This window comes from Leptosomus discolor, chromosome 1 (genome assembly GCF_034619465.1).
Source record: "Leptosomus discolor isolate bLepDis1 chromosome 1, bLepDis1.hap2, whole genome shotgun sequence".
NCBI classification, from domain to species: domain Eukaryota; kingdom Metazoa; phylum Chordata; class Aves; order Leptosomiformes; family Leptosomidae; genus Leptosomus; species Leptosomus discolor.
The window spans coordinates 194,515,119-194,587,207 of NC_141391.1; the positions used below are offsets into that span (position 1 = coordinate 194,515,119).

At 41.0% G+C, this 72,089-nt stretch overlaps 2 protein-coding genes across 2 annotated transcripts; both read left to right on the plus strand.

The window, feature by feature from the left end:
* The first annotated feature begins 12,105 nt into the window (after positions 1-12,105).
* Positions 12,106-17,141, plus strand: SPAM1 (sperm adhesion molecule 1). Its single transcript, XM_009957329.2, has 3 exons — positions 12,106-13,074; positions 14,544-14,633; positions 16,482-17,141. Exons 1-3 carry the CDS (start codon positions 12,106-12,108, stop codon positions 17,139-17,141), a joined length of 1,719 nt encoding a protein of 572 aa, XP_009955631.2.
* An 8,933-nt stretch (positions 17,142-26,074) lies between these two features.
* LOC104350376 (ADP-ribosylation factor-like protein 8B) lies at positions 26,075-55,162 on the plus strand. The gene is made up of 7 exons (XM_086473486.1): positions 26,075-26,263; positions 30,860-30,940; positions 45,989-46,062; positions 46,388-46,481; positions 49,032-49,099; positions 52,265-52,335; positions 55,113-55,162. The coding sequence occupies exons 1-7, from the start codon at positions 26,075-26,077 to the stop codon at positions 55,160-55,162; spliced, it is 627 nt and encodes a 208-aa protein (XP_086329612.1).
* Positions 55,163-72,089: the final 16,927 nt, after the last annotated feature.

Below are 72,089 nucleotides of genomic sequence, written 5' to 3' on the forward strand. Positions count from 1 at the left end.
CAGGCTTTTTAGGTTAAGTTGTTAGTCTAAACAATTTTTCTCGGGGGTGGGAACAGGTTTCATTTACAGGTAAGAGTAGGCTAATAGGGATTTTTGTTTCTTTAAGAGTCTACTGGAATAAACTTATGCTTGCAGAAGTTTAGTATGTTATTTGTCCCTAGTGAATGCTTCTAGTCAGGGGTGAAAGAAAAGACACCTGAATGTTTTCAGCCTTTCAACTCAGGTAAATGATATATTGCAGTGTAATAGTTATTTTTTACATAAAGCCACAGAATATCTGAGGGAAGAGGTTTCAGTCAGCTGCTCACCAACAATTGAGTGCATGCTGGGCAGTCCCCGCGCAGGTGCGGGTTGGCATGGGTCTCTACTGAAGCCTCCAAGGAGGAGAAATCTGAGACAGGGTGAGGATGTGGGCAGCGAAAGCCAGGCCTAAATGGCACACGCTGTCCAAGTCCCAGATCCCAGTTTGGCAAGTGGCCCAAACTCACCCTCTCAATGCGTGAGACTTTAAAGTCTCTTACCCTTAAAAATAGTAGACTTCATTGTGTGTCTCAGCTTCACTGTTTAGTCAAAATCTGTGAGTGTTTTCAGGTTATTTCAATTAGAAGAAGACACAGTGATGAGGTCAGGTGTCCCAGATGTTAGTTCGTAAGGACTGCTCCAGCTTTGCCTTCCTAGCAGTGGCAGGTCCAAAGAAACAGAAATCGCTGTTTGTTCAGAGCAGCAAGCCTCTGCTTTCAGCTCCCTCACCGTAAAGCCTTTTCCTTAGGCTTTCTCCAAGGGTTATGCTAATGTGCTTGCTCAGGCAGGTCCAACCGCGCTCCTTTCTCTTTTTTTTTTTTTTAGCTGAAACTGTTGATTCTTTGCATAACCGTTTCCCAAAACAGTGCTCGATAATGCTAATGTCTCCTTTATAAAGCACCAGTGTTCTGCATAGCTTTGTACTCACCTTTGTTTTGAGGCTTTGACATCTGCTTACCCATCTCTCTCGCTTATCTCCAGGGATGAGTGGCAATTACACTGGCTCCTCGGTATTAGTAGGTTTATCAAAATAACAAAAGGCTATGAGGATTGTGAAGAAACAGCAGGTGAAAAGCGACACAGTAGGAAAGAGAAATTACTCTTGAGGGAAGATTCATTTCTTTACCGCAGTTTCATATTTTCCTCAGATTGTATTTATTTATATACAATCATGTGGGAGAAAGGAATATGGAATGATTTACAGTCCCAGGAGAGAAAGTTTAAAAAGAGAGAGCATTCAGGTGTAGCACAAGAGAACTTGAAACTGCATACTGTGAAGACAGATGTTAAAATATAAACTGGTACTGAGGTTAATAATACATACTTATTTCTAAGGATGATTACCTTTGAGGATCCACCTCCTGTTGCTGTAGCTATGAAGTGTTGCTACTGAAAATCCAGGAACAATGTCTTCCATGCAGGTTGGGTTTACTCCAGGGGTATATTTGCTCGCCTACTTTTAAAAGGGAATGACGCTATCATCTTTCTTGAAAGACCCTATTTATTCAAAAAAAAAGAGAGGACATCATTTTGTGACTTAAACAGTTTCACATTCAGAATTGGCTGCTGTGCTAATTTCAACACTGCATTATTTCCAAGGATTAAGCAAAAGCCTGTTATGTCTCTTCCACAGATGTTCTCCAGAGCAATCTCACCTCTTCCAAAGGCACAGCTACTTTTGTACAAAGTAGATCACTTTTTCATATTAATCCCTAGACTAGGGTGATGATTTGCTGGGGGAAAAATATATTTTTAATACAGATGTGAAATGCCATCTGCTTTGGCCAAAAATGTATTGCAGTTATTTCTGCGCTGCATGAACACTAAGAAAGAAAGAATATTGTATATTTTTATGTCCAGTTCAGACTTCTGGTTTTCAAAATAATATCCCTATGGGAGATGATGATCATACATATATATTAATAGTGTATTATAATCCTCCACATTATGGGCTTCCTTTGATACTGTCTACACACTTGTAGGTATAACATTGTCTTGCTGGGAGAGCTCACTGAGAAGATCTAGTAAACTGCTTAGGAAGCCTGTTCTTGTACTGCAGCTCCAAGTGCACAGTGACCTGCACTACAGGTCTTTGCAAAAACTACTGTCCAGAAGAGTTTAAAATGATACTGGAACACAAGATACTCCTGAAAATCCCCCTGACATTGACATCTTGGGTGAAGTCTCAAAGCATTATCTTGATGCAACTATTCAAAGATTATTTAATTTACTCAGTTGATGTCCCCAGTGGGGGTTGGACTAGATGACCTCTAAAGGTCCCTCCCAACCCAAACCATTCTATGATTCTACAAAAATTTCACCTACAACTTTGTCAAGTAGTCACAAGGAAGAACAGCTTGAATATACAGGCTAAACCAAAGAAAATTTGGGTTGGGTTTTTGTTTGGTGATTTGGTTTTTTTTTTGAAGTCTTCCAATTAGAATTATTCAAGAGAGTTCATATTTGACTATAAACAAAACAAAGAAAACCACTAGTTGCTTTTAAAAATGGGCTGTGATTTGCCTAATACTCTACATTAGGGTAGTCATAGCATAGTACAAAAATGTGATCTAAATATACCCTCAAGTTGATCTGTACTTTAATTAGCTGTACACTAACCAATACTAGTGGAAGATATATGAGTGTATTCTTGTCATATTATATTGACTAGTAATGCATATTTTTTGCTATAGAGAATACGTTTGGACTTGTTTTGCCATAAAGCACTGGAGTTTCAGCAGACAGCAAACATTTTACAGAATAACCTCAGCGAGCTGGAATACTCTGCAAAGTGACACGTGATTGACTCTTTTATCTTGTCCCTGATTCCTCTGCAATGGAAACTGTCGCTACAGAATCTGAGTTCTGCCAAGCATAATTAGACACAATACAGGAAAGGAAATTTTCCAGACTTGGAAATGTGTTCACACAGTTAATTTGGCTAACTTGCTAAAAAACAAATTAGAACATCAATAAACAGGCTGTTAGGATGTTAAGAATTTATAAAATTGAGAATTAGAACTTGCAAGAGAAAAAAAAAAAAAAAAAACAGAATGAAGAGGATAGAGGTTTTCCTAATATTTGAAATTGGTCAGGGAACACTGCAGTAGTCATCGTAAGACTATAAAGAACAATTGGACATATTTAGTAAAAACATATAGTGGACTCATGTTTAAATAACTTAACAGTAGTTTGACTAAATCTTTTGCATACATGTTTTTAAGGGGGTCTGTGTACAATCTAGATGCTCAGCTCCTGACCTTTACATCATCGGCATATTTTGATTTCTTCCACAGGCAACAGTCAGGAATGCCAGCACAGAAATTTGTTTGGAGCTTTTCTCAGGCTTCAGGTCCTCACACACTCATTGCCCTGTACTCTGGAACTCAAGAATGGGAGTAAGCAATGATGAAAGGGGTGGCTTGGCAGTTCTTGATAAGGACAGCCACAGCACTGGGGTGTAGTCTGACAAGCATTTCTTAAATCAGACACGCTGACTAAACTAGCCAGTTTTGCTGGTTTGAGTGCTTAGTCATAAAAAAAACCCCCTTCCTCTCTTTTCTTTTGGCTGAGGTATTTTTAATGTGAACAATTCATTATGTGGCCACATAAACAGTTGCCCTAGCCCAACTGAGAAGAGTATACTGAAGTAAGGGTGGAGTTTTAGAAACCACTGTCAAAATAAGTGCTTACCAAATTCTGACTTTACAGACAAGTGCAGCTTAATGCATTCGTAACAACGAGGCTACATCCTACTATGCAAAGACCATTCATCGCACCTAATGTTTGATCAGGTTAAACTTGCCATCAGCTGTGCAGCACAGATGGTTCATATTTCCAGAGGTGGACCTTCTTTCTGAGGAGCTTCCTAATCCTCACAAGTGTTAATGTTACCCTCACCACACCCGCGTGTTTGTGTTAATTGACTATCATTGCCTTCTCTTTTAGAAATGCCAAAATAACCCAAGTGGGGAATGCAATATAACTACAAGGTTATTCTTCCCTTTCTTCTGTGGCTGTTTCATGACTCTGACACTTGTTTGTAATGAATAAACAGCCTCTAGCTCAGAACATGCACCTCCAAAAAGAGCAGGACGGTTTAAATCACGTCTAAGTTGAAGTTCCAGCAGCGATACTGTTCCCTTCACCCAGAAGGACCCCTCTGGAACAGAACAGAAGAGAATGGGGCTTTTTGTCACAACAGCACCACCTGGGGCACCCAAGGACAGGGCAGGAGGGATGTCAGACACATTAAGTATTTTCCACTGGTCCACGAAAAAATACAAATGTTGAACTCTGACAGCTTTTTGCTAGCAGTGCTGGCTGCTTTGATCATATTTAGAGAAACTGAGTCTATGGACTGTATCAGTATGGCTGGTAGCTTTTCTTAAAAAAAAAAAAAACAAAAAAAACCCCACCACAATTTGGATTCTGCTTCAGGTTCCAAGTTCAGATACATTAACACTTAATTAAACATCCTTAGTCTGTACCTCTGCTTCTTAGTCTATTCTATTTCTCCTTAGAACTTAATCAGTGCTGATCTCTTCACAGAAGCTGGAGCTGAGTCTTTAGACATTTTTGACAGCTTTATATTTTCATAGCCTTCAGATAAAGGAAGATACAAAGCAAGTTGTCCCAAGAACTTATGAAGTTACACTGTCTAGTACCATATTTTTATCTGTAATGTTGGGAGTTATTTTTACTCTAACGTAGCTAGCGTTTGTGCAAAAATGAAAGAACAAGGACTAAATCCTGAATATTCCAGTCCCATCTGCATATTTGACCATGCATCTGACACCACAGCTTTACAGGCATTTAAAGACCTAAATGTAAAGATTTAAAGAGCTAGAATCTTCTGTTCCATCAAAAAAAGCAGTTCCACATGCAAACTTCTGTACCCATATTTTCCTCAGCGCAGGGAAAAGACCAACCAACTTTCACATCAGTTATTTTCTGTTATTATTTCACATCATTAATTAATAGGCAGTAACACGTACGTCATTTGCAATGCAAGGAACAGTTAATAAATATTTGAAAACTGTAATCTATAATCTAAAATGGTACCTAGATTGATGATCTCAGGCTTAGAAGTGTTCTTACATGCTCTTGTTCAACCAGATACCATAGCTCAGTAACACTCATCATCTCCCTTAGAAGTCATGAAGAGCACCCCTGCTTTCTCAGTATTCAAACTAAAACACAGAAAGTGTGAGATTTTATGGACTTTTGCTTGAAATTTGAGAAGTGTGGTTAAGACTATTAACATAATAATATCAGATACTGGTTGTGCTTATCGTTTACTTCTAATGTTAGCAGATCTGACTTGACTAAGTGACGTCTAATTATTTCAAGGCTAAACGTGGACTCTCACGTCTAATTTTCATTAAAAAACCCAAAGCTGAATTTTCCAACATTTAGTGGCACTTCTTGAATATAACCCAAACAGCATAACAAAGGTTTTTGATGGGACATATCATCCAGTTGTGGTGCATAACATTTGTGTGAAGTTCAAGGGTACGTATAGTACTCCTCTCCCCTTTTATTTTCTGACTGTCTTTGGCCAAGTGGCGCATTTTTTTCGGGGTCATGTGGCATGGCCCAGATCTCTGACTGTGCAGCTACCAAAATATAGGAGCACGCTTTCATTTTCAGTCATGCATGTTTCTGGAGTCCAGTTTATGCTGTGAAAAATGATGAAATAATTAAACCAAGAAAATTAATATGATTTCTTCTAATACTTAACCTTTACAAATGCCAAATTTGGGAAAATTGAAAGCAGAAGTTATTTCCCTAGACAAAGGGCATTTAGATCCATCAGTGTGTACTTCCAGTCAGGTAGCCCCAGAGCAATTAGTGTTAATATATTGTAAAGATATCGACTTTTTGAGAAAGACAAGGGCAGCTTTATGACTTAGCTCACTTAGACCAACGTTCAAAGAGACTGAAAAGAGCAACATTTATCAGAGCTGTCACTGTTAGGCTGGGCCAAAGTCAATCCTTTTAACTGGAAACTATCACATAAAATAATCTATTAACTTATACCCAGCAGAGTATATAACAGCAAAATTTGGAGGAGAACCGTTTCCCAACAATCAGTTAAATCAAACTTTGCAAGATTAGCCAATAATAAATGAGTTCTAGATAAACCAGTAAATACAGTATTCAAAACAATGCTTTCCTCTTTTCCTTTACATCAAATCAGCCTATTACTGAGATCCATTTATAAAAAAGCTTACCAGAACAAAGAATAAAATTTGTGTCCTGTAGTTTTCTGACTTCGATGGGGGCAAGAAATCTTTCATAACCAGACCCAGAGGCATAGTAAAAGCTGAACTACTCCTACAACTCCTTTCTGAGGTGATCCCACTTTGTTGTGACAAATCAATTGCATAAAGGATCACTGTCCTGGCAAACACCAGTGTCTCGCAGCTCTTTATGTGTGATCATTTTAATAAGCTGTATTTGCGTAAACGGAATTTTCCCCCAAAATTTCTGTATGGCATTCTTTTAGTTTGTCCTGGAAGTCTCAGTCTGTACCATCTCAGAAAATGTCACTTTGGATAATGTAGGAGCCAGCAAGGGGAGACGCTTTTTTTTGTTGGACCTCATAGTTACAAACAGGGAAGGTGGAGGTTGGGTACAGTCTTGGCTGCAGTGACTGTGAGATGGTGCAGTTCAAGGTCCTGAAAAGCGGGAACAAGGCAAATGGCAGGATCACCACCACTGACTTCAGGAGACCACACTTTGGTGTTTTCAGGTATCAGCTTGGAAGAATCCCATGGGAGACAGTCCTGGAGAGAAGATGGGTCCAGGAGCTGGTTGATTTTCAACAATCATCTTTTTCAACCTCAAAACCAGTCCCATCTCCACATGCAGGAAACCATGCAAAGGCAGGATGATCTCCTAACAAAACCTGGACATAAAAAGTAAGCACATATGAGGTGGAAGCAGGGACAAGTGAACTGGTAAGAATACAGAGAGGCTGCCTGAGTGTAAGGATGGGGTTAAGAAAGCCAAAGCCCACTTGGCATTGAATCTGGCAAGAGATGTGAAGGGCAACATGAAGGGCTTCTACAGGTCTGTCAGCATCAGATGAGGAAAAATGTAGGCCCAGTGCTAAATGGGTCAGGCAGGAGATTCAGTGGCAAAAGACATGGAAAAGGAAGAGGCACTCACTGCTTTTCCACCTCAGTCTTTACTGGAAAGTCTGGCCTTTTGGGATCCCAAGCTCCTCAGACCCATGGGAAAGACTGGAGGAAGGAAGATTTACCTTCAGTGGAGGAGGACTGGGTTAGGAAACACCTAAACAAACTGGAAACACACAAGTCTATGGGGCACAATGGTATGTGTCCACAGGGAGCTATATGTACTGAAGAAGCTGGCTGGTGTCATTGTAAGGTCACTCTTGATAATCTTTGAAAGATCATGGTGACTAGGGGAGGGTTCTGAGAACTGGAAGAAAGCACACGTCATTTCTATCTTAAAAAAGGCAAAAAATGCAGAACCAAGGAACTATAGGCTGGTCAGCCTAGCCTCACCTCAATCCCTGAGAGGCTGACAGAGCAAATAATTCTGGAAAACATTTCCAAACATTAAGGACAAGAATAAGATTGGAAGTAGTCAGCATGGATTAACAAAAAGGAAATCATGCCCGCCCAACCTTACAGCCTTCTACAAAGAGATGACTGGCTTGGTGGACAAAGGGAGAGGAGTTTGCTGATCTTGAATTTTAGCAAGGCTTTCAACGCTGTTTCCCATAACGTTCTCACTGATTAAGTACAAGCTAGATAAATGGACAGTGAATCTGAAAACTAGCTGAACTGCCAGGCTCAAAGGGTTGTGATCAGTGCCAGGAAGTCCATCTGGAGGCCCATCAAAGTCCAGATGGAAGCCTGTTTCTAGCGATGCATGCTAAGGGTCCAATACTATTTAACATCTTGATTAATTATCTCAACAATGGGACAGATTGCTCCCTTGGCAAGTTTGCAAACAATGCAAACTTGGGAGGACTGGCTGATATGCCAGAGGATCATACTGCCATTTAGAGGGACCTCCACAGGCTGGAGAAACAGGCTGACAGGAATCTCATAAAGTTCAACAAAAACGAATGCAAAGTCCTGCACCTGGAAAAGAATAACCCTATGCACCAATACAGGCTTGTGAGCCAACTGGCTGGAAAGCAGTTGCAGAAAAGGCTCTAGGAGGTTGTGGTGGACATCAAGTTAACTACAGTGAGCAGTGCATCTTTGCAACAATGAAGACCAACAGCCTCCTGGGTGGCATTAACAACTGTATCCATCACCAACAGGTCAAGGAATGTGTTTATTCCCCTCTGTTTAGCACTGGTGATGCCACACCTGGAGTGCCATGTCCACCCCTTAGCTCCCCAGTCCAAGAAAGAAATGGACATACTGGAGCAAGTCCAGCAAATTGCTACAAAGATGAATAAAGGATTACAGCATTTGTCATATGAGGAAATTCTGAGAGAACTGAGATTGCTTAGCTCAGAAGAGAGATGGCGTTCTCCTGCAGTCACCCCTGGGCAGCTGGGGGAAGTGCATGAAGCTCTGTTTTTCACAAACCTCATCAAGTAGATGCCACGCAAATGAAATATTGCTCTTGGAGCAATTTAAAAGAACAGAGCCATGCCTTCTTTCCTGGTGATGGGATCTATGATCTAAGTCTAGCTTATGAAACTGCTACTTGGCAGGGTTTCTTTAGTTATCACACCAGCAGCTGTGGAATGATGAAATATCTGTATGGACTTTTAGACTTCAGTCCATCCGTTGCTTCTATACCAAGAACTTGTTTGCCTCCTGTGATTGATAAGGCTTTTGTAAGATAAAAGTGAAATGGACAATTGAAGACTAGGTGAGGGAATCCAAAACACAACTGTGAGAACTATCTACTGCTACTTGTTTGTCATCCCAAGAGAGCCAAAGAGCTTGATAATGAAAGAATATCCAACTTTTTTTTTTTTTAATTAATATGAAAGGAATAAGCAGTCATCATACGTACCTCTTGATCCTAGGGTCTTGGGTATCTGTGGCTTCACTTTTCCTTTATAGCTTTTGGCCTTTGTGACTGGTAGTTTAGCCTTCAAACCATCGGTTTCCATTTCTTCCAAAATGTTGATGAAAACTTGTCCATTGAAGAAAGAATGAAAAGCTTTCCTGTAAAGGAGTGGAAAAAAAAAAAAAAAGCTAAACAAAAAAGTGCAGAACTACATTTGAGCAGAGCTCAGCTATTCATGAAAGGACATGGAGAACTCTTTGCAGGTATGTGCATAGCACTGTGGATACTCAATGTGGCACAAAAGCCATTTCTATTATCCTGAGGGAAAGATGATGACAGAGCCAAAATCCTACCTGAAAGTTTGTGCTGGTCTATGGACGAGAGATGCTGATGACATTTCTGGTAGAGAATGTAGAATGTGCTTTAAGTTCCTTGACTTAGGGTCAGAAATTGGGCTCTAGAGACTTGAGGGCAGTGCAACTGAGAAGACAGAGATGCTGTCATGGCTGGCAGGAGGAAGCTGTTGCAGTTCTAGCTCTGCTGTACATCGCACCTCACCACCTACGTGACATTTTACTTCCCTTCCTTACCTGTGTTTCATATACCTGCAGATGAGTTCTAAAGGGATGTCTGATACTTCACAGGTGTATGTTCTGCTCCTGCTACTTGCACTTCCTACCTCAGGGCTATAAGCTTCCATTCTGAAAAAGAATTCCTCCACTCCTGCCAAACCCTCTTCCAAGAATCCTTCCTGCTGGTGCTTTTTTGCCAGTCTTTCAGCTGTGCATGCTTGTGTTTTTGAGCAGCTGGTTTCATCCACATGTGCTGGCACCTCTAAGCCAAGAAAATTGCATTGGCTGTTGTTTCGTCCCCAGCTAGGTTGGGGACCCAGCAAAAGGAACGGCTAGCAGCTCTACGCTTTTCCACTGACATGATGACCAAGACCTGGCAGCATGCTCAAGGCAGAAAAAGAATAAAAGCGAAAATATCCCTATGGCCTGTTGGCATCAGAAATGATGGATGAGGAAGAAACAAAGTGGGGTTTGCAAAATAGACTTGCTAATCTGGGAACCTAAGTGTCTGGGTTCTGGCATTTCTTGAAGATCCCTGTAAAGGAAAACTTCTCTGTGAAACTAGACTCCTAGAGATCTCCTTCTTCAGTACAACATTTCCATTTGTCCTTCATTTCCTCCTAGTCCTCAGAAGAAGCAAATTTACCCTCAAACGAAGAAGAATCCCAGAAGCATCTCTAGAGATTGTGATGTCCGTGACCAGGGGCAGGATCTAGCCCACTTGTTGACATAGGTTCCTTCATTGTTTTGATTTCCCCAAAGGTCTAGATTTCAGTCACACTGCTCTGCCTCCCCTCCCCCCCAATAGTTCCTTTCGCACATGTTTTTCTCCCACAATCAAAGCAAATATGGAGTTTTCAGTAGATTCAGATGTGATCAAACTCAGTGAACACACACAGAGGGAATCTCATTGTACTACTATTACTACAACAATTTCTGCTGTGAATCTGGCTTGAGGCCGGATTTAGGAAGGTTCAAGTCTCCATCAGCCTCTCATTATACTGTCAAACTTCTCCAGGTATGCAACAATTTGATGATGGAGGCATTTTGCCATTTTATTGAAACAAATTAAAAATAGAATCAGGCAGCCAGAGGGATGATGAAAAAAATGTAAATGGTAACTGCAACCTGTTGTCTGTATGCACTGTTGGGGGAACACAGACCTAAGGTTCTGTGCCTGTACAGCTTATATATTTTACAGTAAGTAGTCAGAGAAGAGACAAACAGGGGGAGAGATAATTCAAGGTGCAGGGACAACAGATTTGTGATTTCCACTCCTGGATGAATTCAGTAAATGCAAACCAAAATATTTTGCTTTTTAAAAAATCTGTCCTCAGAGATTTTACATTGCCAGAAACCCTGTGGCCAACTTCATGGTGACTCCTATATTTTCATGAACACTCTTATATACTCCTTAGATAACTCTACAGCTTTATCATGAGGCCTGTATGCAAAGTGACAGATCCAGGTTTGAACCATTTCAAAATCAGGAGGAAAGTGGATTCAGGTGAGTTACCGCACAGAGGAATACTTTAGCTACTGGGCTACTGTGTAAAAGTTGATGATCGCACCATGACTATCACCACCAACATTATGTTCTTGGGTAAAACTAAGTGTGACTGCTCACTGTGGGTGTATGCACAACCTGATCTTTCCTAATGAATTACACCCCTGGACAGACTTGAACTTGGTGTCACTTAATCTGTAGATCCCAAATGGCCTCAGGCACCATACAGATGGCCATACACCAAGACGATACACAACTTTTGCGCCCATTTAAAAGTACTCTGGACAGAAGATAGATTGCCTATGATATTTCAGATACCTCACTGAGTTACATGTTTTAGTGCACATGGATTGTTTTCTTGCATGTGTACAACAGCCCAGGTTTCAGTTTTCTGTTATCTTGTATCTTCATATATATATATTCACATAGATTACTGTTGATTAAGATAAGACATTGTGAGACTGCTCATGTTTACAGACATCAGTCACTGGCACAATCAGGACTGCTACCGAACATACTCATTCTGATCCATGACTCACTGGATACCATTCCGCTATCAGTTTTACATCTACTTCTTATACATATACAATTTTACATACCTACACTTTATTTCCTCTATGACTGTACATTGTGCTTTTCCTTCAAAGGGGAATTTTATTCAAAGATTCCGATATATTCAAAAATCACAAATGGTATTTGTTTCACAGTTAGAAATGAAAAATTTATAATCTCTTACTTTATCTACATTTGTCTGATTTTCTGTATTAGGTCTCAAAGCTCTTGAAATGTTTCCTGCAGCCTGAAATGACAGAGCGCCTCGTATAAAGGACGCCCCTATTTTACACCTAAGGAATATTACTAAATAGGTATTAATCTGAAGAAATATATTGTACGGTAAAGATCTTGACAGACTACCGACTTTCTTGAACACCCAGACTGCACTTAAGTTTTGGCTGATCAGAAGCATCTAATGTCACTGCACATGCTACAATGGAAACTCTAAGGCAAATACAAAGTTTTGGTCTCTGTGTTACCTGGACATATCCTATAGCATCTGGTATGGTGTTCGCCACTCTTCTAGTTTCTTGCTGCTCATCTCTGAACATGAGAGCTCGTCCACTTGTTTCTAATTCACCTTTCCTTTCTATCTGGAATGCTCCTACAGAACTTTGCACTGAAAGGACTGGAGTGCAGCTGGACATGAAATTTTTTTCTCTCATTGGAAGCACACTGAAGACATCCATTGGGCAAAACATCACTCTTTTCTACCCAGACAGGCTTGGCTACTATCCTTACAAAAATGAAGTCACAGGAGAGGCATTCAATGGAGGACTCCCTCAACTCTCGCTGCTGGAGAATCATTTAAAAAAAGCCAAAGAGGACATCCAGTTCTATATTCCTTCAGATGAACAGTTTGGATTGGCTGTCATTGACTGGGAAAACTGGAGACCTGTGTGGATAAGGAATTGGGGATCAAAAGACATTTATAGACAGGAATCCATTGAACTGGTTCAGCAGAGAGACCTCAGTCTATCAGAAGCTGAAGCCAGGGCTATAGCTAAAATAGAATTTGAAGCTGCAGCAAAATCAATTATGTTGGAATCTTTAAAGCTGGGCATAGAAATGAAGCCAAATCGTCTGTGGGGATATTACCTCTATCCAGACTGTTATAACTATGATTACAAACAAAACCCACATAATTATACAGGAACCTGTTTAGATATTGAAATAGAAAGAAATAATGAGCTTAATTGGTTGTGGGAGAAAAGCACAGCACTTTATCCATCTGTCTATCTAGAGACAGCTTTAAGATCTTCCAGAAATGCTCAGCTCTTTGTTCGCAACAGAGTTCAAGAAGCCATTAGGATTTCATATGTCTCTAATTCTACTCATCCCCTTCCAGTTTTTGTATATACACGTCCAGTATTCACAGATGACTATGAGGAATATCTCTCCCAGGTGAGTAGAGCTAGACCTTAAATATTTCAAATTTAAGTGGAAAGAAATTACCAGGTAATATTTATTTAGCAAATATGCTAACTTGTATCAAAAAGAAGTGTGTAGATTTTGTAATAAAATTTAAATTAATCCATCAAAGAATTTTGATCAAACAGAACACAAAGAGGTCTATTTTCAAACATTCCTCAAATAGTGTTTTATTCTCTGAGTAGTCCTCACATGTAGCAAAATATTATAAAGCTAGAAAGCAGATTTAGTGCATTAAGTCAGAGGAAAAAAAAAATACGAGTAACCTCTTTCAAAGAGAATTAGTAAAACTGGGTTGGTCTACTGTCTGCTTTTTAGGTTATAAGAAAAAAACAATAAAAGGAAGTCTTTCTTTTATTTAAAAAAAAGATTTAAAAGGTAGTGAGAAAATTCTATCCTTAGTTGTACTTGAGTAGCCTTTTAAATGATGTTTCAGCGTCTCCTGGGTTAGTCAAGGTTAGGCTCTGATTAAGGTCTAATCATCTTACTTGCAGTTCTGGCTACACTTTTCCCTTCACATTTTTATGTACACCCACGCTATCAGATACCACCAATCTGGGGAATCTCTTCCTGGACACCCAGGCCAGGAGGAAGGGGAAGTTAGAGGTTGTGGTCCTGGTGATGGTATTGTGTCTGGTGTCCTCTCACATTCTGGATGGAGCATCACCAGGCATTGGCCTCAGCTCCATGGGGCAAGGGGTGCTGTCAGGGTCACTGCTGGGCTCCTAGTTAATCATTTAAATCCTGTCATCTTTACATTCTTCCTTTTAATCTGTTGTGCCCCACAGTAAGTTGTTTTTTCCTTGTTCTTTTTCTATCCATAGTCCTTTCCCATCCCAGACGGGCTTCAAGGTTTTGTTAGGGCTGGCTAACAGCTGACCCTAAAAGGAGAACTGAACAGAAACAAATTTCCCAAATCCATCTCTGTAAAAGACCAGAGCCATTCTCTGGAGAAAAGAGATTCCTGTTGGTGAAAACGCCTTCTCTTGCTACTTTTATGTGTTGGCACTTTTAGCACTTTCTGGTAACCGAAATTAAGTGAAAAAAAAAAAAAAAAACCCCAACAAAAACGGCTTCAGGCAGCATTACTGAAACCAGTTACTACCAACTCTGATGAGCCAGGAGGCAACGCAGCAAATTAAAACTTAAAATGGTTGGCTGGGTGTATGTCATATGCCTAACCACAGTTTTACAGCCTTGTTTTTCTAACCAGATGACATACATAAATCGGATGTATTTGGCAACATTTTCTGGCATTGCCTGTGCAACCCAACCCCAGAATAAAATAGTGTAATTGAGAGCAGAATTTTTGCATCACGTATAATTGCTTGCTGTCTTCAAAGTAGTTATTTTGGATATGTAATTTACTATATGCATTATACCTTTTGCCCTTATGTTATAGCTTACTTACATTAGTATGATTCTTGCACATTTTCCCTCAGGGTGACCTAGTAAATACTATTGGAGAATCTGCTGCACTGGGTGCTTCTGGAATTGTGATCTGGGGTGATATGAATTTAACACAAAATAAGGTATGCCAGATAAATTACTATATGACGTTTTTAAAGAGCAATAAAATGAAAAGGATATAAAGCATTATGATTACTTACATCACACCTTCTACTTTTAAAATGATGACTCCATATTGCCAGCAGTCTTTTCCAGTTGAAAAACAAGCACATTTGAGGCTTATGAAGATTGTCATTGACTACACAGAATAAGAGTTCAATCTTTCAAAGTATCAGTGTTGGCTCTGAGCAACTGGACAAGCTACCATCTACCATAACTGTAGGCAAATTAGCATTTGTTTTGTTAATTTAAGGAAAGAAATCCTGTATCTTCATTGCATTCCAGTCATGAGGTACAGAAAAAATTACTTGTGCTTGCCCAGAACAATTTTTAAAAGACACTTCTGCCTTTTAAAATGGTGCACTTAGCAATAATATCTAAAGCACTAGGAGGAGTTAGTCTGTGAAATTTCAGCTCTATCCTGTTCTGTGTGTTGTAAGTAGTACTTTGATTAATTTCATTGTACCAAAGTTCTGAGTCAGAAGAGAAAAAAAATTCCAGTTTGTTTTAGGAAAGTCAAATACATAGTTTGAGAAACTTTGTTACACAGATGTTCAAATAAATCTTTTGAACTAGCTCATTCATACCCAGGCAAGCTAGATATAATAAACTACTGTATGGGAAGACTCTTCTGAAGTCTTCTAAGAGCAAAGTATTGAAACTCTTCAGCACTGCTGGGCCTTTTGTCACAGAAAGCATGGCCAAAGAAAGCTCCACAGCTCTGCAAGGGTCAAATTCCCCAAAGCATCCCACTTTGACTTTTTTGTATGTGCCTGTCTTTGAGAAAGGATATCAGTTGCACCTGCAGCTTTTTTGCCCATTACCCTAATACCAGAAAACAGACGAGCAACAACTTCTATTGCTTGAATTTTGTGATTCGTGTGAGCAAACAGAACTTTCCACAGCCCAGTCAGACTACGTATTTGTGCACTAATCGCACCTTTTTTTTCTTTACAGCTATCACAGTCAGCAGCCTTTTAGCAATGAAATATTACTGTGAGCCTCACTTCTGCAAGAACTGCATCAAGCAAAATTTCCAGTCAGGGTTTTTATATATACCTAAAAGAAAAAACCAAAACCCCTACATATACCTCAGATTCACCGAAGTGATCTGCATGAGTGTAAATACTAGCTGTATCTATATGTGGTATTCAGCAAATGCCCTGAGGAGACATAGTGTCAGAAAAAAAGAAAGAGTTCCAAGCCTCTGGTTATTAAACTTTGCCAAGCATACACAGAATATATGCCAACTTCATGATCAATTAGAATGATCAATTCTGTTAGCACACATTCAATTTGACCATCCTCCCAAAATGCTTTCTGTTCAAAAATGCCACGAAAGCTCCCTACTCCTGCTGCCTAGCTATTCAGGTCAGGGGAAAATTGAAGAGTCTCGCAGAGATAATTTGATAGAAAAATTATTTGTTCAAGCTGAAGAAGGGAGGTTTTTTTCAAGATCCATTCAAACCATTCAAGACATAAAAAGGAACTTTGATCATTCATGTAACTTCTTTAAATTCATCTGATTCAAAATGCTACATGCAATAGACAGATAAAGTGAAAGCTTTAAGTTGTCTGCTTTCTGATATAAGTACTTTTCGTAACATCTCCAGCAACTACCCAACATAAATTTGCTGTGATCCTTGAACTATGTAGCAACTTCTCTGATAACCTTGCTTCCAACAACCAGTTATAACTATTATCAAAACCTCAGGAGAAACATTCATAGATATCCACTACGGTACTGCTGTTAGAATGGCAGCATTTTAACGGTTTCCATACTAAACTATGCAGATATGTTCCTTTCACAGAACACCTGTAGAACTCTGGACAACTACCTTCGGAGGACTTTGACTCCATACCTCATCAATGTCACCATGGCAGCCAGAATCTGTAGCCAAGTGTTATGCCAAGACTCTGGTGCTTGTGCACGGAAAAACTGGAATTCCAGTGACTATCTTCACTTGAACCCTGAGAATATTGTCATTCAAATGACAAAGGATGGAAAATACACTCTACAAGGGCAACCAGCATTTCAGGATCTGCAAACATTCATAGAAAAATTTGATTGCCACTGTTATGCAGGGCAGAGTTGTGAACCTCGAGCTGATTTAAATGACATCCATTACATCCATGCTTGCATTTCAGAAGATATTTGCATTCAGATATCCTCAAATTCACTTTCTAATATAGAAGCCTCTGAAGAAAAGATCCTGTCTAACAGAACTGTATTTTCATTTACCTCTCAGAGTAAGGTGACACTATCTACACATCCTGAAATACAGGATTTCCAATCTACCTTTGGAAATAATATACTCAATATAACTACTCCAGAATATAACACTGTCACAGCTGCCACTAGATACAATTCAAAAGCAAATGATACTTGTACTTTCGGTAGTTCTTCATCCTATAAGATAAGGATGTTTAATCTGTTCTGTTTAATTCTAATTTTGAGAACCTTAATATAAATGACCCACAAAAGTGAGAATATTATTTTTCCTGGCTGTGTTTGAAATTCTAAAGGTTCTATTTACAAACAAAAATAATTCCTGAAAGGCATATGGTCTTATCTGTATCAGGTAACCTTTTCTATTCCATAGGTGACACTTCAGCTTGAATGTATTTCTTCAGTTTAGTTCTATAAACTATTATTTGTGCCAAAGACATACTGGTCTGTATATGCTGATTATACCATATGAAAGGATAACCCAGAATAAGGAACATTTTTTTTACAGTTTATATTTTTAACAGTTATATTTGAAAAAAAATATTGATAATGCTTTTTTGTATACTTCAAGTTAAGCCAGTTAAATACATCTCAACCTGGATTTCATCAGCAGCCAACAGGTTTGATGCTCTATGCAGGAATTAATTTCATTCCATATGAAATTTAGCTCTTAAAAATACTCGGCTTAACTTTAGATCTGTGGGACTTTGTAGCATAAAATTTATCTTATTAATGTAATGTTTCTCCACTTTTCACAATATCTACAGAGACACTGTGTTTTTTCTTTAAATATATTCATAAGTCTTCAAAAAGTTCTAACTTTAATGTAAATGTTAACTTCAAATATTACAGCTTCATTATTTAAAATTTGAGCTGTAATGGTTTATCCTTCTTTCTTTATTCTCCTCTTCTTCTCCCAAGCCCTCCCCTTTATTTCAGGTGTCCCCTCCTTGGCTTTCAGTTGTTTTTCCTGGCCAATACTCACAACTCATCTGCCTCTGCACTCCCTACCACCATTGGTCACCAGTCTTTGTTTCTCGGTTCAGCCAGCCCTAGCAACTGGGTAAGGCCACATGTCTGTGCCATTTGGACAAAAGCCTGTGAGCCTGGGACTTTCTCTATGCCTATTTACTGAGCAGTCTTTTTGGTGGAAATCAGTTCATTCCTTAGGATATCCTGGCAGTCGAGGCTGCAAGATGAGTGACACTGTAGACCTGGCATTCCCTTTCTTCATTTCCAGTGCCCATGATCACCAGTCTCAGGACCACATTTTTGATCCAGTCTGCGTACAGAACCAAGACTATTTGCTTAAAATTATTCCATTGCCAAAAGCAGTGTGAAAGTAGCAGATACCTCAGAAGAAAACTGCTCCCAGTATCATATCAGCAGCCTAGTTACGATTTATCTATAGTCAGTTTAAGCACTCAGAAGCAATTAACTGCAGTTTATTTGATAAAATAACCTTTTCAAATTATTATGTCAGATGCTTAATAGATGTCTGGACTTCTGATCGGTGAAGAGTAGCTGCTGGTATGGATACATTAAAAAAGTCTCCCTAGAGCTAAGCATGATCTGCATAAATAAATCACCACCTCCCACAGATACAACCTGCCTCACTAACGGAAAAGTACCTGGGATTTCAATATAGTAGCCCTTTATTTACAAAAAGTTCATGCCTTAATCTAGCAGAAATCACATATTACATCCGTTGCCTTTGAATTTTCAGGTTGTCAGTCATAACAGCTGTGCAGAAAAATAGATGAAGCCTTTAACATGGAGAAATAATGTTTTATGGCTTTTGGACAGCAAGTTATTAAGAGAAAGTGACAATTTTCTCATTGCAGTTATGGTGTTAAATCCAGAAGTCAAAGCTATTTCTGCCATTAATGTTCCAAGTAGGATCATGAATAAAAAAATATCTATGTAGCAGACAGCACAAAAGAAGCCAGCTAGTTTTGATCACCTCTGTAAAAACATGTTTTTTTCACTGCAGTTTTGATATTGGTTATTTGATCTTGGGTCAAAAAAAGCCACGGTATCATAATTCCTGTACCTGAGGTCCACCCCTTTCACACCACAGTTGGGATAACTATGGAAGAGTTTCTAAAAACTGGAAACATCACTGGAAATGCCTTAGCATATGTTGTATGACTTATACACAGTTTTTATTTTTTCAGCAGGCACTTTAACCTGGCCAAAATTTTATGTTGGCATACAGAGTTCTAGTTCAAAAGCTGCACTGCTTTGTTAAATGTTTGGCAAAGTTTCCTGAGGTTAGACTTGTTTGTGTCTAGCACTCTGAAAGACTCTGGATCTGTAGCACTTTGTGGTAAGAGAGCTCAGCACAGGTTCACAAAACCTACATGTCTTGCCACAAATGCTTTTGACTATCAGCCAAGCAATAGCAAGCAAGTATTTGTGATGGAGAAAGCATGAAATCACCAGAAAAGGAGGAATGAGAAGTTAAAATCACAGAAGGGTTGAGACAGAGCACCCAGTACCTCCCAGTGGATGCAGAGGAAGTGAATCGCAGAAGGGAGAGTGTGAAGCAGTGGGGAATGTGGACAGACCAGTCTCGTCCCATTCAACAGTTTTTATCTACGTGGCATTTATTACTGACAACCTTTCCCAGAGGCCCACTGTAAGGACAGAGGAACACAGTAACTGGTGTGTTGGATTAGACCTATCCATCTGACTTCATCTCTTTTTTCTTGAGAGCAGCCAGGACCAGAAAAGTACAAGGAAGGTGAGAGGAAAGCAGATTATAACTGTCCACAGAAATGTGTCTTCCTAAGCTGCACTGCATAAATAGCTATCTGTCTCATGCTCTGATGCACAACGCTTTACCTACCACCTTTTGAACGTTCATTTAGGATATTTATGTTACCTCTGAACATCTGCAATTCACGCTTTAAATCCTACAAATTTCTTGTCATAGAGAGATCTAGGCCAGCTATGTTCTGGGTAAAATTACAGTATTTTCCAAATATATTATTTTGCTCTGTATTACATTTGTCTCGTCTATATTGTAGAATCATAGAATGGTTTGGGTTGGAAGGGACCTTAAAGATCATCTAGCTCCATATTCTCTGCTAAAGAGTTACCATGGAGTCAGCGAAGGAGTCCGTAACGAAGGAGGAAAGAAAGAAAAGAGGTGCTATGCCTTGCATTGCTGGTGACTATCTTATGTCCAGAGCCAAACTTGTATTCTCCCAAAGCAGGCCCCACCCCCCAAAATATTCACCTTCCATTCACTGCATTTCCTGTAATCATTAGTTATCTCTGTAGCCTTGTAGTTTCAGTTTCTTATGTTGTATTTTTCAAAAGATTAAATCCTAGAGGAATGTTCACTTAACTTTAATTGCCATTCATTATTTTGTACTTCTCCCTTCCAGGCAAAATTCAGGCTGGCAATACTTAAGGCCTGGAAAATGCTAAAACGGATTTGATGAAATGGTCTAAATGAAACTCGTTTAACTACCTCGAGAGCCTTCCTTCAATGCTGAGAAATTTTGCTCAAATTTTAATTGAAATTCTGCTTCTCTATCTGAAGAATCTGGATCTGGTTTATTGTGGTTTTTATTCTGGGACACCCAAAGATAACGTCACTTTTAAGAGAAATGCCTATTGGCACTTACAGAATCTGAACAGAAGTGAAATCATAGTCTAGTTCCTCTCTTACAGTTTCTTGCTTCTCTGTATTAAAAATAACAACATGGAGAGAGATTTTGAGAGATAAAACCACTTTGTAGCCAGCCTAGGATGTGACTAGCATCCCAAGCAGTCCAGCAAAATTTGCTTCAATCCCTGCATCACGCTGGGACACCCTGTTGTACATACATCAGCAAAGAACTGTGTGGAAGATTTCAGACTGTGCAATACACACTAGACAGCTCCCAGACACAGATTAGATTTGTACATGTACCTATCCATTACTTTTCAATACAAACAACAAGACAGCAAAGACAGTTACATAATTTTAAAACACAGTCAGTTAATGGAGCTTTGATGACCTTTCTAAGAAGACAACTAAATTCCATCCTTCAAGCATATGCACTTAAAACTTACCTGAAAGGTTTTTCACAGTGTGCTTGCACAAGCCCCTTTGCACTGGCAGATACCCATTTTGCCAAAGCAAAATAGCCTGCAAAATTAGGGTCTGAGATTTCAAGGCAGAGTCATGAGTTTCATTTCAAAGAATAACATCAATACAAAACAATGTTTAATGCATGGCTTCAAAACAAAATTACTGTTTTCTTTAACAATGACTTCATCTTTCTTAAAGAAATTTCTTTTTTGTTGTTCTTTCTTGACAGGGTTTTTTTTTGTGTCCTACTGAAACCATTGCATAGGTGGCTGGAAACAGATTCAAAAAGCTTATTGGTCTAACTTAATTCCTTAACACTTCTAAATGTTTGCCAATGTGTGGCTATACCAGAACCTTCTGTTCGCTTTTCTGGAAAGACTCCACTGAACTTTAACCCAGTATCATGGTATTTTTCTTTATGACGATAGTCACGTAAACGTGCAGTATTCCAGATCAGTCCTAAGTCTTTGTGTATACCAGTCAAGGATGAGGGCCTTTAGAGAACAGGTCTTTCGTGTAGGTGTTCCGAACCTTTCGCAGCTGCTTTTCTCTTCACTGTTAGTAGTACTCAGGACTGCAAAATCTCCCTGCATTTGCTGTCCCCTTGTTACATATGAGAAAGTAAAGGGCAAGGAAATAAAGGGCGCCTATCAATATTAGCATCCTTAAGGGAATGACTTTGGATTTCATTATGTTCACTAATGTGTTACCACCATCATGGTATATTGATTATATTTCTCCTTGGCCAGTAGTAATTAGATGACAGTTTTCAGTGTATGCTTGTATAACCCTTAGTTTATAACTGATAAAGTATTTATTGATTAGTAATCAGACACAAACAGAGAGTATGGAAATTAATGTGAATCACTACTTTACAAACAGACAGTATGAAAATTAATGTGAATCACTACTTTACATATTCAGCCAACGTTTTGTTTCTGTGCACACAATTCCAGACTGTCATGTTCAGCGGCATATATTTGTGGACTTCAGACAATATGCAGTTACCCTTCTCTGCCTTTGTTTTCATCTCAGAAAATATATTTATTCAACAGAGCGTCAAGATCCTGCAGAAGAAATATACCATATGTTGGCAGTCTCCTTCTGGAGCACACTGCTCCCTCAGGCTACTAGCAGGTTGAGACAAGATGATAGCTTGCCAGTGTCAAGTGATGATTTCCTGAGGCAGAAACCTAACAACCACCCATTCAAAGGGAGGCTAAGGGCACCCTGCAGTCCCATAACGATAATATTGTTAATGTCACAAGAAAGCACGAAGTACCTTACAGCTGGGACAGCTAGTAATTAAGGGCACTGGACCAATAATAGACTTAGGCTGTCTCTAAGTCCTATGCATTGTTTCAGTATGTGCTATATATACCAAATCCAGGTATCCAAAACGCAGAGTTCTTGAGTTAAAACCTTTAATCAGCCCCACTCTGCCAGTGTAACAACCCTTACAGAAATCCTTTTTTCACCTCTCCTGCACTGAAGCGTGACAAAAATTGAAGATAACATACGGGAGTTCTGACGCTCCCGCCGGCAGAGGGCATGGACGAGGCACGCAGACATCTGTGGGTACGTTACAATGCTTCACTGAAAAGTTCAATACGGTCTTCCTACTCTCCTTAGCTACTTGACTGTGGCCTACAGAAAAGACAACTAGTCTCTCGCTAACGCAGTGCCTCATTAGCACAAAAGATGTGTGGCTTATTCTACAGGGTTTTTTTTCCCCAAACATCTGGTATAACAGGACAAACCTGAAAATACCAGAGTGAGACATCATCTCTTTTCATGCTCTCCTCTCTGGAGATTTCATTCAGCTGAAGGCTTCTCCTCATTAAGATCTTAATCTGTCATTAAAATGCATGCTTAAAACTACAGATAATGTGATCTGATCTCTTTGGTAGTACTCCGAACTAGAGATGTGGGTCACAAACACCTTACTTCTCCCCAAATGTGGAAATATCTGGATATGGAGTATTGGTTCAGGTCAGGTTTTGCTGACCATGTATTTATAGCACTGCCATCATTGTCATCTGAAATGTAAGATCCATTGTTAAAAAATGTTTATAGCACAAAGAAGTCTCTGCAATGCAGTAAGCTGCTTTACTATCACTTCAGAGACAGAGCACTTGGAAGACTCAATATTCTAGGTGCTGCATGGCCCCCTAACACTGCTAGACTGGTCCTGAAGTGTGTAAATCTCAACGGGCAAGACAGAAAATTGAAATACTTTATAGTGGTTAAATGTTTCCCAGAAAGATTAAGTGGCTTGTCTGCAGTCAATGAATTGTGGCCTTCTGTGCCCCAGCCTAGGTTTTTAGCTACATAGTACAAATGTCCTCTGAGCTGCTAATTGTAGCAAGGTAGCAATATTTTTACATACAATATTTTATTACCAAACTGTCTGCAAAATAAAGAATCACTTTCATAATCATATAGTTTCACAAAAGATAGAACAGATTTTAGAACAATACAAGAGATCTTTGACCTTGCACAGACTCTCCAAGACTTCTTCATATATTATATTTTGACCCCTTCGACACTGTAAAAGACTTTGGTCAGTGTACAGCTAAATTAATGTTTTAGAATTTACCTGTGTATCTTCTGCTGGCCTTCTATGAGGATATGGCTGAAATGTATTTTTTCAGAATATGTTACTGTATCTGCAACATAACTGTTTCTTTAAGCTTCCCTCACTATCAGACTTAAGCACTATTGCAGAATTGAAAAATTCTTGAAAATAGACTGTTCGATTTTATGTGAGTTTTCCCCCATGCAGTAATCAGAACCACTTCATTCCCAGAAACCACTCTCACAAACAGACTACCTTTATTTCACACATCTAGGTGATATGTGGAGATGGGAGAAATTCTTACATTTTTCAGTTTTAATGTGGCCAGAAACATTTCACCTAGTCACTCAAAATTCGATAATTGCTTTGGCTGAAACAAGTTTTTAAAAATAACAAGATACGTAGCAGACAAATAATAGTATTTTGCCTGTGAATTATTTCCTGGTCCTTTCACCCACCCAACCAGAATAACTCATTTCCTTAATGTTAACTTTTCCACCCACGTCTCCCGTGATCCCCCCAGTTATGTTTTGGCACAACTAATTGTAACAAATTTACCGTGACTTCTGGCTGAGGCAAGGATGTACGTATGTATTGAATGGCCACCTGGCTGCCACTAAGAGGCAAGTAAAACATTCTCCCTCAATGCAGGATCTAATCAGGTTCCTCTCTTTGACCATGCCACCAGTTTTGAAGAAACTTTGAGAGCCTCACCATGCTCTGAAACTGCCGAAGACACCATCACTGCCGCAGTTTTAAGAGTGGCATCCAAAATTCTGACTCTAACCCAAAACACCAATGCTAGGGAATAGCATTAGGACAAAAGAACAGCAAGGGCAGCACCTCATGCTATGGGGGAAAAAAAAAAAGTGCCTCTCTGTTTGTTTGGGACTTGCCACTTAAATCTGTCTGCCTTCCTCTAGATTTTATATTAAGAGAAGCAATGAAAAATAATTCCCTAACATTACCATTGGGAAGGTGGGCGAAATCCAGTGTCCAACTTCCTTCCGGAAATGTTTAATTAAATTTACAAGTGTAAATAAATTAGTATCTGTATAAAAATCTTAGAATTACACTATGAGTCATTTTGACTGTATCTACAGCCAAGGCATGAAAAAGCATAAAGTTTTTCAACTTTACAGCTAGCCCAGAACCAACTGCTCTTGACAGCTGTCACAAGACCTAGTTTTTGTGGTCTGACTGACGCAACCAGCGAGGTTTATCACAAATTGCATTCTCTAAAATGCTGAATTACGTCTCTAAAAAGAGCATGAGAAACAAATTGCATTATGTTGTGATGAATTTGCTATGTTTCAACAGCAGAAGTTTCTATACTAAATTTTTCAAGTGCCTTGTTCATACCTGCATGAAAGTCTTTCACCAACCAGTACCACCAGCATTGTAACCTTCTAGAGCATCACATTTAATTTCAGTGACAACTTCAGAGATGGCAGATGGATCCCGGTTAAGTGTTGGCTCTGGATTTGTGGGGAAAACAAGCCCTTCTCTAATGCTGTGTCCAGACAGCATGCTAGATGTTGCTTACTCAGGGCAGGCAGAAGATTCCTGGTGAAGTGGCATGTCCTGTCATTGCCCACTATACAAACCGCCGTCACAAGCATCTCTTGTGGAGGCAAGGAAGCATGCTAAGGGAGACTCTCCAAAAACTGTCAGAGAAGAACTCAAACAAAGCCACGGTAAGCCCTGGATCTGAAAGCCTGTCACTACGCCATGAACAATTCAAGAAGAGTTTCATGGGAAGAGTGGAGGTCCTAGGGGCTGTGAGAACCGCCATCACTAGAGGTGAAGGACCCACAAAAACTGGTCCTGTCAAGGAGACGAGTCCACCAACTCTCATAAACCAGTGCTGCCAACGCAGCCCTCGGCCACCCCTTGTTGGGCGCGGGGTGCTGGGCAGCCCGCCCATGGCGGCACACCGACGCCGGGCCGCCCCGTCCTGCCACACTCCCGGCAGGGACCAGCTGTTGACCTCACACGATCCCCGCCGCGCCCCATCTGTCCACCGCGGTGCCCGGCGCCCCTTGCTGCTCCCTGGGGCTGGCGGGACCTCCGCGCTACCGCCTCAGCCCCTCAGCGCTCGTGAGACGCCCCTCCGCCGGCCGCCCCCCGCCGCGGGGCCGGCCCCTCCCGCCATTTCGTGCGGGAGCCGCCCCGCCCGACCCCCGCTACGGCGGCGGCTCCGTCACCTCACCCGACGGACACCTCCCCGCCCGCCCCCGGCCGGCGCCCGGCCCTGACTCCAGCCCGCCCGGGCCCCCCGCGGGGCGCCCCGGCCGCTCGCCCGCCCGCCCCCAGCCGGGCCAAGCCGACCCAAACCCCTCCCCTGTCTGCAGCAAGTGGCAGCGGGAGAAGGGCGGTGGCGGCGGCGCCATCACGTGAGGGCCCTGCCTGGCGCTCGGCTCCCCGCGCAGCCTCGCCGCCGCCGACCCCGGGCCCCGTCCCGAGCCCCGCCGCTGCCTCGCCTCGCCTCGCCTCGCCCCGCGCTCCCATGCCCAGCAGCGAGGCGGTGCCGCTGGGGCTGGGCGCCTGCCGCAGGTCGGGGGCGCTGACCGGGATGCTGGCGCTGGTGGCGCGGCTGCTGGAGTGGCTGCGCTCGCTGTTCTGGAAGGAGGAGATGGAGCTCACCCTGGTGGGGCTGCAGTACTCGGGCAAGACCACGCTGCTCACCGTGCTGGCGGTACGCTGCCGCGGCCCGGCCGCCCGCCGGCCAGGCGCAGGGGCAGGGCGGCGGCGGGGGGCGCTCAGGGCGGCGGCCCACGGGAGGCGGGAGGGGGGGGGGCGGGTGTGTGTCGCCGCCGCCGCGGAGCGGTGAGGCGGAGGGCGGCGGGGCGGCAGTCTGGCGGGGCTGGAGGGAGCCGCCCGCGCCGAGCCGGCTGCTTCGCCTCGCTTCCCCCGGCAACAAGTGCGGGCTTTGCCGCCACGGCCTGCGGCGGAGCCGCCTCCTGTCATGAGGTCCCGCGGCGCCGCGATGCGCGGCGGCGGCGGGTGGGTGGGTGGTGGTGAGGTGGCGGGCGGGGGGCATGAGGCAGCTTTTGCAACCTCGAGAATTTCGCAGCAGGCTCAGATGGGTGTGAAATTGTTTTAAGAGGGAGAAAGAAAATGTCTCCTGTGTCTGACTGCAAAGTGTGCCCGTCTCAGAGCAGATGCCTGGGCACAGACGTTTGCCCGTGATTCAGAGTTGGCTTGTCACGGCCAGTGTATCCCAAAATAACTCAGAATGTATTGTGCATCCTCCAAGGCCTCAACTCACCTGTCAGTGAATTCTCCCCTCCCGTCAGTTGCATCAATATTAACGCCTCCCACAATTCCTTGATAGCTCTTTCCCAGCATTCAAGTCTGATTTCGGCATTCCCTCTATCCCAGCCAAAACCAGCACCCCTTCCCACGGGGGTGATGGTCTTGCAGCCATGTTTGCCTCTGACACCCAGCATGACATTTTTAATTTTGTTACCATGCTGAAATATGCTTCTCATCTTTCTTTGCTATGTTCTCCGCCCTTCTGCATTGGGGTCCATCCCAAAGATTTACTTTGCATTGGTAGATGGAAACAAATACATAGTTAAATACGGTTACCACTAATCATGAAGCCTAGTGCGTACCCTTTTCTGCAAGGTGATCACTGCTGTTGGATTTATTGCAGCTTCACCTGCCTCAGAATAAAGGTTTCCAGATGTTCTTCAGTTCTTATCCTGAAAAGTTAATAGATCACCATTTGAAACCAGTCTGGGAGGTGTATGGCCTAAAGTCAAAGCGATTCAGGCAATGATGACATGAGTATATGGTATTTGTTACTTGCTTTCGTATATGATTATGGTTTAAGGGAAAAATAGGAGATGATGAAATAGTGTGAGTGAAAAAGTGGAGAGAGAGCAGGAAGAAAAGGAATGGGATAGGGAAAGTGCACAATGAAAGTATGTTTTGGGGGGACATCAGTAATCAAGAAACAGAAAATATCTGGAACTGGTATTTTACTTAGTTAGGCACTCAGGTGGTCTTAGTACCACAGTCCTCAGGACTCCTCATGCTCATGGGAAGTGTTTGTCTCGCAAAGGTGGGCTTTGCTGATGAAGGGGGAAAAGGTGTGACAAATTGCATTGCTTCTTGGATTGATTTCATAAATGGAGCAAAAAGAGGAACACAGCAGTTCAGACACCTCGGTAATAATAGTGTGTAGTATCAGACTTGGTGCATATAACTGTTTGTCCCCTCACACTACACCACCAGTGGAATGGCATTGTATGTGTTTGTCACTCTTGTGCTGATATCTTGAATACCAGAGCACTGCTGTTACTGCAGGCTGGATTGTGCCAGCAAATGTATTAAGAATATTCTGCAAGGCATCCATGTTTTCTGTCTTGGGGAGAGTCACAGGTTGCAGGTTTTGTAGCTTTTGGATCTTTCAGACTGGAGATGACATACCACAATAATCACCAAAGAAGGGTGGTTGGAGAATTTGGGAGTAAACAATTTAGGATAAGTCAGTGGATAGTAGCTTCCTCTTGAACACAGTTGATAACGTGGATGGCAAATAGACTGGGAACTCTGTGTGGGTTTGTGTGTATCTGGATAGAGTGTGACAAGATGAAAATAACTGTTACAAAATAGTGGCAACTTAAAACGCAAACTGCAATGGATCATAGCAACAAACGGTAGGAAATTACTATTTTTTTCCACTTTACGATAGTATTCTGAGGTCCTGTTGTGCTAACCCTGAATAAACACCCTTTGAGACAGTCTCCTCCCTGAAGACTTTGAGCCATATTTAGTCCTCTGCCACCAGTGGAAACCTTGGATAACATCACTGCCTTTTACTATGGATGTGTACTGATGTAATGGTGTAGAATCTGGCCCGTGGTTGTTGATACGATAGAGGGTAATGACAGTGTTCGTTGTCAGCTCCATATTCATCAACATTTAAAGAGGACATTACAAACTTTTTAGCATCAGTTATTTTCATCTGTTTCAGGATGTAATCTGTTTTTTACTGAGATACAACCATAAACTTGTTCATACATCTTGAGTATTCACAAAAATAGGTAATTTGTCACGTAAAACTTCCTTGGCAAGCAAAATGGAACAGATTTTTTAGTTTATGGTGCTTACAGCACTTGAAACAAAACACAGTAATCAGAGCTTTTGGACTAATGCAGGCAAAAGATTCAACATGTTACTTTATTTTCTTAATTGTGTGGGAAAAAAAGAACTGTAAACATAATGCTTGCTTTGTAGCTGATTCCCTTCAACCAGAATGGAACATTTTTAGAGGACAAGACTGAAGACCGTAAAGGGGACACATTCTTTGCATTCTATTCCCAGTACCACAGTGGTTATGATGTTGTTTTGTTGGGTTTTTCGTTGGTGTGGGTTTTTTTATTTTATTTTATTATTTTTATTGTTGTCCTCCATTTTATCATATTACATACAGTGTAGAATTTGCTGACAAAAGTGGAATCCAGACTTTCTATGTGTTTAATCAATAGCCTCTTGAGTCGGCTGGCTGGTTTTCCAGGCATTCCTGTGCTTGAGTAATGATGCTACATTCTCAGGGTTTATGTGTTCATATGTATTTGCATGTCTGTTCTTCGCAAACAAATGTACTACAGGTTTTAACAAGTTAGGCCAGTGCCTGCTATGGGAGATGGTTACTGATTGGCTTTATCTTAATCCATCCAATTAAAATCTTCTGCCGCTGCTGTGGGTGTCTATCTGTATGAGACTGCAGGTGCATTTGTCTTCACTGTTTTTCCCCACCGCTGAAGCAAGGAAAGAGGAAGAAAAAAAAAGAGACTGTCAGAAACAAAAGATAGTATGGAATTTAGCAAGAAGGTTCCCGTAGGAAAGGTTGAACGAATATTGATGGAATTTAGCAAGAAGGTTCCCATAGGAAAGGTTGAACAAATATTGATGGAAGCTGTTTCTTGCCTGAAGGATCTAGTTCCAAACCCCAAAATCTTGTGAGAGGATCAAGTAACTGTCAAAGATTATATAGCTTTTAAAGTCCCAGATTAAAAATAATTAATCTCAGTTTGTGGACACAAACTGGGAGCATAGTGTATTCTCACTCTGCCATGCACAATGAAAAGTTGCAGAAAGTTTACAGAGATGAGCAATAGCACTGGTGGTGGCTGGTGGCAATGTGTGCGTGGCATATAGCTGCTCCAGTGCACCCTGAAGCTCTGATCATCCACTTCTCAGATAGGAGGGACCTGTTGGAGCATGCCTGCTCCTTTCCTTGTCCAAACATCCATATTTTCTTCCAAAAAACCGCCAGGGCACATGGGATGATGAGGTGGGTGAAGGCAATATGGGCAGATAGCTATGGAAGGGCAGTAGCAGCTCTCCTTTCTGGATGACTGACAAACCAGGACTACTGTGTGTGTTGCAGAGAGCACCTGGGCCTCTGTGCAGGCATAACCATTAAGTAACTATCTGCATATCTTAATGCACCATGTCTGGGAGACACAATACCTTATTAATGATGTATTTTGAAAAGAAAGAATGAATAATGAGTTACCTACTTTGATCTGAGTTTCACCTTTCTCCTCAAAAGCTGTCTTCTGTAGTGAGTTGATGTGTGTAAGGTTCCTGTTGGCATTATGAGAAGCATCTGTATTGTAAAAATATTTCTCTGAGCTGGGGGAGGAGGCAGCACTTTGAATTTATGTTTTGGGTTTATGGTGTGCTGAGTTAGTACTGTGTATTTTTATGTCTTAATGGTGTTCTCTTAGCTTCCACAGTGGGACTCCTCTGCTGTCAGCTACTCAGAGGGAAAGAGTCTACATGTAGTACTCTCTACCTGAGTACTCCTTCACTGTTCATTGTATTTGGAGTTAAAGCATTGGTAACAGTAGCGAGAACCTATAGTGAAAAATCCTGATGTAGTCAGGTTTATCATGTTTTCTCATATTGGGGATTGGACTAGATGACCTTTAAAGGTCCCTTCCAACCGAAACCATTCCATGATTGTATATTTTGACTGTGCTGTTTTCTGATTTGCTGAAGGATCAGATGAAGAATTATCTGAAGTCTCGTGGTTTCTGGGGTGATCTTTGTTGCTGAGGAGAATAAAAGGTTGTTTAAAAGGGGCTGAAATGAACCGTCTATTTTGGCGTGACAATGCATTAATTGAAGTGCTGGCCAGTGCTCTCTTGCAGAAAATTAGTGTGATATTTTACAGTGTTGTAAAATAAAAATTTTGGGTTGCAAATGAGAAACTTAACTGCTATGTATCAACTATTTTATAAATTTTTTTTTTTTTTTTTTTGTATTCTAGTCAGGGCAGTTCACAGAAGATATGATTCCTACAGTAGGTTTCAATATGAGAAAAATAACAAAAGGAAATGTTACCATAAAGGTAGGTGTGCATGTTTAAATTAATACAGAGTGAATAACTAATAGACAAAGTGATTTCAAATGGGAACGTGAACGTGTAGGAAATGTCTTTTAAGATGATCATTTATCTGTCTTTCTAGCTCAAAAATAACTTTTTTAAAGCATATAGTCATACTTTTCTCTGTTACATTAATCTGTTTGATTTCATTATATCCATGCCAGGCAGAAGCTTTTTTGCACTCTTTTGGGTTAGAAAGGTCATGAAATTCTGAGATATTAAGGGAGCTGCGTTGACTCCTGGAGGTGTCTTTCCTCTTCGGCCTATAGAGAAATACAGATGATGTCAGTTTGGTTGTGATTCATGCCATAGGCGTCAAAACACGAGATAAATTACTCCAGCAGCATTAAAGCTGTCTCTGTTGTTTGGTTATGACAGGAGCCTGGTTGATTAGTCTAGGTCGAAGTTGTAACTTTTATCTAAAATTAGGTGAAGGGAATATAGGTTTTTGCCTTTACCTTGGCTTTTCCCTCCTTTTCCTTCATGCTCTCTTCTTTCTCCTTCAGTTCTAAAGATACTCTTTTTCCTCTGGTTTGGTGTGATTCCTAAACCTAGGGAGGATTTTCTGAAATGACCTGTAATGTGAATATAAAGTTGTTAAATGTCTACCCATTCTCCCTAAACAGTGTGCAGGTAAAGGGTGGTAAAGGGGATAAATGACTTCTGTTGTTTGGGAGATGTTAAAGCTGAACTAAAAAACCCTAAACCTAAAATTACCTTAGTGGTATAAATACTGTGACTGCCTGTCTGTTTCTGGTCTTAGTATGTTGCCACGCTGTTTCAAAATTTCACCTGACTGTAGGGCCTTCAGCTGTACATTTCACGTGTATCTACTTCTGTGTTACAACCTTGCAGAATAATCAATAGGTTCCTTTACAACTGCTTGTATGTTACAGTCCCTAATAAGCCAGTCTTTTGGAACCTGTTGAAATGGAAAGTCACCCAACTATTTCCTCTGATCACCCCAACCCTCCTTCCCATATACCCTCTTGAAATTCATGTCAGGTTTGGCTGAAATAAAAACTCTTAACATTACCCATGATTTGTTCTGATTTTAATGTCCCAGGAGATTTTGGCAAATTGACAAAAATAAATGATGGTGAATGTCTTAAAACTAGGTCCGCAGTAAAGACTGTAAAAGATTTAAAAGGAAAATGGAGTAAAAATGGAGTAAAAGTAAAGTGGAGGAGGATCATTTTTGCCTTGGTAACCTCAGCTTCATGACTTTGTGCATGATCATTGTGATAATTACATGATGAGAGCCTCCTTTGGGAGAGAATGTGACCTCACTCTTACCACAGAGCAGGTGAGCAAGAAGGCAAAGTAGCACCATATAAATGTTTTGTAATTCTTGCGTTTCCTGAAAAGTAAAGCCTAAACTTTTTTTCAGTGTAGATGGTGTGTGTGCGTGTTTGTGAGTTTAAAAAACCAAACTGTCATGTGATGAGCACTGCAATACTCAATGCAGCGTGTCCAAGCTCTTTTTTGAAGTCAAGACTAGCATTATTTTAAACTGGGTAGCTCTGTGAAAACCCAGAGGAATTTGTATGGCAATATGAATAAGCCTGCGTCAGTTGGACTTTGTCTGGGGAAGACGTAGGTGACCAGAGTCAAAAGCCTCTCAGCACTAATTCTTGCAGCCAACCCTGTATGCTCAGTTTATTTTGGAGACACAGGAATTGGAAAGAGCAAAAGGTAATTGGACTGGTCTTTCAGGGGACAGAAGTAGCACACAAGGTGCACGTTCTGCTGAGTAACAGTTATGCAGCTTTTTTTTTTGTAAATGGAGGCTGCTATGTCATGATGCTTTTTTTAGTTCTTATAAATGCTCTGTTTGAAACTGGTGAAAAACCAGAATTTCGTCAACGATGAGGTTTCACTTCTGGTCTTGGCCCTTCTCAACCTCTATTCTCAGTATATACAAGATCGTCCAAGCTCTCCCTCATCTCTGCTGGTTCATTTCTCTGTGGCCAGCTCTGCTTGTGGTAGTGCGTACACTACGTGTAAGGTAAGGCCGGTGCAGGGAAATTTCAATTTATGGGAACATCCTCTTTGATTGCAGTAGAGCAGTGTTCATGCTGCATGACAAGAAGGTATACTGATTGGCAGGGGGCTGTTTCCTGTCTTTCCTTGCTACGGAATTTCCCTCCAACTCTCCTCGTTCCCGTTAGCCTCTCCTTATGAAACATGTTTCCCTCTTCCACTGCCTGGCTTTTTTGTGCCTTATCCGTTTGCATATACACACAAAGGCTAAACCCTGAACACCTCATTCCTCAAAATACCTGCTCCTGTCCCTTAAAGAGGAAGCAAATGTCCTTGCTTAGTCCAGGAGTGAGTTTGTCAGTGACTGAGAAAAAAAAATAAAATCTTAGTCTTGGGTCCCTCTGTTGAATGTGTCTCAACAACCGTCCATGTGTTGCTAAGCAGAGAGCTGAATGCCGCTACAGAAAGAGCGTACTTGAGCCTAACAGTAGCTGGGTACCTTCCTGTTTCTCTGCTCCCAGAAGATCACCTTTTTAATCAAAATCAGAACTTCTGAATATTTTTTCCTTTGTGGTCCAAATTCAGCTTTCCAAAAAGAAATTTTATTGTAAAGGGAAATAGAACCAGCCCCTCTTAAACAAAAAGTCACGAAATAACCTTTTAATACACCTGCTTCTCTGCCCATGATAGCACTTCTAAACCTCAGTATGATGTTCTTCATGCTAGGGACATACTAGACTTAACCTGGGAAACCTAAAAGGGAGTCAGGCCAGCCTAGTGAGGGTGGCAGAGATAAAGGTCAGCTTTTACAATCAGCTTAAGTAGATCGTGGTGTCAGGTTTTACATTCTACTTTAAGCCTGGCCGTGCACCCTTGCAGCCTTTGCCATCAGCACCAGTGATCACATGGCAAAGCGGTAGCCATGGCAAAGCCAACTGACCTAGATGAAAGCAATCTCTAAATACCTCAACAACCCACCAAACCAAACCCGCCCCCATGCTAATCTCTCCCCAGTCACATTACCCAAGTAATGTGCTCCCCAAACAGCTGCGTGATTGCTGGTGACACCACAGTGTGGGAAAGCAGGATATAGACACAGGCAAAATGATGCATTTTGGGGGCAGCCTGGATAGGTTGACTTAGATAGCTGCAAAACACCGTATTAGAGTGTAGAATCTAGGCAGGAAGACAGGAGTATGTCCATTTGGTGAGGAAAACAAAGTTTTCCTTCATCCTTCCACTCTGGTAACTGCAAACTTTTTAAGCACAATTAACACTGCCAGTTGCTAGAGGGCTGCCAGAACCATATGTTCAGTATGTACACGTAGAATGCTTGTGGATTCAGATGGGTCAGTGCCAATATTAGGGAAAAAAAAATGTTTAATGGCATATTGTTAGAATTTGCAAACTTTGGATGGTGTTGTTTTCTGGTCCTTATGATTAATTCAAGATTCATATTAGTTATGAGAGAGGATTCATGGAGAAGTCAGTCATTGATATCAGAAGAACAGTGTGATTGATGTGCTAATTGTATAGATTTTTGTCCCCCAAGATTCTGTTGATTATACACAAATTAGCATGTACACTAGCTATGACAGCAAATCACATAGCGTACTTAGAACAAGAACATCAGAGGTACATCAGAGGTGCTGCCTTACAAGTGCAAATGCATCCTAAGGCCATCCCGGGCTGTCTTGACCTCTTATACATCAGCTGCGGATGAGCAGGAGAATGGAACCAGTGACAAAATTATGATGGGCATCGTGATACAAAGCAGCAAATGCAGTCTCACAAGCAAAAGCTGTTTCAGTTTAAGTAGTCAAACTGTCTCAAGTTTTCGATTACTCAAAGAGGTATTTTTTTCTTACTATACTTTCAGACATGCAGATGTTGTTTGTCCTCTTGCCTGAGACTTCCCTTCTCTTTCAGAAGAGTACAATTGTAGTGAAGCAGTACCTTCCACTTGAGCTTTAGCAATTCATCCTAGTTCATCCAGGAGAGGATTCTATTTTAATTATTGCTAAACATCAGTTTCATACACTTTTCATCGCATCTGCCTTGGTTTACCACTGATCAAAGAAGTCCATAGATGCCACAGTCAATAAAAAAGTTACTGTATTCAACCATGGTTCAAAAATAATTGACAGGAATGGGAGTTTCCTTTGTTCCCTTGTTTTCTGTCTTTTGCATAGAAACAATAAGGCCATGATATAGAGTTTGTATAGAGAAAGCATAAGGATAGTTGGAGTGCTAGACTGGTGCTGCTACAGAATTGTCAGACGTGGAAGAAAATGAGAAGGCTGTTGGTGGTTCGTTCAACTAGACGAACAAAAGTAATTTACAAGTAAACACAGCGTTCAAAAGAAAGTATTTGTTGAGCCAGGGTCGTTCAAGTAGGTGAAGGAAATTACTAATAAGTTTGTATTGGAGCTGTCTGCACAAATGATACTGCAAGGTGAAGTTCATGCAGGGAGAAGGTGGAACTGTGCCTAGTTTTACACTTTGATCTCTAAAGTCGTGTTATATATAGTTGTTATAATAGAGTTGCTGAGAAGAAGGGGATAATGCTAACATTATGAATATGTTTATGAGTTTTAAAACCAATACATGGTTTGGAAGCCAATCTGCACAGAAAAATAGTTTATCTTAACTGGTTCTCATGGTCTCTCTGCTACAACAGCGTACAGTGAACGTAAGAGGAGTAGGGGAATGTGGCTCTTATGTGTAGATGCTTATTTCCTTAAAAGCTTGTCAAGATGAAGTACTGGTACATCACTATTCCTGTATCTAGATAAGCTGTTAAAATCTTACAGCCTAATTGCTAGAAAAAGTTTCCAAAATAATTTTATTGTGAGAAGAATGACATCATTTGTTGATAAGTTAATGACTGAAGAATGGTGAGGGGGATGCCTCTTGCTAACATCCTTTGATGAGCTATTTGCAGCCTAGTCAACAAGGACTCAGGATGAAATTTTCTTTAACATTTTTATCCCAACAAAGCGAGTTATCTTTCTTACAGAAGTATTACGATATCCAACTGTCAACTATTATTAAAATTCCTGGATAAAGTGTTATTTTACTAAACTTGTGAACTCCTTCAAACATGTCAGTAGTGATCTTCATGGTAAGCAGATAGGTCTTGCGTCTGACCTGTTTCAGAGTTCTTGGGGAACACTGCAAACCAGAACCAATTAAACTTCCTGTGAGGCTGAGAAGCCATCTGGGTTAAAAAGTCACCAAGTGAAAAAATGACCTTCCAGAAGTGTAAGACCGATCACCTTAGGCAAAGTAAATTGCAACACCAACAAGTAGATGATAGTAATCCTGGATCTGTTTTTTGCTGTATTTTAGGGTAGGCCACTAAGAAGGAAGTACTATGCCAGTGCAGCGTCACCACCTGGTTTCTTTACTACTGTTAGGTCTCTAGATTCTGTACAACTCCAGAAAGCTACAAGAACTAAGGAGCTCGTGGTCTTCTTTACTCTCTTCCAATTTTGGCAGTCATTTCTAGAAGCTTGTAGATTTATTCTCATATTTAGTCTCTAATCCTAGTGTGTAAAATTATGGTCACCAGCATGCCTGTGTGTGTGAGGATTTATCTGAGCCACGCTGAAAGAAAAACTGATTTATGCAAGCCAAAACATTTTGTAGAAGGATGCCAATTTCCTGTGCTCTTGAATCAAAGTTGAGCACGATCAGAAATGTAAAGCTGTTTCTGCTTTAACCATGAATTGTCGAATTTTGGCTTGTCAATGTATTTGATATAACCTGTCACATGTTATTTCCAAAAAAAAGAGGAGGCAAAGAGGAAAGATTTTACCAGGCAGTATTTGAGATCTAAGCAGGAAGATTTATAGATTGTGAGGTAGTGGTTGAGGTATTCAATTACAGGATGATTTCCAGCGTCAAAATACCTAATGTACTACAACCTAGAGATTTGTTAAAACTATTTTGATGAAGTTCATAACAAAACTGATGGCTATCATTTTTTTTCTGACACAGAAATCTATGACTGAATTAATTTAGGGTTTTAATTCCAAGCAAATTTTGTTGTTTGCTGAGTGACTTGATTTTGATGGAATTTCTCTATTTTTGGATCAGCTCAGTATTGGTAGTCTCTTTGCTTTGGTGAGGTTTACTGTTCAATAAGCTAGACAGTAGCTAAAAAAATTCTTTTAACAGACCAAATTTCGAGAACGTCAGGAGACATGTGTTGCAAACTTATTTTAAATGATTGTGAAGCTCCAACTAATGATCCTTTGATTCTCACGGTGATGGTCTTAGAATAGTCTCAGGTATATAAAAGAAACAGTGCAACACAAGACTTGTGTGCGCACAGGCAATGCAGCAGCTTCATTTTCCTTGCTCCTGCACTTCGTTTTCTTCAAATAGCCGGTTTCTTCCCCACCTGGATGCTGCAGTCGGGAGGGAGCAGCGAGCCGGTGCCCGGGGACGGGAGCTGCGGCTGGGCTGCCGTCGCCCCCGCTGTCGCCGCTAGAGGCCAGCGTCCTTCCGCGGCAGCTGCGGCCGGGGCCCGCGCAGGCCGGTCTGCTGGAGGGCGAAGCCAGCTTCTCCCTGCCTGCCGAGGAGGAGGAGGTGGAGGATCCCAGCTCTGTGCGCTCCTCTTCCAGCTTCCTTCGTTGCAGCACTCCTCCCTCCTCTGGATAGCAGAGTTTTCAAATCTCCGAACGTCCTCATACAAACAGAATCCCCCGGGTTTGTAGTGCTTCATCCTGCTGTTAGCAGCAATTAAAAACCATCTTACCTGTCATGTCATCATCTCACGTGTCACACAGTAATACAAGCCTCTGTGTGTACGGCCTGTATAGCTCCAGCAGTGTTTCAGGAAGTACTGGCTATTCCGTGTGGCTTGGGTCACTCTGAAAAGGCTGTGCCAAATCAGAGCTGATTTCAAGTCAAAGCAGTTATTTCTGTAAAGTAGAATTTTTGTAGGATGTCCCGGTGATTTATGATAGTTGTATGTAAGGAAAAGCTGTACTGCTGGATTCAAAAAGGCTGTGATGCACAGCAGGAAGTCCAGTTACTAGTGATATAGCCCAGGGATTGTTTAGTGTCTTCATTAGTGACCTGGATGATGGAACAGGGTGCACCCTAACAAGTTTGCTGGTTATACAAAACTGGGAGGAGTGGCTGATACAGCACAGGGTTGTGCTGTCATCCAGAGGGACCCTAACAAGCTGGAGAAATGGGCTGAGAGGACTGTTATGAAGTTAAAGAAAGGAAAGTACAAAGTCATGCACCTGAGAAGAATCAACCCCAGGCACTGCTACTGTCTGACTGGCTGGAAAACAGCTTTGCAGGAAAGGACCTGGAGGTCTTGATGGCCACCAAGTTGACCACTGGCAGCAGAGAGACCAGCAGCATCTTGGGCTGCACCAGGAAGAGCTTTGACAGCATGTCAAAGGAGGTAGTCCCTCCCTTTTACTCAGCACTGGTGAGGCCATACCTGGAGTACTGTGCCAAGTTCTGGTCTCGCCAGTACAAGAGGGATGTGGAGCTACTGGGGAGAGTCCAGCAAAGGGCCATGAAAATGATTAAGGGGCTGGAGCCTCTCTTGTATGAGGAGATGCTGAGACATCTGAGACAGGATGAGAGCCTACAGGAGAGAAGGCTCTTAGGGAGCAATCTCAGGGAGATCTTATCAATGTAGCCAGAAGATGTAGCCAAACTTTTCTCATTGGTGCTCATTAATAGGACAAGTGGCAATGGGAAGAAACTGAAATACGAGAAATTCTGTTTAAACCATAAGAAGAAGCATTTTTACTGTGAGGGTGATTGAACATTGGAACAGGTTGACCAGGCAGATTCTGGAGTCTCCATCCTTGGAGCATCTGCTCTAGGTGACCCTGCTTTGATGAAGGCGAGTTGGACTATACAATCTCCAAAGGCCCCTGCTAGCCTCAGTGGTTCTGTGATTCTGTGAAAAGGAGTTAAATGAGGTTTAGAGAGTGGCTCAGAGAGTAAGTGTGGAGCATACTCAGAATTACTCAATGATCAACTAAGAAGGAAAAATGTGAAAGCACTCTCCTATCTGATAGTTTGGGAAGAGAAGCCTTGGAGACTCTGTCTGTGCTGGGAGTTGTGTGCTTCAAAGTGTGAGGCAGGATCATGCATTAGATAGGAACCCCTACAGTGATCAGGACAAACATATGAGGCCAGAAGCCAGAACAGGCAATGTTGAATTCAGAGTAACTGTTAGGACTCCTAAAAATGAGGACCAAGAGTTGATCTCAAGGAGTCATCTAAACCAAACTTGTGCTCTGAGGTGAATCAGCTGTTTACCCAAATATCTTAGGTAATTGTTTCTTAAAATTTGTTCTTCCATGAGGAAAATTCTGCCATATCCATTGTTTTGTAAAATCTTCTTCCACTCTAAGTGTTAGAAAGCTTTTATCCTAGTATCTGACATGAGTTGCTGTCATCACAAATTGAGCTGCATTTTTCTTCTATAACTGGCAGCCATTTCCTGGGAAACATTGTGGTTTTGGTCCCCCCTGCCCTCTTCATAGGTCATATTTTCAAAATGTCTTCTCACCCATTCTTTTCTTATCTGGACTTTTTCAGATTTGTCTGTGTCTGTTCTGTAGACTGATGCTCAAACCCAATATAGGAGCCTCCCTGAAATTGAGAACAGGGCAGTACATACTTGTAAAATCATAAAATGCTCCTTCTAGTACATGCTCGTTTAAGACATGCAACACTGTAGAAACACATATTTAGTTTGTGAACTGCTGAAGATTTTGTCCTGCATCTTTACATGGTTATTATACTAGTGCACTATTATCCTACTGCATTTGGTTCCCTCTATCCAAATGTAGCATTCTGTTAAATTTCAGCTGTGTTATTTCAGATCATCTGTCTAGTTGTTCCGGATACTTTAGGATTCTGATCTTTTCTTTTTCTCCACTCCCAGCTTCAAGTTATCTGCAACTTATATAAACATATGTTCTATTCGAATATCCTCTTGGGACACTTGGGAACCACAAACGCTGCCCCTGGTTAGCTCTGTTCTCAGCAGCTTTGCTTCATTGATAAATGCTGGGAATCTGTCAGGATTGCTCAGATGTGAGAGGTAGAGGACAAGGCGGGCACACGAGGAGAGTGCCAGGGAGCTGCTCTGTGTAGTTAAATCTATCATGGGAGAATGTCCTTTTCTCATCTAATCTATGACTATCAGATTACCTTTTCCCAGCATACACACTGTTGCATGTCCTCCTGGCTTTTCTCTCCTATTGAGCAAATAGTCATTTTTGCTTTCATGCCTGTATGTTCTTCAAGGACAAGCAAAATTAATAATCACTACAGTAGTTATTGATTGGCTATTTTGAGCTATCGGTGTCCTTGCCTCTGGGCTCCTTGCCCTCAGTCTTCCAAATGCAAGTTCTGCCTACAACTTATAACTTCTATATGCCTACTTTCACCAGAATCTCTTGGATTTTGATGTCTAGAGACTGAGTCATGCTCATGTTCATGTGGAAAGAGGCTACAAAGGATTGTGGTCCTGTAGGGCTTTCTACTTCAGGGAGGACACAATATTGAGGCTAGGATGGATTGACTTCTTCTATTTAGAAGTGTGTCATCTTGATTGAGAGGATTACAGTCTTATCTCTAAAGCTGGGTTCCCTGGTACTCTTCTGCCTCAGAACACGAAATGGTGGTAAGCAGCATGAGGTTCAGAAAACTTTCCAAAAACAGCCTTTGCTTTTGTGTTCTGTTTAAAATCCACCTGTTGATCCTTCCAACATTGTACCTTGTGTCTCTGATAAAATGGCAAATATACCCTGGTCACTGAGAAATACGGCCCCTCTCATTGCTCTTATTTTCAGGAGTTGAAGATGTTCAGCCATTTTGTGTTGCAAGTCTAAGTCTGTTTCCTGTTCTTCAGTGAAAGTGTTGTGTTTATAGTAAATAATTATAAACTGTGAAGTGTGCATATAGTGATTTTTCTGTCTGACGTGACTAAAATAAAAAACCTAGTTGCAAAAAATGTTTAAAAGTTGGATTTTATCGCAAGTGAGGAGTAAGAACAGGGTTCTTTGAAGGACCAAGACTGATTTCAAAGAGCATAGTGTCCTGGGAAGTGCAGAAAATGTAGTCATATGGCAGATCTTTTTTCCAACTTTAAGAGCAACTGTAAAGGCATTTCCAAAATATAGGATAATAGATAGGTAGCAAGTACGCTAAGGTAGTAAGGTATTCTAACTTCTGTAATAGTTTATGTGGCTGGTACTACAAGTAAGGCTCTATAGTTTTGTATCCACAGGGCAATTTATTAAAAAATTTAAGTTTACTTGATTTAGCTGTTTTTATTCTTCCTGTTTATTAGACAGGGAAGCTGAACATTACTGGTTGAGGGTTCTAGTCTAGAACAGGTGACTATTTAGGAATTGTGTCCCCTGAGCTTAGCCAGGTGAAGAGGAGGAAGCCAGCCTTGAGCCAGTGATCTAAACTCAGTGGAGAGCAGTGAGTGCTTTGCAGGAATGGTTCACCTGGTAGGCAAGGTGGGTAAGACAGATGGAAATGTTTCCTGCTGTGGGTGCCCTTCAGTAGCCACGGAGGGATTTAGTCACTTGGCTTAGATGCCTACATTTTAGGTGGCTGAAGTTGAGGGAAATGAATCCCATGCTTTCCAGTTACTCCCTGTCTCAACGTATTGATTTACCTGTGAATGCTATGACTGTGATTGCTGTGTATGCATGAGCTCATAGTCACATCTCAGTATACACAGACTTGTCTCCATACAACATGATGTTGGACATTTCTGATACTACCTTAGTCTGCCCAAATGTTTTTCTGTGTTTAGAATTCACCCACCTGTTTGTTGAGGTTAGGTTTTATGATTGGTATTTTCTGAATACTTCCAACCAGAAAGGTATATTTCTGAGTCCAGGTATTTGTGGTGTTGGGAGTCAGCTTGCAAATTAAGATGCCTGAATGTAAAGATCTGTATGTCTGCAGTGAGGGTTAAGCTCTTTTAATAACAGTCAGAGGAGCTCTGACAGTATCATCAAACCTAGAACATAATTCTGTCATCCTAAAATAGACGTTACATCTAATCAGCTGAATAGCTGCCTAGGCTTCACTAACTATGGTGAGACCTCAGGTACTGAACTCATGCATTGATACCAAGATACAAATGTGTCATTGTACGCATCTCTGTCCACAAGAAGTATCCTGTCCAGCATGTCTGAAAAAAACCCGTGTAAAACTAACATCTAGAAAATACTACTTTTCCCTTCCTGCAGCTTTCTTCTTAACTGTCAAGCCCTCCTCCAATATGAGCTAATTAAAAGAAATGCAACTAAAGTGTTAATGAGCCTTCCTCTAACTGAAAGCTTTTGAAAACCTTAGAACATGTTCCTCATGTGCATTTTTGCTCAACTGTCACGATACCTCTGTGTGAAAGAAAAAGATTTGCTCCTTAAACATAGCTGATAGCTGCAGTCTTAAGAAGGAGCCTTAGAGCCATGTGAAGTATGGAAATTAAAAAGAGACATACCCAGAGAGATTGCTGTTTTAGAAGAATTTGATTTAACAGGTATGGTAAATTATGTGTCCAAAGTATAGTGATTAATCCAGTTCACAAATTAAAATATTGCATTATTTTATGGGAGCGTAGACAGGAGTAAATAAAAGAGTGATTTATAAAATACAGTAGGAATAAGATGCATACCATTGAGACTGAGCCTAAACAGCAACTCCCTGAGATTTTAATCTCTTGAGCAGTTGTTCTGGGCATCAAAGAAACTTTTTCTCTGTTTGTTTTGGTCATTCTGTATGCATTTTCTGATTCTTAAGATAGAATACAATGCAATAGAATGATTTGGGGTGGAAGGGACCTTAAGGATCGTCTAGTCCCAACCCCCTGCCATGGGCAGGGACACCTTCCACTAGACCAGGTTGCTCAAAGCCCCATCCAGCCTGGCCTTGAACACTGCCAGGGAGGGGCAGCCACAACTTCTCTGGGCAGCCTGTGCCAGTGCCTCACCACCCTCACAGTGAAGAACATCTTCCTTACATCTAATCTAAATCTACCCCTCGGCAGATTAAAACCATTTCAGTTTGAAGCCATTACCCCTCGTCCTATCACTACACTCCCTGGTAAAGAGTCCCTCCCCACCTTTCCTCTAGGCCCCCTTTAAGTACTGAAAGACCGCTACAAGGTCTCCCCAGAACCTTCTTCTCCAGGCTGAACAGCCCCAGCTCTCTCAGCCTGTCCTCATAGCAGAGATGCTCCAGCCCCTGATCATCTTTGTGGCCCTCCTCTGGACTTGCTCAAGCAGGTCCACATCTTTCTCACGCTGGGAATCAGCTGGTCTTCTAGGGATAAAATTACCTCTTAAATACTAATATAAATATTAAACAAAAGAATTATTCCTAAGGGACCACTGAAATCCGTGGGAGTAATCTGAAGTCCGGTCTCTTTTTAAAAACACCCAGACAAAACCTTTTTATAGCTGTCTGTATATTCTGCTTTTAAGGTATAGTCTTATGCTTCTCCTGGTTCACACCCAGAGAGTGCTTTTTACCTGTGTTATTAAATACTGGGATACAAATATAGATACAAAACATGCAAGGCAAGAAAACTTCTTTAACGCTAAGACCTCTCACCTTTCCTTCCTGGCTGGTTCTTGTATTCTCACAGTTCTGTCTGTCCAGTCATTTACAGGGGAAGCCGTTTGGGGCAGAGATTGGTGTTTTGAATAAGGTAGTTAACTGTCATTCGCTATTCAATATAATAAAGAGTATTAGTAAGTTACTACTAGCACCATTTTAATTTCATAGGCAAGGAGGTGAGGATATTTTTGTTTGTTTAATGCATTTATTTTCTTTCCCTATTTTGGATAATTATAACTTAGTGTATTGACATAAAGTGGGTTCCCAAGCACTGTTAAAAGCACCTAGTCTATCTTGTGTCCTTCGTGTTGTACTTTAATGAATATCTGTAAGCCTTATTAGGGAAACCGACTGGAAATGACTTATCTTTCCATTGTTTCAAGGTCACTCTTTCTCCTAATGAGACTAATACTTGTTCTACAGTGCAGTTTAATATAGTATAGATATAGTATATCATCAAACAAGGACAAAACCTGTATTGCTTTATCTTGCGTTAACTTATTTTGTGATTAGTCTAGGCTACATCATCTTATAGATTTTCCTGGCTACCAGGAATAATCACTATCAGTCTCCAAAAATCTAATCTTACTACTGGCCTTTCCTGCCCTCTTTCTCCTTTCTTCTCTGATCTACCAAGAAAATAATTTGGTTTCTTTTTCCAGACACACAGATGCGCACCAGATGGTTACTGATAGTTTCAAGGTCCTGATGAGTTATTGGAATAATTAGTGTTGGTGTGAGGTTTGTCATCTAACTATGATACTGAACTGTGTATTCTTTTCTTTCAAGCTTTTGAAATAAAAGGTTTATTTTATTAAGATTTTTGAAACAGCACTTCAAATGTCAGTGCAGATAATAGTTGATACCCTGTTCATGGTCAGAAGTTCACTCAACTCTCTTTAATGTGTAAAATTCTTGATCTTGTGGAGAGGCTCAAAGAGAGTCTACATTTAGGTGATATACTAATTTTATGCCAGAAGGAACAGTAAGATATCAATCAGGGAATTATTTTAATGGTGAATTGGGAAATATTTCTTTCTAAAATATGAACACAAGGTGTTGGAAATGATAGAGAAATCGATACATAAATATGATTTATGGATTGTGGAATTAAAAATATAGTCCACACTACTTGAAAAAGGCCTTATCCCAAGGGTCTATTAAGTTTCAGTCTTTTGTGCAAGTCTTTGTTGCCACAGCAGGTTTAATATATTTGGATTTATAAAGTATGAATACCAAAATAACTCTTAAAACTTTGCTTCTCTGTATGTTACTTCCAAGTTTCGTTTGTCCTGTAATAGATATGCCTCCTAGATCTGGTATACAGTACCTATTGTTTTGATAGCTAAAACCGATTAAAATAAGAAACAATCACTTCTCTTTGTTTTTGACACGGGAACAAATCCATTCCTTTTATTTTTCACTGTTCATCACTATTTTAAGAGGTGTGTCACTTGTAACACAGCTGTCTGGATGTAGCTGCAACAGCTACATTGTCACACAACCCGCGCCTGCATGATTTATATCCTTTCCCTGGTATTTTGATCTTGGAAACAGTTGTGAAACAAGGTTATTGTCATCCACCAAAAATACTGAATTTTTGCAAGCAAAGCAGAGTAAGTAACTCCTGTACAGAAAAATAATGCACTAGCCTTTTAACGATAAGGAATTCAGTGGGATTGTTGCACGTAATAGCATGCATAAGTATTTGCAGGATTGGAGCTTTGTAAAATCCCAAGCACAATTTGAGCTTCCTTTCCTTAAGAATCACTGATTAATCACTTCGGGCCTACCCTGCACTACTGTTTCTTTTCTGGTTCTGATCAGTTAATCCATGTGTCTTTTAAAGCACATTTGATGAACAAATGGGAGAGCTGTGGAGGTATTGGAGCTCCCTAGAGTATATCGTCCTTTATGTGGATTCAATCTGCTCTCCGACCAACTCTTTATTTACTTAATATCCATCTTTATCCCACTGAAGGCCTGACGCATTCTTAACTCAAGTCTCCCTAGCCCCATAAAAAATGCGACTTTGTAACCATTTTCATACAATGGTGCTATTCTTTCTGGGGTTTAGACTGTATTTGCAGAATTCACTTTGGTATCTGAGTAAGACTTTTCTTGCAGTGAATGGGAAAGGGTAGAGTTCTCCAAATGGCCATTTGGAGCTGTGAAGGTCACAGGACTGACACTGTTGAATGTGCTTGTCCCTCTCCATTGACTGGAAGGAGCTGAGACGACCAATCTTTTGAGGAAGGTTACTTAAATTGCCTACGTTTAGGCGTTGTCAATACAGCCTGCATGCTGCATGTGAGAGTTCTTGTGTTCTGTTCTGTTAGTATGGTGTAGTTCAAAAATGTTTTGTGGTTGGGGTGTTCTTACCTTTTCCAGGTATGGGACATTGGAGGACAGCCAAGGTTTCGAAGCATGTGGGAGCGTTACTGCAGAGGAGTCAATGCGGTTGTGTAAGTTTTCTTGCGCATACCCACAGAAAATGTATTTTAAAATGTATATTATTAATATAGATAGACTTTTCATCCTGTCCACCTCCATCATATGAGAAGACTCAATATGATAAAAGTACTGTGTTTTACACATTCAGCAACCCAGGAATAAGTAATTGCATGCTCAAGGCCATTTTTTAGTTCTGTATTTAATGCAGGGATTATACAAATCAGGACTGTTTTAATGCTGTTTTCAATGAGAACATGTTTGTCACGTATCAGATGCTTTAATGCAACTTTCTGCAAGTAATAGACAATACCATGAATAACATTATTCCCATTGCAGTTACATGGTGGATGCAGCAGACTTAGAAAAAGTAGAAGCTTCAAAGAATGAGCTACACAGTTTGATAGATAAGCCACAATTGCATGGAATTCCAGTAAGTATTTTGATTATTATTCTTACCTGAGTGTAGACGGTGTAGCCTAAATCCTCATGAATTGGTTCCTCTGGACCCTTGAAAGTACCAGGTTAAATATGATGCAGCCTTGATAGATGGAGCACTCTTAGAAAAAATATTATGACATTTTTTCAGAGGACTCACCATCTTATCAGTGCTGCAGTGCGTTTGTACATTTTCTAAAGGGCAAAATAGGTTTGGAAAAATTTCATTTTCACATGTGGCATTGTCAGACGGTCATTACTTCCAGTCAGTCCCCTTGTTGTCTGTGTTTGAACCTGTGACCCAGATATGTTTCTGGCAGTATCTTCAGGCATGTGAGAGTTGTCTTTCTCAAGGTTGGCAGACGCTAACATCAAAGAGTGTCCTCTGCTTCTAGAGATTGTGGAGGAGCTTGACTTTTTCTGTGTTCTGACTTTTTCTTGACTTTTTAGTTTTTCAAACTAAACTGTATGGAAAAAATGAAAATATGCATCTGTTCTCCAGTAGGAGGTGTCAAAGAATAATATGTTTTGCTGAAATTCTACTGAGTAATTATGGAGGTGGAGACTAATGTTTAATTAAATGTAATCTGCCAGTTTAGAGCTAGTAGAAATCAATCAGGTTAGCATTGATCTTTGATACTGACATCACCAAGCAAGACTCCATACCTTTGATCATAAAGAAAACAATGGTACATACAAATCAGGAAGAAGTTACTCACAACTCCATGGCTCTTGCTTGGCCCCTTTTTTGTGAGCAAATATTTGGACACTTGGCCAGTGTGAGTGGTCAAAGTAATCTGAGGATGAGTAGACAGACAGCCAACATGAAATCGTTGTGAGAATAAAGTTCTCACATCCGTTCTTGAAGGAGAATTTTTCGAGTGACTCTCCATCTTTTTTATAAGGTTTACTGTTATTGTTGTGGCTTTTTATGTTAAGTACCTATGGAACAAATCCTACAGAAATCTACAGTCATGTTATTCATGGCGAGTGACATTGTCTGTCCTTTGTACTGTCTTCACATCCTGTTTTACTTTGCGCTTTTCCTTCCTGTAATGATAGGTCTCTTATGTCTTCAGAAGAATTTAATTAAGTTCCTTTCCTTTTATATGTTATAATATCACATTCCAATTGCCCAGCCTGACCAGCAGAGCAATTTGCAATGTGCAGTAATGTATTTTTCACTTACTTTTATTTCATAGGCAGTAAATAGTATTGAACTTCCTTCAATTTATTGTACTCAGGCTTTGGCATTATAGATTTTAAGGTAGCTTTATTAATCTGTGACTGCAAATAATGACTTTTAATGTGTTCCAGATTCATGAGAAATAATGGGACAATCTTGACTCAGAATTGTAATGCATCTGGAAAACAGTAATACAATCATAATTAGAAAAATTTTCCATTGCTTACTTTGTCTTAGGATGTGCTCAACCCATTTATCTGACCTTAATTTATGCTTGAAGCCCTAAGTATTGCATGGGAACTCTAAGTTTGAGCATCTATTCAGTAAATTTTCTGCATTTCTCAGACTTAATTCGTAATGGCTGCTGTTCTGATTTCTACCATGGATGCTGTCCTGGTTTGACTAGGCCAGCCACACTAGGCAGGCTGTTAGCAATCTGGGGTCAGCCAGGGCAGCTGACCTAAGTTAACTACAGGTGTAGCCCATACCAGAATGTCATGGGCATTATAAAGGGGGCAGAGGGAGTTCTAGTTGGGGTTCTTCCTGTTTTTCCTCTTTCCTTTTCCTTTGTTCTTCTTGTTCTGTTCCCAAGGGCTGTAGGGGCCCGATGTTCTAGGCTGAGTAAAACTTCGTATACTTTATTTGGTTTACTGTTTCATTAAATCTGTCCTTGTTTCAACCTTTGGATTGCCTCTCCTTATCCTGATTCCCCTTCTCAACTGGGGAGGGGTCATTGGGTGATGGAATAACTGCTATAGTTTAACCCCTGGAACAGGCTAAACGTAGACAGATGCTCAAGGGAGAGGAATCAGTCATTTGGCTGGTGCTCAGGTAATACGTGGTTTGGATACTTGGCTGTTTAGTGTGTCAATGTTAAGGAGCAAGGGAGCAAAACTGTAGAAAGAATTTTGAGGACTCAGCCTCTACTTCTGGGTCCTTACTTTTGATTAAGATTAGTCTGGTCCTGTGGATTGAATGTCTGTTGATGTCTTGAGTGCACCTGATGCATGCTGTCCTCCAGGTTTGGTTGCATACAAGAGAAATCCACTTAGTGCAATCTGCCATTATCCCATAATGCCATCTGGAATGCAGAGATTCACTTCCAGAGGAGACTTCTGATACTGATACACCTGGAAATAATTGAGTCCAGTTTTCAGAGAGTGTGAATCCAGTATCTGACCCTGGCTAGGAATGGGATTTGCATGATGTTCCTACAGTCATTGGTCACTTTGAATAGATCTGCTGTTGTCTTCTAAATACTTGGCTGCAAGATCCAAAATAATGCCAACAAATAGTTAAAGACAAAAATAAACTGTTGTTGCTTCTGGATTTAACATGAATATGAATGATTTCTTTCAGGTGTTAGTTCTTGGAAATAAAAGAGACCTCCCAGGTGCACTGGATGAAAAGCAGTTGATTGAGAAATTGTAAGTAGCTGGCCTGTGTAAAAAGCTGAAGCACTGTGAAATTTAGTATGTGAGAGAAAATCATTGGTAGTCTATGGCAATAACCAGCTATAACGGATTCCATTTTATATTCTCGGATACTCCACTTCGAGCTCTGCTGGCAGTTGAAATAGCAATCTAGGCTGATAACTGACTGCAGTAGTTTTGAACCTTTCTCGATTATTATTTCAGTTGTATAAAGTTGTTTCAGATAATCCTGTTTTCCCATCACTGAAGATCCAACTGCTACAGATAGCAGTAGGCTCACTTAACTTTTCAGAGTACATTTGTAGTGGCAGTTTAATGCTTGAATGGCATTAGAATAGAACCATTTCAAACTACTGTCTGTGAATTTAAGCAACTCATATTTTTGGCACATATCCAAAGCATATATTTATAGATTACTGAAGCTAACTTAAATTGATGCATTGTAAAGGTAATTGTAAAGGAAATATAAGATTTTGTAAAAATGGCCAGTATGGCAATAATTTTGCGGAATAGGATTCTGTATCTCAAATCACATAACTTTTAATCAGTAGGAAGTGCAAGTGAATTGAGGCTTCAGGATGGTCCAAAGGCTAAGCAACTAAACTGGGGATTAGGAGACACAGAATCACAGAATGACTGATGTTGGACTTTTGGAGGTCGTCTTGTCCACTCACCTGCTCAGCAGAGCCACTTAGAGCTGATTGTCCTGGACCATGTCCAGATGACTTTTGAATATCTCCAAGGATGGAGACTCTACCGCTTCTCTAGGCAAGAGAAGCTGGCGCTCAGTCACCCTTGAAGGTAAAAAGTCTTTCTTTACGTTCAGGGCAGGCCTCCTGTGTTTCAGTTTGTGCCCATTGGCTCTTACATTGTTATTTGGCTCCATCTTCTTTACAGCCTCCCTTCGGATATTTGTACACACTAAGATCCTCCCTGAGCCTTTTCTTCTCTGGGCTAAACAGTGCCATCTCTCTCAGCCTTTCCTAATATGTGAGCTACTCCAATCCCTTAATCATTTTAGTGGCCCTTCACTGGACTCTTTCCAGTAGCTCCCCATCCATCTTGCACTGGGGAGCCCAGAGCTGGACACACCAGTCCAGGTATGGCCTCACCAGGACTGAGTAGAAGAGAAGGATCACCTCCCTTGGCTGGCTGGCAACACTCCTAGTGCAGCCCAGGATACCATTAGCCTATTTTGCAACATTGCTAGGCCGTGTTCAACTTGGTGTCCACAAGGACCCCCAGGTCTTTTTCTGCAAAGCTGCTTTCCCAGACAGTCGGCCACAGCATATGTTGGTACATGGGGTTGTTACTCCTCAAGGGCAGGACTTGTCTTGAACTGTGTGAGATTGTCAGACCACTTCTTCAGCCTGTGAAGGTGCATCTGGATGGCAGCACAACCCTGGGGTGTATCAACCACTCCTCCCAGTTTTGTGTCATCAGCAAACATACTGAGGGTACGTTCTGCCCCATCATCTACCAAACTTTAGATTTCATTGTTGAAGGTTGTAGAGTTGGTCAAGCATGATTTCCCCTTTCTGAATCCCTGCTGACTAGTCCTGATCACCTTCTTGTCAGTCATGTGCGTGGAAATGGTTTCCAGGATTAGTTGCTCCATCACCTTCCCAGGGATCAAGGTGAGGCTGACCATCATGTAGTTCCCTGGGTCCTCCTTCCTGGTCTTTCTGAAGCATGACATTTGTTTTCCTCCACTCTTCAGGCACCTCTCCCAATTGCCATGATCGTTCAAATGTTACTGAGAGTGGCCTCACGATGACATCAGCCAGCTCCCTCATCACTCATAGGTGCATCACATCAGAGCCTGTGGAATTTTCTATGTCCAGTTTATTTATGTATTTCCTGAACTGATCCTCTTCTATCAAGGCTGCAACTTTCTTGCTGCAGCCTTTCTCTGTGGTCTCTGGGGCCTGAAATTCCTGAAGGCTGGACTTGCTAGTAAAGACAGAGGCAAAGGCAGCATTTAGTACTTCTACTTTTTCCATGTCCTGTGTAACCAGGTCCCATGTCTCATTGAGCAATGGGCCTGCATTTTCCCTTCTCTTCCATTTGTCACTTACGTACTTACAGAAGCACTCCTTGTTGCCTTTGACATCCCTCACGAGATCCAATTTCACTTGGGCTTTGCTTGTCCTAACTGTGTCTCTGCATGCTTGGACAATGTTTCTGTATTCCTCCCAGGTTACCTGTCCTTCTGTATGCTTCCTTTTTGTGGTTGGGTTTTGCCAGGAGCTTGTCATTCATCCACTTGTGCCTCTTGGCTTTTTTCCAGACTTGTTAGGATGGGCTACTCTTGAGCTTGGACACGATACTTGAATATTAACCAGCTTCCTTGGGCCCTTCTTTGCTACAGGGCCTTATCCCGTGAGACTTTCCCAAGCAGATCCCTGAAGAGGCCAGATCTGCTTTCCTGAAGTCCAGGGAGGTCACTATTTGGGTCTCTTCTTTGTTAGTCTGTTGTGTGGTCTCAAGACCCTTTCCTTCTCCATGCCTCCACTCTCCATCTGCTCCAGGAACGTAATCTGTTTCCTGCATGGCTGTGTCACTTGTGTGAGGGTAAATAAATGAGAAAAATAACAAAGTGCTCAGAAGCCCTGAGGGGGATCAGGAAATTCCCAGAAAGAAACAGAAGTTAATTCAGAATCAGTTTCTTCCTAAAAGTAGAGGTGTCTTTTCAGTAGGAATCAGATCTGATATATTTAAGTACAATATAATAAAAATCCTGAAGATTAATGGTGTGATCATTTGAATACTGTTATTTGATTATAAGAGTTATTTGAGATAAAAACGCTGAATTCTAAATGAAAAGTAAAAGGTGAATACTAAGACATGGTGATGTTACTTGGTTGCCACTACAAAATGTTATTTTCAGCTCATGGGTTTCTGTGTTTTTATTATTCACCATTACACTGACTTAATGAGAAATCTGAATTTTTGTGAAATGACTTTGTAACCTTTTAATCTTTATAGTTTAAGAAACGGGAGGGTTCTGTGTGCAGTAGCATATTTTAAAAATCTAATATCTGAAGATAGAATTGAACCCACTGAGTGGAAAAAAGAAAACATGTAATTTAATGGAAATTTCTGTTGTCAGTTTTTGTGGAGTTATAACACTAGTTATTTTACTTTTTTCCCCTCTAGAAACCTTTCAGCTATCCAAGACAGAGAAATCTGTTGCTATTCTATCTCATGTAAAGAGAAGGATAACATCGGTAAGCTGCTTTTTCTTACAGCGTTGTCAATGTATACTTTACTTGGATCAGATGTTAAAAATGTTAATGAGATCTGAATATCTAATATATAACTGAAAATCTCAATTTACTTTGAAAGATTTTGTTGCAAATATTGCATGCAATTGTATTTGTTTTAATACAGAATTATATGTAATTTAAAATTCACTTGTAGAATTACTTCGTTCCATGAGAAGTTAAGAAATTAATTTGACAGGGGCCTTGGAAGAGCATATTTAAAACCCAAAGTAAATTAATCCCTCACAAAAACTGTGTTACTTTTGAAAAAATAGTAAAGGGATATGAAGGCCTTTCAATTATTAGGTGCTTCTTAAAAAAAATTCATAAGAGTTTCACTTCATGCATGGTTTTTCTTTGTAAGCAGGCCTTACGTGCATGTGGCTATATGGTGGTGCTCTTCAAGCTGAGGGAGTAGTGCTTTTGTCCTACCGGAGATGCAAAGAGTGTACCCTGAAGTCACTGAAGACCTATAAAAGCCCCACGAAGTTGTCTTCCATCTGCCTTTGCTTTTTGCCCTTTCCTTTCACCTCTTTCTTCCACTTCCCTGCCCCTTTCCTCTGTCATGTTCTCCCCTTCCCTTCACGGGGCAGGAGAAAGGGCTGAAGCACAGGCTGAGCCAGAAGCAGCAGCTGCAGCTGCCTGGGGGCTTGGTGCCTCTGTGCCACCCTTCTTCCCTGCAGGCTGCTAAGACGAGTGGTGCTGGATGGGAGGGGTGCAGCCTGGGTAGATATTTATAGCTGCTTCTTGAGGAAGCCAGGCTCATTAGAAGATCCAGGCAGCTCTGTAGGGCTCTGCAGAATGAGAGGTGGTGGGAGTGGGAATGGGAGGAAAGCTGGTTTCTCTCAGCAGCAGGGGAAATTTCCATCCTAGGCAGAGAGGATCTGGTAGTGGAGGTGGTGAGGTGCCATGACACCTGGGCTTTAGAGAGCTGGGGGAGATTTCAGCTGTGTGCAGGGACGTGTTAGATGGTGAGGGCTTCTCTTGGAAATGGTGTACATGATTTGGGTGTGTTGGTTTGAAGCAGGCTAGACCTAGGTTTGCTGCAGCTTGGAGTGCAATAGTTACCTCTGAGTGAGGGAAATACACAGAATGTACACTGGGGAAGATTAGACTTTGGGCTATAAGGACTGAGGAAGACAACATAGTCGGGATTATCTGCATAGGTGAAGGGCAGTGAAGGTGTTTGAGGTTTTAGAAATGCAGTGCTTGATCCTCCTCAAATGGGCAAAGCTGCAGTGGAGGATCTCAAACATGGTATTGTGACTAGAACCTGGTAAAACCAGCTTAATTTCTGAAAGGATCCTGGAGAAGATAGGTTTTGATCCTGGTTCATTTATATGGATGGCCTGGAGGAAAAAAGCATGCCAAAAAAGCATGCTAAAATTTGAAAATGGGAAAATAATGAAAAGAATGATCATTAATGCGAAACCATAGATCACTTACTTGCAGAAGTCCTGGGAGCAGTGATGAAAAAGACTCAAATCCTGACTGAGAATCAGTCAAGTATCTTCCAGTGTAGCATTTTGCCTAGAAGGGCTAACCTGGTTCCTGAATATTTGCCCAAAGAAATAACAAATGGGAGCAGACTGTGTATATCATGTGTTTGGGACTGTGTGGGAATTACTGAAGCACTGTGCCACATTTTGAGGGAGACCTTGTGAAACTGAGAAGACTGGACAAGAAGCTAAGGAGATCAAAGGACTGGAAAATATCATTTATAATGAAAAACTATAATGAAAATATATTTAGCTTATTAAAGTGATGAAACTAGTAGGCTGTTAAGGAGAAGACTGGAAGCTGTCATCTTCCTCTGAATTTTTGATTGATGTCAGTGCAGTTGAATGAGATGGTAGTCATTTTTCAGCGCAAACTGCAGCCTAGCGAACTGATCTCATCAGGAGGTGCACATGTAAGGCTGCCAGTTTCTGTGTCCTGAGAGACTGTGTAAGATTAGTATATAGTTATTAGCTTTGGTTTAGATGTCGTGGGATGCTTTTGTCTGCAGTCTTGGTGCCTAAGCTGGTCTGCAAAGAAATTCATGGAGTGCTGTCTTGAACTTAGGACAGATGTGGCAACAAATTTCAATTTGAGGGCTAGAGCTGTTGCTGCCCGCTGACATCCTTCCTGCCTCCCTGACAGATGTTACTGCCTTGAGGCAAAAACATCTCATCTGCTCATGAATCAGTTTGTGAACTGCTGCAGTTTTCAGCCCAATGCATTAGATTGTATCAGGAGGGGTACCGATTTCAGCTATCAAATTTTAGTCTAGTGTTGCATGTCTTTCTGAGACCTTGGACTCCTGCGACCTACCTAAATGGCTTCTTAATGCTTTGTCAGATGTTTGCCCTTCTCTTTCCTTCTGGTTGTTATTTCTGCCTTTGTTCTCACACTGCGTTTCGTTCCAGGCTGGAATCATTTTATGGTCATCTTAAATCTTTTCTTTTCCAACAGTTCTTCATCCATGGCTTAGAGAATTTGATGTCGGTCACCATATTTCAAGAATAGAAAATGCACATAATTTAAAAGCAAACAAAAAACAACAGGAGAAAACCTCACGTGGAGTCTTAAGTTCTGAATTTTCAATTAGGTGTGAATGAGAATCTGTGGTTTCTGGGTTTTCTTTGTTTGGCGGTTTTTTAATTTGTATTAACCTGCTGGTGTTCTGTTGTCCCTTTACACACTGCAAACAGCCTGTTGAGTTTTTCATTTTGTTTGTTTGTTTTTTTCTGTCCTGGCAGACATAACATTACAATGGCTTATTCAGCACTCCAAATCAAGACACTGTTGAAGAAAACTTTAGCTGAAGATAACACTATCCCAATCACTTTGACTCCTATCAGCTATACACAAGTGAAAAGATAAAGAATTCAACTGCATACTACCAGGACTCACTTTGATTGTATTTGTTAAATGAAGTAAAACAGTTATAGCTTGTCTCTCTGTCTTGGTTCTTTTTTAAAAAATCCAGATACTTGTCTGCCTAAGTGAAATTCCTGAACGCCTTAATACAAGACTGAAAGAAATCAATACTTTTTTGGGCTGAACTGTTTGAGTTTATGCATGTGAATTGTCAAATACTTAGTAATTTTTTTCTAATTTGAAACTAAATAAACTTCACAGTGGAAGCAGATATGACTGGGTTTTTTGAACATATTGTGTAATAATTCATACAGAATGTTTTCCCTGCAAACACTTGTAGTTAAGTATCAGTAATCAATTAAAAGCATCTTATTTGAACAAAATGCTATTAATTAGAACACTAGTTAACAGCATTTAATTTAATAGCAATTTAATAAGAGCAGTGAGAAATTATTTCCAAAGTTGTGTATGTGTAGTCACCTGTTTTTTCCAGTCACTAATATAAAAGATTCATATCAATATTCTTTGGGAATTGAACAATAAAACAAATTCTAGACCATCCTGCCCTTATCTATTGGGAGAGGAAAGAGTCTGGAGTTGCAGCAGGTGTTTCAGAGAGAAAAATACAGAGAGCGAGCAGGTGAGATCATGTGCATCTTTTCTGACATTATTACCCCCCAAATTAATGAATTTCCCAAGCGTTTTTATTGTAAAGGAAATAATTTTCCCAGTGCTTCTGGACTACTCCTTCCATTCCTGAATCATCTGAATTTTTGAGTATACAGTCTAATACAGCTGAGCTCTGAAGTAGGATTAGTTCTTTTGAAACAGGCTAAAGGAGCAGTTCATTTTTTAAATTTTGATAACATTGCTAATGTCTTACAGGTACCTGCTTCTGAGTGCTTCACTTAAAAGCGCTCTGATGGGAATTCTTCTGTGAATTTGGAAATTCTATTAAATATAGGAAGTTCATGCCAAGAAATAGTAGATAGACTTAAAACTTACACAAGGTAGATGTTCAGTGGCCAGGTGTTTCAAGGACACTTCCAGATCTAGGAGGAGGAAGTTCTGGGATGCTGGTCTAAAGCTGTGGTAAATGCACTGATTGCCGTAGTCTTAAAAAGGTTGTAAGTAGTTCATGCAGATCTTGTAATTAAGTATGTGAACTATAAAAATAGCAACATTCTTTTGTGGAGCCTGAGGGTGGTTTTTGGCTAGTGGCTCCAATAACCTGCTTAAAACATACGCTGCACAGACTTGATAAAATCTTTCTCAGGTGTCACAGGAACGCTGCTACAAGCATGATAGGCACTTGTTCATAAGTGTTTGCAGTATTACCTGCAGCAGTCTAGCCAGAGGGACTAATTTTGCTATGGTTATATGAAAACAATTTTGACTGTGTGTTAAGTGCTGAGTGCTCAGTAAATAAGTAAATAGCAGATGTTCCTGAAATGGGATGTTGGAAATGACCTTCCTGAATCTGACGTGTAATCCATCTAGTGACATTTTGTATGCTGAAAAAACAAAATTAGATGGCCGGAGTGATGAATTTTGAACACTGTTATTGCTCACGGTCTTTGAAGTAGTAGAGCCATTGCAAAATGCACTGCAATTGCAGACAGTATGTGTACAACACTGTACCAGTGGTCTCAGCGTCCTTCCTCTAGTTGTGCTTTTTGACAGTAGTGCCTCATCCTTCCAACCTACTGTCGTGGCGTGCAAGGTCATGCTTTTGCATAGGAGCTCCGTATCAAATCTTACTGCATGACTCCTTAATCTGGACCTCTCTTGCCCCTTTGCTGCAGGTGGTTTGTGGGGGTGGACACAACCTCTTTGCAGGTTGCTTGGAACCAGCCAGTTTTCCAAGACGGCACTGGTGAGAAGAGTGGTTCTGGCTGTCACCCTTCCCTTGCTTTGCTCAATGCAGTATCTCCTTGGGAGATGACCAAAGACGTTAACTCCCTATATGTGGTATGCACCTCACCAAGTACCAGTGCAAGCTAAAGACAACCTGTGGAGGGAGGAGGTTAGGTTCCAGGTTGGCTGAATGTCTCTGTGAATGAGATAGGAATGAGCAATTTGGTTATTAAAACCATCCCATTATACAGCATATGCTTATTTTTTTTCTTCTTTTCTCCTACTGTGTGACCTTGTATCCAAACCTAAGGCAAATCAGCACAGGCGCTGGCCTCACTATTCTCATTTGAAACAGCCTGTCTGTTTTTCAGCAGCTTGCCTTCAAGTAATTTTTCCAGACAGGCTTAGCTCAAGATGAGTGTTTACTGTCACACTCAATAACTTTGTGGGAAAGATGAATTGTAGCTGACTGACAACTCTGACATCCTATTTCTGAGACTGCATATGGCCATAAAGTGTTACAGAGATCTAGGCCACTAAGACAGTATTGCCGCAGCAGTACTTGGAGAGGCCACAAACTTTCTCTGCAGAGGAGCCTCTGTGCAAGGAGTGTCCCCTTGCTCAAACAGCAATGTATGATGCAGTGCCTTGCATGGATCCGCAGTAGGTGTGTTTCAGAAGCAGGGAGGGCATGGAGGTATGTGGACTGACCACACGGTGATTGCTTTCTGCTTCTCAGCACTCCTGAGAACTGACTACAAGACAGAGCAGCAAAGGCTGCTGTGTGCTCTGGCTTTGCTGGGAGGTGGTAGGTAGTGCCATGGTGTGCTCAGCGGTCCTGGTCCCTAGGCATGTGTGATGGTGGCAATCTGGCCTACATGCACAACATCCTCTAGGCTATGGGAAGAGAGCAGTGTTGGGGGATGTGGTCAGCTGAGGAACTAGGACTAATCTTCAGTTTAGGCACAGCTTGTAACCCCAGACCCCACAATGACAAAAGCCCTAAAATAGCATGGGTGCAACAGTGATACAACCGTGTTTCCCTTCCCTTTTTCCTTCTCTTAAGCATAAGAACAGCTTAACTATCACCCAGGGCTATACAGAACCACCAGGTGCTAACCATCTGTTTTCCAGCATTTTATTTATTATCTTTTTTTTTCTGCTAGCAATGTAATTTTCCCCCATATTTCTTTTCCATTTGCATTGTGTGTTGTAGAAAGCAATCATGAACATAAGATTTTAGTTAAATGATATAAAAAAAACCAAATCAAAGTCGAGTTTTTTGTCAAATGCACTATAAAACTTTCTACATTTATTGCAGAGAGCAGTGACACGTATATAATTTCTTCCTGAATAAGTATTTTGTAAAATGCTGGCACTTCAGTCACCTGAGCAGCATACTAAGTTGAATGCCTCTGTTCTGTGGTTTAGGACAGGGTGTATATACTGGCTGTCATGAGACTTTTGAACAGACTGATGGAGCATGTACAAGAATTGCATATAGTGACCCCAAAATTTTAAAGCTGGTGAAACAGAACATACTGTACCCTTGGCTGGCATCTCCAGCTATGACCCAGTCTGGTCTGTAGCGTGCACACTATGATCCTGCAAGGGCCTGCATACCAGACTCTGCCTAGCTCAGGCCATAACATCATGGCTTAAAACCATGTGAGGGAAGTGGGATATGGCCGAAGGGCTGGCTTCTGGCTGTTTTCTGCACCGTGGTTTCCAGGCCAGTCCGTGCCTTGGAGTCAATATGTGTCGGTCTATACAGTATGTCTGTGCATCTTCCTATAGATTTGTCTCACTCAAATGCCTTCAAAGAGCAGGACACATTTATACCTTTCCCTTCAAAGATCCTGGGGTATGCAGACAGGAGCCATGGTATCTCTCCATTATATTTTTATGCTTGGGATGTAAGACACTGACACCCTCTCTTCTGGGGACTGCCTGCAAACCTCGTCTAGAGCCAGAGGTCATCAGCATGGAGTGATGCAGGACAGGCTATTGAAAGCAAGGAAGTGGGAGGAGTTGTCCTTGTATCCTCCTTACTTACGGGGGAGGATGGTTTTAAGATCTGTGGGGCGGTGAATGAGAACAACATCGTTTGTCATCAGATGTGATATGATCAAATTTTATCCCTGGTAAGAGATGGTGTTGCATTATGGTCCGAATCAAATGATTCATGTCATCGTGCAGTCAGGCTACAGGCATAGACCGACCATCACTGATGAACAAAAAGAAAAGAGTATTCCAGGTTCTCAGAAGCAATGGTCATCTGAAAGCCACCAGGGCGTGGGACAGGATGGGACAACTTTCTTCCTCCCCTGTGGAAGACACTAGCAGAATCTAGCACATTTCACATGGCTTGGCTTGTGTGAGAGCCAGCTTCAGGCTTAGTCAATTCCAAGGTAGGTCTGGGAAAGTCTTGGACTCTTTTTTGTGTGTGTGTTTGTGTGTTTTTTGCACAAAATTAAGAGTCTGTTCTTGTGTTCCCATTCTCTCTGCACTTAAATGTTCCCTGGCAAAATGGGCACAGTCCACAGAGTTGAGTCAGTGCTAAAGTCACCTTGAAATAAAACATCATGTCCCACTTCTTGAGGGCACTCTGTCTTCATTGCGGCATCCCATACAGGATCCCAAGAAGAAAAAGGAGTTTGGAGCTGGGCTAACAAGGAATGCTGAAGAGGAAATGCAGTCTAAGTGGTATGGGTATGTGAGAAAACAAGAGCTTGTGGTATATCATCAGAGACAGTCCGTTCACCAGCCCCAGTTCTGCCAAAACTATTCATGTGCCTCGTGGCATAGCCTGCAGCATTTTTGCTATCCATGCAATAAGAGCATGAGCAGCCAAGTGTTTCTTGGCAAGTGGACTTTTCGTGGAACACTCTCATAAATCAGCCTGGGGATGTGGATAAGCCAGGTGGGAGGTAGCTGTGAGGCAGCAGGCAGAATGTTTGAGGTGAAGAGGTGCCTTATGCTGGCTCCCATCCCCTGAGTTCCTCTAAAATGGGCATAAAGCTATCCTCTGATAACTCAAACTGTTCTGCCTCTGATTCTGATGAAATCTGACGTAGTCAGCACTTGGACTGGAAATGGAGCACTTCTGTGGGGGTTGTTCGTGGTCATGGTCTCTGTAGCTGGTGCCCAGCATGTCAGCAACTTTGACCTGAAGAAGAACGGTGGGAGCAGGGTGGGAAGAGCTGACTGAGAGCCAGGGCAAAGCCAAGCAGCAGGCAATGGTTATGCCCGTGTGCTGCATACAGTGTCAAAACCCCCCATTTTCCCTAGCCTTTTCTCTACCTGTGTCATTGAGTCTTCTATGTTGACTGGTTCTGGCAAATGCTGCCTCTCTTGCCTTTCCAGATGTGACTGCTGAGCAGGTCTCTGCTGGTCAGTGGGAATGGGAAGAAGGCTGATGCCACCACAGCCATATGGTAGCTAAGAGGATTTGGGCCAGTCAGCCCTTCAAGGCTCTACGCTTGCTGAGCCTTGCAGACCTGCTGGCTTGAAAAGGCAAAAGGACAGGAGATGTGCAGCTCGTGGCAGCCATCTGTGGGTCTCTGCTCTTCACTTGGGATGGAGGGAGGGAGCAGGATGAGGAAGGCTATTGCCCTGCTATATAGTCTCCCCGGGGGTTAGCCAGGTGCCAGGATTTTCGTGTCATGGTTTGGTAATTCTCTTCGTAGGTGCCTGTTGCTGGCATGCAAGCATGCTCAAGCTGGTAAAGGAAGGGGCTGGGATCACTGCTTGTGTCTGAGAGATTTTGCAGAAGCACAGATTTTAAGAGGGTAGACAGGCAGTCCTGTGGCATCTGGGGGTAGAGGCTCTACCCTGCTGCTGTTGGGTGCGGACTGTGTCTTTGGCCCCTCTGGAGGGGTCTGTGTCAGCATAAGCATTTGAATTTGTATTTAAAAAACATTGATAAGGGTTAGCTGCCTCTGCATGGATTTTCCCAATGGCTCTCCAAGGCCACGATAGTGCGGACAAGGTATGGGGCCTCGTAGCAATTCAAATATCTCTTTGGGTACCTAAGCCCTTGTTTGAGAACTGCTGCTCTGGATGATTCTGCTTTTCGTGGGCTGTGCTGTGGTGTCCAGCACATCCTGTGATGGAGTCAAGGCTCCGCACTCATGAGTTGAAGAAAGAGGGAGGTGATTTCTCTGTCGTCTCTGAATACCTAATCCTTGCTGCCAGAGACAGCTCATCCCTGGGGGTCACAGATAGGCACTTAGAAAATGCTTTTGTTTCTTGACTGAATGGACCAGATTGCACCTAGTGCACATAATTTTACAAAATGGTCCCCAAGGAGGGTAGCTCATCTGCCTTCCAGTTTTGAAAATTGAAGCACTGTGATACATCTATGTAGGCAGTATACTTTTTCAGGAATAAAGTATTTACAGATAAGTGCACTTAAAAGTAAGTGGGTTTGTTAAGCAGCATTGCCTGACTCTTTGCTCATTGTTATCTACAGATTGCGTGAAAAGTGTTTTCACTGAAGTGGAAAACAAGTCAATACATTTCCCTAATCCATCCTGCAATGTAAAAGCAGGCACATGCTGGTACTTAAAGTTATTTATCAATTAAAGGTCAAGGAACATGAGTTTGCAACATGTCAGTTGATTTGCAGGCTGCATGATACAGCCATGTTGGACCAAGAACCTTGTTACCGAGATTCAAGCATAAAAGAGCTTCCATGTTTTGAATCTTCTGTCCCCCCTGACGCTGACAGCATTACAAATAATCCCTAAGCAAGGTTCTCCCATTATATGCTATGGAGAGGTTGTCTTCCAATCTGCAGTGTCTTGTACATTCCTTCAGCTGTCTTCTTCTCCCCCAAGTTTATGGCAGTAGGGCCTGAATGGAATGTTCTAAAACACTCAAATAGCTGTATTTTGTTTTTGACAGATGTGGTAAAGCCTAGTGGAGAGATGCTGTGTGTTTGCTGTTCTTCCCCTTTTTTATTCACATATAGACACAGAAATCCTAGAGGTGAATAGATGTCACATAAGGTAAAGAGCTGCTTCTGTACCCAGAAACACAGTTTTCTGGCTAATGAAGAGGTGATCTGATGCCTCTTAGTTCAGAAGACAGCACAGAAAGGTATGAGTGCATGGTGTGACAGAATGTAGATCAGTTATAGGCAAAAGAGATTTCTTGACATCTGTTGGTCAATAAGTAAGTGTATTCTTCAAAATATAGCTAAGATGAGAAAGAAAACAATCATTCACCTTCAGTCTCTTCAGGTTTGAAGACTTTTATTTTACCTTTATATTTTAGCTTTTAACCCAAATCCACACACTAGACCTTGATCCATGCACAACCCCAAATGCACATGCAGCTACTTTGATTGGAAGTACAAATGTACATCCATGCACTTTACACATAGTTGTACAGGCAGATGGCTAGTTGGCTACTTGCCTATTTGTATAAGGTCAAAATTAATCAGATTTTTTAGAAGGATTGGTCATAGGCCACAAGGAAGAAAGAGCCCAGGTCCTGTCTTCTGAAGAAGTTAGTGCAGATTAACTGTTTTTGCTGTACTCATGCTGTATGGAGGTCTGTAAGAATTCCACAAAGGAGTTGTACATTTCAATGTTCATTATACACTGTATCACAAAATTCAGCTTCCAGATCAAGTTAATTAAGAGCCTGTGATACTACTCGGCATTTGACAGTGTTCAGTGTGTGCCGTCTTGGATCAAAGTCCCATTCCTCGGCACTCTAGAGCTCAGCTCTCAAACCATCGCTGTGCCCATTTCCTTGGTGCTTGTTACGCAGCAGATGGAAGATGCCTTAAGCACCCCGGGACTGAGTGTTAATCTGAAGACTGCCACATGAAGACACCTTTCATGTTTCTACAACTTCAGCTTCCATACTGAGTGAAGGAAAACAGTTTTATCATGTGCCTGTTTATCAGCCAGTTTATTCGCTTGTGCTATACAGAAAACTCTACCAATTTACTGGAGGACCTCCTGAGGAGTGGAGAAATGGCTTGGTCAAAAAGTAAGTTTTACTTGCCATACAAAACCGCATCATCTTTGAGAAAGGTGAATTACTGGCACTGTAAAGCAAGTCTGCCGTGAAATGAAGTGGAAGAAAATATGTTTTTATTATGAACTGCTCAGGAGGGCTGTCTTCTATTTCCAGGACCTGAGAATTTGATTTTGTTAGTTTTACTCGTAAGGAAGCCAGATATATTCCAGGCAGCGAGCCTTTTAACCTTTTTATTACCTCAGGTCCTACCTCTTTGACTCTACACAGTCTTCCTTGCACTTTGAAATTTTTCTCAGTGTTTATAGCCCAGCCTGTATTGAACTTCTGAAACCTTATGAGTTTCAACCTTACTGTTTAGCAGCTGCATCTTTTGTAAAAGTGTTAAATGAAAAATAAATCCGTATAACATTAAATCTCTGTGTTTGGGGATACTTTTTAGTTAACATAGTGATGATTACACCTTACGTGCCTTACACCTAAGAGTGCTTTGTATTTTGCTCACAACCGCCAGGAAATGCATATGACCTATCCTAGATGACAGCAATATATCTGCTAATATACTAGGTCTGTTTGTTGGGTAATCTAGGAAGTAAAGTTATCTTATCTGCAAGAAGTTAAGGTTCACAAATTCATTCAAGCTTGGAAGCAGACAAGGCATAAGTATTTCTGTGCATTGGAAGACTGAAATCACCTAACATATTCTTAACCTTCTTTAACTTCTCAAATTCTCTTCATTCTTATTTCTCCTATGACTAGAAAGTCCTAAAGCCATTTTTCATGTATTTGACAAAACACTATTACATGCTTCGTTTGCATCAATTACACAAAAAATAAGAGCTGAATGGAATGACCTGTAAGTGCAGGTAGAACTGTACCTTTAATGCTTCAAGAAAGCAATATTTAACAAAGACTACTCAGAAAGATCTATAGTGCTAGAAACAGCCAGTCTTTCTGAAAACATTTTGTTTTGGAAATGTAGGAATAGACAAAGAGCATGGAATGCATGTATGACACATTTTAAAGATACTGCTAAAGAAATTAGCAATTAATCCTGTACACATTCGCAATTTTGTGGCTTAAAAACTTCCTTTTGAGTTATTTGTTTGAAGTCAACTTATAGTAAGGTCATTAAAACTCTTTTTGCCTTTATGTTTATATGATCACCATGAAATATTTTACAAGTAGCTTTATAGGTCTCTGTGAAAAAAGAAAATTAAAGGAATAAAAGAAGGCTTTATTGAGGGGAAGGATTATCATTCAAAAGGACTTTGTTTTTCTAAGATTTTTCTTACTGGTGTGTATTAATTAGTTTTTTATTGAGAAAAAAAGTCAAAGCTGTCACACTGCCTTATATGTACCAAAACAAAGTTCAAAGTTGTAGTTCAGTCTATGTTGAACTGAGCATAAAAGAGGGAAACACTAACGAAATAATGTTGCAGTATTTGAAACATTGGAAAACTGATTCCTAATTAAATCTAGCATAACTGTCAAAATAACCATGCAGTACACTTGAGAAATGAGACTCAGAAGTCACACATAAGAAGTCTGAGCATCAGGCTTTCTCAATTTACTGAAGCTGTAAACTAATAAATCAATGTCTTTAAAACAAGAGATGAAAGATGAGGGAACAGCAAGAGATATTTTCACACTGTACAGAAAGAAATGCATTGATGTAGTGGATAGTTTTAATTACATGTAATTGTTGTACTTTAAGCCTTTAACAGAGGATTTTTAATGGGTACAGTAAAATCTTTGCCATTAGATTTTAATGCAATTCAATGCCTCATGCTGAGCTGTTTTAAACCAGTGAAACTCCACTGAAGTCAGTGGAGTCATAGATACACTGTTTGAGGCTCAGGTCTCTTATTTTGCGTTAAGTACAGCCAGTCTGGTCTATTAGACAGTGTAAACAGCGAAACGTGCTGTGTAAAACACGAAATGCAGGAATGGTACCTTTTGGGGAGGAGAATTGGAGGTCATCGTTGCTGGCTGAGGTTTGCTGGTCCAGGGGCTAATGAAAACTGGCAGATTACTCCTCGGGGAAAAAAAAATCTCCTCACAAAAATAACAACCATGCAAATTAGTATGATACACAAAGCGGGTGAAGATTTATGTGACTGTTTCCCTCATCGCTTTCATCTGGCTTCCTTTTTTTGTGGTGTTCCCTAATGATGCTCATTTGTCTGCTTCACTTACTGCTGCCTGTCCTTCCTCCAGTGCCACTCCTGTATGCGGGGCTGCATCTTCCTGGCCTCTCATTCGTGGTCCCCACTGATTTTTTTTGGTGGTGGTCGAGCTGTTGCAGCTGAGGAAGCTCTTTTGCCCATCTCTTCACCCCACCTCTCTGCCAGAGTTGGTCTCCTCACAGCACAGGCAGTAGGATGGGCAGCAGTCCTGCACTGCAGCCACTGCAGATCACAGCACCTGAAATGAATTTCAACAGAAACAGGTGGCAATTTAAGTTAATATACAGGCTACAAGGTGACTGACCCACGGGTGAATTGTTTTACTGCCTCTTTGGCTCTGGCAGGCTTAAACCAGACAGAAACGGTGGGGCAGTGCTGGGCTGATGAGGCTTCAGCCCAAGTCTATGGAGATCAGCAGGAAGATTTCTACTGCTTTTAATGAAAACAGGACATGGGCTTTAGATTATCCATGAGACTCAATTCTACTGTGACAATTACAAGGAATAAAGAGGTCCACTTGAGCAAAACAAGAGTCAAGCCCTCATTTCTGTCCCGCCATATTGTGCACAAATCTCTGCTGAGGAATGATGTGATCACCTTTCTCTACTTCTGTCTTCCTTCTTACAGTCCTTCCCTATCATCTCCTCTCTACTGCATCTGAAATGAGATTCAGGCTTCTTAGACTAGAATCCCTGCCTTCCCATTTAAGTGCAAGATGTTAGCCTTCTTGAATGTTGTGAGATGATAAGTATGTCATGGAAGATGTGTTTTCTGCACTTAATTGGAGACTAATTAATCCTAGAGCTTTTCCCTTCTTTCTGGAAATGGTACTATCAGCTACTTCCTGAGGATGAGAGACAATTGGCAACAGGCGGCCTACTTGATGAAGTGAGATGGATTTCTTTGAAGATAATAATATTGAGCTGGGTCTACTTGAGAAAAGAACAAAGCAGAAGGGAGGGAAAGGAAGAAGAACTGAGGAAAACCAGGCGCCGTTGTCCCCTTGTCCCTCAAAGACAGGACTCAGGGACAGCTCACCCCAAATGTTGTTCCAAAGTGGTTGGTTACTGTCCTATCTGCTCTCAATGTAAAGCAGCAGAACATAATGTAAAAAATACATGTGCAGTTACACACACACGTACATATATATATATATATATATGGTATGATAGTCAATGTACTATTTAGTTAAATATAAGATATAACATATTAATGAGCTTCAGCCTGAAGTTTGAGCTTTTCACAGCACAATGTGAAGAGCTGTTGTGGTGAAAAACATCAGCATTAGATAACTTGCTAAATTCCTTACTCAAGTATGGGGTAACTTACAGATAAGTGCTCATTTATTTTTCATGTCTGTACATTTGTGGCTTTGTATTTTTCAAATGGTGTTTTCTGCTTTGTGTTTAGCAAATAAGAACTTTTATTTGCTTTCATCTTAACCTGCCATGAGATAGATCTATTTTTAAGGTCACTTTCAAATGTCAAGCCATTCCTTCCCTGCATATGTTACCATCATTTGAAATAGAAGACTGGGAAACCTAACAACTCCTTGACTCCTGAGAACATTGCTCCAGGTTGGGGAGTGTTTAATAGTGATGGACACACTTTCATATTAGTCGGTTTGCAAATTACTGGTGTGGGAGTCTGAGAGGTAGATGTCCTGTCCTGTGACTGTCAGAGTGCAGGGAAGCTGGCTGACCTGTAGCAGGGTGTGAGGCATGCATGTAAAGCACAGCAGTTTTCAAGGTGTTATGGCATTAGGTGTTTGAGAAGGCTTGTGAAATTCGCTGTTGAATAAACTTCAAGAGTTTGTCCATGTTCACAAAAGATTTGGGAATGTGAAAAAAAAAGCAAATGTTGCCACGGTCTAGGGTAAAAACCTCCAAACTCTTCCATGGACTTTTGTCCACTCTCTTTGCAAAGACTCCTGTTAAATACCGAGTGGGTGTGAAAAAAACAATGTACCGGTCCACAGAAAACAGATCTTATTCATTAGTCTCACCAAATCTACAGGTTTTTGTCCTAGAAAGAGAAACATTAACAATCTACATGTATGAAATAACATTTACCTGGGTCCTTGGCAGGTCTGCCTCAAGAAAAAAGCCTCCAGAATCTGCAGATTACAAAACCAAAATGTGCATAAATTACCCATGCTTTTTGAAATTAAATAATTATTCGGTTTTGGAAGCGTCAGCAACCCAGCATAAGCTGTTATTTGTACCTTTGGGGTTGTTATCTGACAGTCCCATGAGTATTGTCGGCTTGATTCCACCTCTTTTGCAACAAGTGATGATCCTTATAAGATACATAGAACATGGAGTTGATATAGCCAAGAACTCTTTTCTGTCTGTTGGAGAAACTTCTTTCCATTGGCACCTAGAGACATTTGTGTCCTGCTGTGTTTATTAAACTGCTGGCTTCAATATTGCTGAAATAGATAGCTTTGGGGTTAGAGGGAGATATGTAGCAAAGATATTTTTTACCGCTCATTTTCTTTAGCTGGGGTTACACATACAGACAGCAAACTCAGTAGATATTATTTTGCAGTTACAGAGAAAAGAAATTTTCTTTGTAAGTCAATGGACTGCTAGTTTTATCACTTGTTTTTCTTTTCTACTTTCTATTAGAAGCTGAATATTTGAAAAATGTAACGCAAAACTTAATCTGAAGAAATTCTCCTGATAAGTGCACTATACCAAAATCAGTTCTCCTTTCTGGAGATATTTATCTATAGGTGCCAAAACAAACTTCATCTTGCTCTTGATAATGCAGTCAGCACTGAGGATGGATACTACATCTATATATTTGCAAGCTAGGAGGGTTGAATGGCAAAAAGATAAATTGTTTATCCAGAATCATTCACTTGTTCTGTTTGTTGCCAGCTGATGTACCTTCATCATTCTCCCCTGAGACTAACAGTGAGATTTGCCATTGCCTTTATGTTTGTGAAAGACCCTGAGCTGAATTTCAGCTATCACAACGGGATAAATCTATTTAGAACAACATAAATCTCTAGTAAGGCTTGGGGCTACTTTTTATCTGTAGGCTTTTCTGGACTCTGCTTGGTGGTTTGTTGGAGTGTACACTATGTCCATTATTGGACAGACCAGGAAGTTTGCTGAAGTGCTGCTTCTTCAGTGCAAAGAACAGGAACCAGCACTCCATAGTCCTGCATTTAAAATTTGGGAGAAATAGAAGAAGTCGAACTCTTTGTACTCTATGGAAAGTCTATTCTTCTCTTAACTGAATTGGATAAAAGCAATGAAAATAGGGACTTCATTAGTTCTTCACAATTCCTTGAAAATATTAGATTTTTTTTTATACATAACCTTTGAACAGTGGCTTTTAGCAAATAGCTTTATAAAATGCAAGATGTCGCTTCTTGCAACACTAACTGGGATCACACAATACTCAAAGAAAGAGAAAGAGAGTAGCTTTCAATAGAGCTGACTTTGTTTGCAGTGTGACAGTGACACACAAGTTTGGTGTAGGATGTAATTGATTGTGAGACAGACTTTATAGAGCAGGTACCAGGCAGATCCTGCTGGCATAATGGGATGAAAGAACCCACGGGTTTGGGATAGATCAATACTGTCTCTGCTCATGACATTTCAGACAAAGCAGTTAATAGTTTATTTAGAATATTGCTAGCACGTTTTGGGTAAATATAAATAAAAAAACATTGGTTATCTTCTTTATTGCCATTTTGCAGACTATAATCACTGATATATTCAAGCTAAGAACCTTCCCTCTGCCTGTTATTTCATAATAAAGTTGACATCCTTTAGCCTGAAACAAGTTGGACAAAGATTAATTTTTCTGTTAAATTCCATTACTGTTGTAAATTTTCGTCTTCCTACCCCAGCATCTCATCTCTTTTGTTTTCTTTATTAGTTTTTACTACCCACAGAGAGCTGTAAATTCTCTGAACAGCTGTCAGGATTGCATTCAGGGTTCTGGAGGCCATGGGCACAATACTTCTGGAGGGGTCTCCATCATCTCAGACAGGTACCCTATCCATGCACAGGATGACGTGCACAGTGAAATCCAGTCAGAGTCTTTGAACATATGGCATAGCAACAACTGTCTGCCTGCACAGATGGAGCGAAAGGGGTGATTTATCTGTTCATGTGCAGTGGCCGCTTCTGAGACGCACCACAGTCTGTGTGGCCATGGAATTTCGTCTAAGATGCTAGCTGGGATGAACAGCCGTTCCAGTACTGATTGATGTGTCCTAGTGACCATTCTGAGCAGGCATTCAGCCTTATACTGAAAGGTAACATTAGCACTGTTATCTGCATATACGATGTCTAGCATAACAGGGATCCTGAGCCAGGTTCACAGGTCTTAACATGATAAAGGGAAATATTCACATATTCAGACAGTCTTGAAAGTTAGCTGGTCATGGGAGCCCGGCCTCAGTGTCTCTTTCTGCAAGCCTTCTCCTGGGGATCATTGTTTTATTAAGAGAATGCACAAGGGAGGGAACTCAGCTGCCTTAGGAGTATTTTTTTTGTTGCTTTAGTCAACCATTTTCCAACTGCCTTTACTTGGTGTTCTCCCCTACAGGCCAAGAACTTTTTCATCTCCTTATATTTTTATTGGAACAGAAGAAAGAAAAATATATTATTAGGAATAATAATGGCAACTGTGTCATTATCATATTTCAGGAGACCAGTACATATTTAAAATCTATGTATTTTCATCATGTTGTTTCAAGAAACCTTTGAAGGAAATGAAACCTCAAAGGAGTAGTAAGAACAATAGAGATATAGGTGAAAAATTGTTGCAGGTTTCAATTCTAATACTTCTTCCAATTAATTACAATTCTCCCAGTCGCACAGATTCTCAAGAAGATACAATGAAACTCAGCATTATACTGTGATTAAATAACTCTTGCTTGCCAATATTCTTTGTAACCCACAGTCTGAAAGCTTAGATTCTTCCAAACTTTTCTTATTTAACTGAAATTATTATGGACATTCATATCAACTTTAGAAATTTTCAGTAATTTCCTTAAGTTCAGCAAATCCTTGTAAGGTTAAGTTCCACAAACTAATAGTGTGTTGTGGGAGGGCCCTTAAAAATCTGTACATCTCTCTCCTGTCATGGGGAGCTTTATCTCAAAAGCTACTGCGTGGTTCAAAGACTTGGACTGTTGAGTAGGGGAGCAGATTTATATCTGATGGGAGAAATGAACAACTTTAGTCTTACTATAAAGCTCCAGGCATTATAGACAGCCAGGTAATATCCTGACTCTGCTTAAATCACTGGCCAAATGCCTACTGACTTGTAGGCAGGATTTCATCCACAACATCTTTAATAATCTGTGTCAAAATGAGATCAGTTCTTTGCTGTGGGTGGGAAGACGTGAAATTGTTCTAAAACAGAAAATGGAGAAGTTGCCAATAACTAAGAAACATCAGAGAATTTGAGAATCTTCCATCTGGGAAACATCTTTGGTTAGTCTTTCACATATATTAAAAATATATTTCCTGTTTTCTACAGCTAATTAACTGGGAAATAAATATTCTCCTGGTGGATATATCCAGTGATCAGCCTATGAGATAAAAGCAGTTAGTCTATCAGTGCCAGAAATACCGCTGAAATTTTGACTTATGTTGAAGTATCATCATGCCTCCTTTTTCATTAATTTGTATATCAGGCTGTGTGCACCAAAGTGAAACTTAGACTGCTATTTAGAATTCATTCATATAATCTAATATTATGGCAAGATATTTTATAGAATATTTAAGGTTAGCAGATAGGACTTGAGTCTTCCTAGGTTTCCAATAACTTGATCTCCAATCCAGAAAATACAGTATATACGCTACTGTTATTTTTGGCCCAGATGAACTAACAGTGAAGTATTGACAGATAGAATATGGTATTTTAAAGTCCTGTGAGTGAGGGATTAAATTTTCTACCTTCTCTGAGAAGTCAGTGACACTAAGTGAATGTTGAAAGAGGGGGAACAATCTCATTTCAAAAAGGTATGTACCAAAGTTCACAGTTTTGCCATTAATTATGTAAACTAATATAATCAAAGAACTACAAGGATAAATGAAGTTCTCCAATCTTATTATATTAATCAAGTAGTTATTAAGTTATTAATGTATTTTTGATACCAAGCTGTGTGGTGCGGTTGACACGCTGGAGAGAAGGGAGGCCATCCAGAGGGACCTTGACAGGCTGGAGAGGTGGGCCCGTGCAAAGCTCATGAAGTTCAACAAGGCCAAGTGCAATGTCCTGCACCTGGGTCAGGGCAATCCCAAGCACAGATACAGGCTGGGTGGAGGATGGATCAAGAGGTGCCCTGAAGAGAAGGACTTGGGGCTATTGGTTGGCAAGAAGCTCAACATGACCCGGCAATGTGCGCTCACAGCCCAGAAAGCCAATAGCATCCTGGGCTGCATCAGAAGAAGCATGGCCAGCAGGTCAAGGGAGATGATTCTGCCCCTCTGCTCTGCTCTGGTGAGACCCCACCTGCAGTACTGCGTCCAGCTCTGGGGCCCCCAGCACAAGAAAGACATACACCTGCTTGAGTGGTTCCAGAGGAGGCCATGAAGCTGATGAGGGGGCTAGAGCACATCCGCTGTGAGGACAGGCTGAGAGAGCTGGGGTTGTTCAGGCAGAAGAAGAGAAGGCTCTGGGGAGACCTTATAGTGGCCTTTCAGTACTTAAAGGGGGCCTACAGGAAAGGTGGGGAGGGACTCTTTACCAAGGAGTGTAGTGATAGGTCAAGGGGTAATGGTTTCAAACTGAAAGGGGGTAGATTTAGATTAGATGTGGGGAAGAAATTCTTTACTGTGA

Coding starts and splice junctions, on each gene's coding strand:
- LOC104350376 (XM_086473486.1), top strand. CDS start 26,075: ATGCCCAGCAGCGAGGCGGTGCCGCTGGGGCTGGGCGCCTGCCGCAGG. Junction 26,264..30,859: donor CGCTGCTCACCGTGCTGGCG/GTACGCTGCCGC, acceptor TTTGTATTCTAG/TCAGGGCAGTTCACAGAAGA. Junction 52,336..55,112: donor TAAAGAGAAGGATAACATCG/GTAAGCTGCTTT, acceptor CTGTCCTGGCAG/ACATAACATTACAATGGCTT.
- SPAM1 (XM_009957329.2), top strand. CDS start 12,106: ATGGAAACTCTAAGGCAAATACAAAGTTTTGGTCTCTGTGTTACCTGG. Junction 13,075..14,543: donor ATGAGGAATATCTCTCCCAG/GTGAGTAGAGCT, acceptor ATTTTCCCTCAG/GGTGACCTAGTAAATACTAT. Junction 14,634..16,481: donor TGAATTTAACACAAAATAAG/GTATGCCAGATA, acceptor TTCCTTTCACAG/AACACCTGTAGAACTCTGGA.